This window comes from Myotis nattereri (genome assembly GCF_964212035.1).
Source record: "Myotis nattereri genome assembly, chromosome: 4".
Taxonomy (NCBI): domain Eukaryota; kingdom Metazoa; phylum Chordata; class Mammalia; order Chiroptera; family Vespertilionidae; genus Myotis; species Myotis nattereri.
The window spans coordinates 69319088-69391176 of record NC_138079.1 but is presented as its reverse complement, the minus strand read 5'-3'; positions in this window follow the sequence as shown (position 1 = coordinate 69391176).

The window sequence follows — 72089 nt, the reverse complement described above, 5'->3', positions numbered from 1 at the left end:
TTTTGATTAGAGATGCTCAGAAGTCACTGGATTTTTTGTTCTTGTTAATCCTCACCCAAGGAAACTTTTCCATTGATTTTTTTTTTTTTTTTTTTTAGAGAGAGAGAGAGTGGAAGGAAGAGGGAGAGACAGAGAGTGAGAAACATTGGTGTGAGAGAGACACATCGATTGGTTTCTTCCCACATGGGGCCCTGACCAGGGCTGGGGATTGAGCCTGCAACCAAGGTACATGCCCTTGATCAGAATCAAACCTGGGACTCTTCAGTCCGTGGTCTGACACTCTATCCACTGAGCCAAACTGGCTAGGGCTAGATTTTTTCATATAAAAATCATTAAATAAAGTCATGTAAAAATTAGCAATTAGTTATGTAAGGTGGCTAAAATGATGAATGTGATTGAGAAAAATCAGTGTTGAGTTAGAACTAAAACAATAATGGTCACAAACAAGAGTCTTAGAAACTAGCCCCACTGATGTGGCTTGGTGACTGAGCAACCTATGAACCAGGAGGTCATGGTTCAAGTCTCATTCAGGGCACACGCCCACGTTGTTACAGGCTCCATCCCCAGTGTAGGGGTGCAGGAGGCAGACGATCAATGATTCTCTCTCCCACTCCCTTCCTCTCTAAACTAAATCATATATATATATATATATATGAATCTCAGAGACTAGAGGGTTAAAGGACACTGAGGAAAACTGTCTCAAAGGTAAGGAGGGCCTCCAGAGAGGAGAAAGCTATAGACGCCAAAGGAAAGTGGAGTTTCAAAGACAGAGTGGGCAAAACTGTTACTGGAATGGCTATCTCCTGTCAAGTAAAAACTGGGACCTCTTCCTTTACTGATTTAGAGGTCACTGGGGATCTTTGGTGTGGAGTGAGGGAGAGGGGATACTTTCATTGTAGTGTAATGCAGTGATTTTCAACCTTTTCATGTCACGATACACATAAGCTAATTATGAAATGCTGCAGCACACCAAAAAATTTATTTATTGCCAATATGACCCAAAAAATGGTATAATTTTGATTCATTCACACAAGACAGCTACTGCTGTGTTGGCTGTTGTCAGCTCAGTTTTTTATTTGATCATCTAAGGGAAAAGAGGTCAGTGCCCTTGACTAATTACTCAGGTATTACATGTTTTGAAAATTCTTGCAGCACACCAGTTGAAAATTGCTGGTGTAATGGGTAAATAGAAGTCGAGGAAAACAATGATAGATAGAGAATATATATATATATATATATATATATATATATATATATATATACACACACACACACACACACACACACACACACACACACACACACACACACTAGAGGCCCAGTGCATGAAATTCATGCATGGGTAGGGTCCCAAGGGCTGGCCAGCGATCAGGGCAGATCAGGGCCTTCCGGCTGCTGGCCAGGGCCTTCCTTCCAGCTGCCAGCTGGGGCCTTCCTTCATTCCACACTGCCCCCTGGTGGTCAGTGCACATCAAAGCGAGCAATAGAACTCCCGGTCTCCCGGTTGAACTCCCAAGGGGACACTTTGCATATTAACCTTTTATATATATAGATATAATAGAGGAATAAATATATATATATATATAAAATTCTCCAGTCAGACTATATAATCAAAGAATTCCTCCCATACCCCAACTCTCCCCACAAAGGGATACATTTTTTTGTTTTGTTTTTGTATGGGAGGAATGGAGTGTGTTCACAAGGTTAGGGAAACAAGTAGTCCATACAGAAAAATACATTGATGACACAGAGTAACAAGGGTAATTAAGAAACAGTGGGAACTGAGGCAATCAATTCAAGAGCAAATGTGGAGGGAATTTGCTTCCACAGCCTTCCAAACACGGCAGAGAAGGAAAGACTGGCGTGCGCTTAGGCGTATGCAGTTATTGGATTAACCTATTCAAATTTAGTTTGCAACTGTTGCTATGTACCTTCTAATGAATTAAAGCTACAAATCTTTATTTTACCATTTTCCAGGCTGTTCTCAAGAGCTTAAGCACAGACATTGGAAATGCCAAGATAAGACTATGCTAACAGAGTGGAACACAAGCAGCTAAAATGACAGACTGGGACACAGCACTGAGACAAAGCAGTGGCGGTGAGATGGCCGCAGAGTGGGCAGAAGCTGCACTCACCTCCTCCCGGCCCTGAACTGGAGTGTCAGCTGAATTGTGGAAAGTCCACCATAACCGAGGGAGACAGCTGAACAGAATTCTTGTGGCCAAGGATTTAGAGGCCACATCAAGACTGGTAGGAAGGGCGCAGAGATGCGAGGAGGGCTGGCCCCGGGCCCACGTGTAGCAGCAGAGTGTCTAGAGGGGTATCTCAGCTGCAGAGATCCCCCTGAGGAAAGTGGGGTCTCAACCCCATGCCTGGCTCCCCAGCCTGGAGTTGTAGAGCCCAGAGGTGGTGCCTCGAGTGCAGGTTGGAGGGACTAGAGCAGCCGTGGGCAAACTACGGCCCGCGGGCCGGATCTGGCCCGTTTGAAATGAATAAAACTATTGAAAAAAAAGACCGTACCCTTTTATGTAATGATGTTTACTTTGAATTTATATTAGTTCACACAAACACTCCATCCATGCTTTTGTTCCGGCCCCCCGGTCCAGTTTAAGAACCCATTGTGGCCCTCGAGTCAAAAAGTTTGCCCACCCCTGGTCTAGAGTCTTGTGAGAACAGAATGGGCTATGTGGCCCTGGGGTTCCTCCCTGTGTGGAGTCCATGTCCTGCACCCCCCACAGATGCCATCTTTCCTGGGGCAAACACTCCCCTCCGATTTGCATAGCCTAGGAGGACAGAACAGGTCCCGCTCTCCTGGTGCCCTGTCGCCCTCCTGAGCGCATGACCTGCAGAGGGGTCACTGTCAGAGCCTGTGGTATGGACTCTCTTGAAAGGACTTTGAGGAGAACCCAAGGAGAATCAGGGACAGAGCTGTGTGCCTGGGGCAGAGACAGCTCCTCCCCACGCACAGCAACAGTTCCCACAAAGGCCTGGAGTGCCCTGTCCCACAGGGAGCAGCAGGAGAACTACTGGAAGCAACACACACACACACACACACACACACACACACACACACGCACACGGACACACAGTAGTAGCAGCAATGCTGCCCACCTATCCCAACCGCCCATGGAGACCCACTAGTCCCATAAAAGGGGAAACCACTAGCTCCTCCCTTCTGATTCCTCATGGCCCTCCCTGGCTGAGCTTGTGAAGCTCAGTGGTGCCAGCTGGGACCCCCCAAGCACAAGAATCCCCGGGAGGCCTGGGCAGACTAGGGAAAACTGAGTTGTGTGGCTCAGGGGGAAGCGGTGCATTTTTTTCCTTACACACACTCCACCGTTGACAATCATTCCTGTGCAGGGCCTCCCCGTTACATGACCTGGTCTGTATGGGCCTGAGGAACCCTGCCGGCCTCACCCTGATGAATCCCGGAGACCCAGCACCCCACAAAGGTCCACGGGCGCAGGCAGGAGGCGGCTGACCTTGGTGTGCCCTGAGACAGCTGCTGAGTGGCCTCAGACGTAGCCCTGGTGCCCAGTTCGAATCTGTATCAATCTGGTGAACACCATTCACTCTACCTGGTGACTCTCTGAGAGCCGTCCTGAAGCAACAACTCACATGCTGCCAGAGGCTCCTTCAGTGACTGAGCCTAACAGACAGCTAACAAGTCAGGGCAAATCTTGGGGAACCTCGGCCTTTTGCTGACTTGCCCCCAGGCTCAGTGCTGGTGGAAACCCAGCGTGAGAGCATAGACAGGCTCCTCCCACACACAGCCAGGACCAGCAGGAACACACCCCAAATGTAAGAACAGGAGAAATCCTCCCCCTCCCCCTCCCCCTCCAAAAAAAGGAACTAAATGAAATGGAGGCAAGCAAGCTACCAGATATAGAGTTCAAAACAATGGTTATAAGGATTCTCAAGGAACTTAGCAAAAAATTCAAAAGCAGGAAAAAGGACATAGAAACCATAATAGAACCAATCAGAAATGAAGAATATACTATAAGAAATCAACAACATAGTAGATGAGGCAGAGGACCAAATCAGTGATTTGGAAGACAAGGTAGCAGAAAACATGCAATTTGAGCAGCAAAAAGAAAAAAAAAATTTTTTTTAAAGAGTTTACTATAGCTATCAATCACTTATTAGTTACCCATAATGGAGAAGACTCAAACCTAACTCAATTGGATAAATGTCTATGAAAGTCCATACAAATTAAAATTTGAGGAACTCTAATAAAAAGAAAAAAATGTGCGTTAAAAGAATTCATATATTAGCAAATAGAAACTTACATTTTCTACCCAGTAGATCTGTGAATTGCCTATGCATGTAGGGGAAAAAAAAGCCATCAATTTAGTACCTATGACCAAAATATCTTCTACATTCTTTCACTGAGTTAAAAAATAATAAACTAATAAATAATTTAGTTTTTAAGCCCTAATGTTATTCGGTTGCTACTGAATGAAATATCATTTAAAGAAGGAGAGGATTCTATTCCATAAAACTGCAAGAGAATGTACCTGTTGTTTCAATTCCCCAAAACAGAGAAGTTAATTTCACTGTTTTTTTTAAAAATTCCAGAGTATGTTTTTCTCTCCATTTACTGGTTCTCTTTATGAGCTGGTGCTAGTTTGGTCGAATTACACAGAGGGCAATTTTATCATTTAGACACACACAATTTTTTCAGTTATAAAGTAATATGTTATAATGTGTATAAATTCACACCAAGGAAAAAAATACAGGACTGAAACCTAAAGCATAGCCGAGGATGATAATGGTGAGGGATAGCACAATGTCTAGAATGGGTCATTCAAGCTATGCTACATAGAAAGAGCCTCACAGAAAAGATGATACTTGAAAGAGAAAGGAGGAAAGGGGGGATTGTGCATAAAGAAACACTGCTTCAGAATCTGTGAACCTGGAAATCTGCACCAGCAGCATATTTCTTTGTATTCACTGTAATTGCTGGAACTTTTTAAAAAAAATTTTCTCCATCTAGTTGGTTACCTTGACACTGTTGAATTTCTAGCAAGTCTAATTTGAGAGGCCTCTTTCAAAACCTCTCTCCTCTCATATCCAGAGTAAGTAAAAGAAAGGGTTTTCTCTCTTCAATAATAAAAGGTGTTAGATGCTTCAGTTGATGCTGAAGGGCTCTGTCACATCTCCTTCTCAGCCTTCATTTGAAAGGAGAGATTCTTTTCCTGGTTTAATTTGAGTTTTCCCTGATGAGAAAGAGTTAGAAAGAAATGAACTCTCCAGACCTTTTGATTTTTATAAATGTAGTCACTCAAGTTGAAGAGTGTGTTATTCTCAACATCTTGAAAATAATTTTCCAGTGAGCATCATGCCTCCACCACTCTCAGCTGGTTAATACAATATATTTTTACATATAGCCTTTGTATTAACTCTCTAAAGGAGGAAAGGGAAACAGCTATGTCTTTTCAAGCTGGTGAAACTTCCTTCCTCTTCCATTTTCACAACTAGTTATAAAATCACAATTCCATGGAACCACTTTGAGAGTAAGCTCTAATAGTTTGGTAGGGACCTTTTTGAAGTTACCTGTTTTGTTTTAATCCTCACCTGAGAATATTTTTTCCAGTGATTTTTTAGAGAATTGGAATGTGGGGGTGGGGGGGGGCGGTTGGGAAGGGAGAAGAGGGAGGGGGAGAGAGGGAGGGAGAGAGAGAGAAAGAGAGAGAGAGAGAGAGAGAGAGAGAGAGAGAGAGAGAGAGAGAGATGTGAGAGAGACACATCAATGTGTTGACTCCCACATATAGGATCAAACCTGCAACCCAGGTATGTGCCCTTGACCAGGAATCGAACCAGCGACCCTATGGTGTGCAGGCTGACACTCTAATCACTGATCCGGATACCTTCAATCCAAATGCCTAATCCTTTTCTTTGTCATTTGGAGGGGGTGGCCTAAGTGATTGCACTCTCAATTTGAAACTTGCCCAATGATTAAATTATGTAAGTTAACCTATATAGTTCCAATAAAAATCTTGACCATGTATTTCAAGAGATGGCAAATATTTATTAAAGTATAATTTACTGTATCAACTACATACAGTTCTCAGATAATCTTATTTATATATCATATAAATATAATATATTCATGGGTAATAAGCCTCCTTGGAATTAGATACTAAATGAGCCCTATTTTATTGGTTTCCAGACACAATTACATTTACTCTCAAGTCATGTGTACACTTTTTTTGCAGTGCATCAACATTAAAAAATAATGAGAGTAAATTGATTGGTTCCTATTAAATTTATGTGAGGCAATACTGAAGTTTATGAAGGGATTTCTAGGATAGCTGCACATTCGGCTATATTTATTTCCTTGATAATTACCTTACATAGATTGATGTTTGCTATCTAGTCATTTATTTTCTTTCTTTTTATGCTTTTAATAAAACACCTTTCAAAAACTTGTCTCAATCCTAAAAGATACCACCACATGAAAAGAAACAAAAGCAATTATTAAAAGGCAGAAATTATTGACTTAAGATACCAGATAAAGAGAATTAGATTTCTACCAGCTGACTACATAATAAGTAAGCTACTCTCTGCATTCAAATTCAAATAAAGAATTCAGGCAAATTTATTTGCATAATAAAAGCCTAAAATATCACTTTTACCTAAAATATTCAGAATATTAATGGCATGATGTTTTTATATTACATTATGCAAATAATTATACAAAGTCTGTCATTTATAATGAAACTCTAAATTGTCTTCCAGCTCACACCTCCAGTTAAGTTATTTGAAAACATATATTGAGCCTGTCTTTGAGAAGGGAAACATGGCAGCCCCTAGTTGTCAAAATATAAACATAAAAGTCAGTTGTAAGATAAGATGCTGCTGGAAATAAAGTTGTTAGCTAATGAAAAGGGCAGCTTAGTAAATTGGTTTCTAAGGGACTAGTTTAAGAAACAAGGAAGATAATCCACCCATCTTTACTATAAGTGAAATAGGGACTACCAAGATTGCTGGATGTTTAACATATCACCTTACTGTAGTTTCTGGGGCATATGAACATGGAGATATGTATCTTTTGTCCTTGAAGGTCCTTTGTCTGGGTTGGCATGAATCATGGTCATTTTTCTGATAGAGCCTTGATTCTATATACTTAATTCTTCAACTCCTGCTGATCTCCTGGTTCCAAAATTGTTGCTTCTCCTTGGACTACTAAGATTATTCATTTCTTATGGTTAAGAGCTCTGTCTTGAACCTACTGGTTTCTTCTACATGCATTAATAACTCAGTACATATGACTCTCGTGTATTATTTATCAACATGTACAATATCTTTGAGCAGTAGCCCCAAAGGATTACTAACAGCCCTCTATGTACTGACTATCATCTCGATATGCCTTTCTTACTATTTAAAACAGGATTTGCCAATAGCTACATTTTGCGTATTTTCTTTTCCCAGTTGTCAATGGAAAAAATGTATTGCTTTAAATATTTATGCCTAACTTCAACCAGCTATCCTTGAGAGGTTCTTACACTGATTGGGAAACAATGGGTCCTGTGCCCGAAACTCTTCAAAGATATTTATCAGCATTCATAAGCCATCATTTGTGTGACTTTGGGATGTTAGATGCTCAGGCCAGAGAATGCTTATTTAATGATGCCTAACAACTAACACTGTAACTGTAATGGGAGCTTAAATAGGTAGTGTAGTGACGATACACCTCATTGCACTAGTAATACTTATTGATCTTACCATGTAAAAAACTTAGGTTTGGATCCTTGAGCTTCTAGAAAGATCAGGAGAAAAAGAAAACCATTCAAGATTCCAGGAAGTCATCCAAGTGGACCAAATGAGCAAAATATGGGAAAATAATGAGCATCTCCTCTCTCACAGAAAACAGAAACCAAAACAAAACAAAGCAGAGATGGACAAAAGGTTATGGCACGTTTTATAGATTCGAACATGTTCCATCAGCAGGTCTTCGGATCACATACAAAACGGGCTGTCCTGATTCCTGCCCGTGAGAGAGGAATTTGGACCATGATGCCAGTGTAGGCGCTGGGAGACCACCTTACCTACATCCCACACTTAAAGCCAGCGGATAATGAACTCCAAAGCATTATTTCTTTAAAAATGGTATTTTGAAGGAGCATATTTTCCTAATGAAGGAGTGTAGTTTAATGCTATGAATGCTTTTCTTAAAGAGATTTTATATTATAAAAGTATAAGAAAATCAGGACAAGCATGTTAACACTATGGCTTTTTTAGTCTTGAAACATAATCAATGGTTTTGATAATAGCAATGTCCATTTTCAAATCTTTATTTTAATGTGTTTCACAGATAAAGAAGATACCATTATAACATATATAACTGACTTTGTATACTTCAGTATATTATATAATATACACTGTAAATTAAGACATCACAGATATGTTTCATTACAGATAAGTAATGTATTATATAGTAAGACTTAGTTAAAACTCTTATATTTCATTATTCCGTCTTCAGTTGACATTCAATATTAGTTTGTATTAGTTTCAGGTGTGAAGCAGAGTGTTTAGACAATCATATACTTTACAAAGTGCCCCGCCCCCCAATATTTCAAGTACCGACCTAGCACCATACATAGCTATGACAATATTTTTTTACTATATTCTCTATGTTGTACTTTACATCCTGGTACTATTTTGTAACTACCAACTTGTACTCCTTAATCCCTTCACCTTTTTCACCCAGTCTCCCCACCCGACTCCACTCTCTCAACCATCAGTCTGTTCTCTCTATCTATGTACTCATCATCTTTAGGAATAAAATCAACATTAGCATCTGCATCCTCATTCATAACCAGAGCCTCACAGCCCTTCTATGAAATGAGCAAAGGGACTCTGGGGCAAGCCTGTTGCAGCCTGAAGGGCCATCCTCTCTGACAGTGGCACTGCTCCAGTCACTCCAGTCGCTAAGTCCCACTCATTCTACACTTCAATAGCCACTTGCAGACAAAATAGCAGGTACAGGGAGGAGTTCATTTGGGTGTCCTCCTTGCAAATCTCCTTGTGTGCCGTACCCACCAACACCCAGGATCATTCCCACGCAGCATGGAATGGGGTTGGGTGAGCTATTCTAGGGACACATTCTAAAATGGAAGGGAGCAGATGTAGCGGCATTTCTCAAGTGACAGCATTCCACGGAAGCACTTTCTAATCCAACCAGAATCTGTGGAGGCAGGTCTACAATAAGTAACTGCTTATTCTTTTAGTATTTTTCTTTCTCCTCAGGGAAAGCGTTGGGCTATGAGATGACCAGATGGATCACACAATGGTGTGTGGATACCATTTGCGCAGGCAATGGAAGAGGTGGCTTCAGAGCTCTCCCTATTCTCAAAGGATCCAGGCCTCCATCTGTTAAGAATAGCCAAATTCAATCCTAGTTGTCTAGGTTAGACACTAAATTCACTGGGTTATTTAGAGAACTCCCTCATCAGTGCCAGTCTCACACTAGTTTCCAGTTTTATGTCACAATGTAGCGCCCCCTGTCTGCAAGGGAGCCAAGGTCACAGTAGGAAACATATGACAGAAGTGTCCAAGGACACCATTTCGCTCTCTTAGGAAAGGGAAGGAAAAGAGGTGCACTGCGGTGAAGTGTTTTGCTTATGTGATAAATCAGGGGCTGAGCCAGGAAGAGGACACAAGGTTTCTAGTTCTCACCTATCACGATGCCAAGCAGTTACACAAAAGAAAAAATTTTATTGCTTATGACAGCAGCCAAGTAAAATAAAACAGAGCAAGAATCAGCGACTTACGTTTTTACCATTGCCAACACCCTTCCCACCATTGTTTTAAGCAATATCGTTTGGTATTAATCAACTCCTCAAAAGTCACCCAAATTTTTCTATAGAGCTGATTGTCTATTATCCTCTACAAACAGGTCCTTGCACAGGCCTGTCTAGGCTGGAATTAAGATCTGCTCGCCAAAATCCCGATCATGAGTGTTGTCATTGAAAAGAGCCAGCCGTGAACTCGGGCCCCTGCCAGCTCATTCGGAAGAGAATCTTTGTGTTGGCTGCTGCACTCATAAAGAAATGAGGCTAAGGGTGGAAATTCACATCCATGGGAAGGTTAGAATGCACAGTAAAAGACCTTTACTCCCCGACAGCTGGGATTTATCCACTTCAATAACTATGGTGGGATACTTAGTGGCTTTTTTCTCACTTCTCAAATTTAGAGTGTGCTGGAAAGACAGAAAATGAGACTTTGAGAGGCGCTGTTTGTTCTCTGGTTCTGCTAAACACAGATCCTTTTGTGAAATGGAGTCAGGTGGAGAGTTAACTCTCCCAGCTAAAGGCACCACCACCATGATCCATAAATCTTCGTAAGAATGAAGCCGGTATGGCTGGGGAGAGGTGAACTGTACACACAGAGGGACAGAAGGAAGACTTCCCCTGAGCCTACCTGAGCATCAGGAACATATTTTTATAGCCTTCCAAGTGGATACAAATAGACTTTCTTCTATGAATAGCTCCATTTGACTGCTAATTTGGGCATATACTGGGATTATTATAGCAACTCCTCTGTTGATCGAATGCCCTTCAGTTCAATGGAAACTCATGTCCCAAGGACAGAATACGCAGGACATAGTTAAGAGCACAGATTCTAGAGCCAGGGGGCATGCATGCAGATCCTGCTTTACTTCAAACTTGTAGCCTTGGCATGCTACTCCATCTCTTCCGTATCAACCACCACACAGGACTCTTCAGAGGCATAAATGAGTAACATGTGCAGAAAGCCGGTAATTGCCCCAGCTGGCGTGGCTCAGTGGATAGAGCATCAGCCTGTGGACTGAGGGGCCTGGGTTTGATTCCAGTCAAGGGCACGTGCCAGGGTTGAAGGTTTGATCCCCAGTTGGGGGCATGCAGGAGTCGGCCGAGGTTCAAATCCTGCCTTGGCCACTTAGTGCGCATAATGTTTCTAAGTTTTGGTATTTTTACATGTCAAATAGGGACATGCCTAACTCTTTATTGTTTTGTATTAAATGAAATATCAGCTAGTTCATATTCTCTTTATCCATCAGGAACTGAGTAAGACTACCTTAATAGCCCATTTCCACACTTAGAGTTCAAAACCATTTCCACGATGACAGGGAAGTGAAAAGAAGAAAACTTTATTTCTCATGGTCTCTTCTACCTCTTGAACAATAGTTCATAAATATGAGCTGTCAAAGTTGCACAAAACAAATAAACAAAACTCTGACAGTACAGTGTTTGTTTTTTAGAATCAACTAAGAGCTGCTGGTTGTTAGATGGAGGCTACATGGCAAATCCCAAAGCAAGCAATTTCCAAATCCACACCATTCCTTCTTGGTCTCTGAATTTGTTTGCTTGGGCTTTGGCTTATTGATTGGTTGGTTGGTTTTAACTGCCATTGGCCCTCTCCTGACTTTTCTTTCCCCCAAGCGGGTTTCAGTCTGACATCCTATAGTTGATGACTCTCTCCTCCCTCCTAGATTACCCTTGATATGAAATCAATTACATACATAGACAGATAATTAAAAATGCCTTTCCATTCAAGACCATCCTTCCTCCTCAGAAAACAAGAATTTTCAGATAATTTTAATATGTTTTTCACATATTAAACACTTCTTGGTAGCTATAAAAAAGATAAGGATGGGTATAGAAAACTGAATAAAGTTTCCTGCCCACAAACAGGTCTCATCTGGTAAGTCACAGTATATCTCCTCCATATTCAAGAGTGTATGAAACTATACATCCATGTAGATAAACAGGTGGCCATGTGTGACAAGTAATCCTCTTTAATTCTATTGATGCCATACACTATTATTTATTTTTATTTTTTTATTTTTTTTTTTTGCAGAGGGCAAGGACGTAAAAGAAACAAAATGTTTTACGTTTTTATGTTGTGCAAGCTCCATTCTCAACTGAGGTGTACTACTTTCTTAAAATGCAATAGAAAGCACAGCCAGGGTTTAACTTGACTTTTCCTCATATATTCAATATTGACTGATGCTGTTCATTTAAGCACCTTCATGGAAGGAATGCAATCGGTTTGCAAACAATCCACTGCTCTTAAGTTATCGCTGGTATATATGTATTCATGAATTGAATCAAAAATGCAATTGGAAAAAGCTGTTCACAAATGTACTTACTCAAAACTTGTAGATGAGAATTGGCTCTCCTTGGTTTAACCCACCAGCGAACATTTTTCCAGATGCACTTACTCCACCCTGTCACAGGAAGGAACTAGTAATTGTTTCTGTGTACTGATATGCTCTCATAATTAAGGCTTTGGGAATGTGGGTAAAAAGCCTCTTGGTGTATTTAATTAAAGGTAGTAGGAAATTTAAAACCAAGCAGCATTGTCAGTAGTACTTAGTATTTAATCCAAAGAAACCCAGGTGCTCAGAAATGTATGCCAGAAGAAAGTAGAGGCTTGCTATATTCAGAAAGGAGTAGCATGCATTCAGTGTTTAAATTCCTCAAAAGAACTGCAGAATCTTGGATTCTGAGTGAAGAGAACTACTGTTTCAGAAATCAACAGACTAATCAATCAAGCTAGAATAATTTGAGTACCTACTATGAGCTTAATCCTGAGATTCAATTCTTAATCTTGAAAGTAAAAAACAAATAACAAACAAGCAAACAAAAAACCTTGAAAAAAAAGAAAACATTTCTAGTCTGGGAGATGGCATTAGAGAATAAAAATAGTTAAATGACCCTTAGCTGGTTTTGTTCAGTGGTTAGAGCATCAGCCCACAGAACTGAAGGGTCAGGGTTTGATTCCTGTCAAGGGCATGCATGTACCTTGGTTACAGGCTCAATCTCTGGCCCTAGTGAGGGTTCCTGTGGGAGTCAACCAATCGATGTATCTCTTTCACATCGATGTTTCTCTCTCTGTCTCCCCCCCTCCCTTCCACTCTCTCTGGAAATCAATAGAGAAAATATCCTCTGGTGAGGATTAACAACAAAAAAACTTTTTATAATAATTAAGTGAAAGTAAAAGTATATAAAATTAAGTACTAGAATTCGATACTAACTTCAAAGTACAATAAGAATTCAGAAAAGAACAGCAAAATTAGAAGCAGAGTCATCCAGAAATGCTTCACCAGTTGGCACAGGGCAAGGCTTGGAGAATGGGAGTCAACTTGAAGGAGTTCCCAGTGATCAAACCTGGAACAATTTGAGAATAACAGCAACAACAATAATAGATTATAACCCATACAACAAAATAGGAATCACTGAGACCATACTAATTCAAATAAGTAATTTTAAAAAGAAATTCATGGGAGAGAAGAAACAGCTTTTTTATGGTAGAATTCTAATTGATAAAAGTAGAAGAAATTATGGAAATTGAAATTCATCATTTTGCAAACACTCCAGTAGTAACTGTTTCAAGCAAGAATCATTTTTGCAGTCTACAACTAGTGTACGAAAGCATGTATCCCCTCAAACTTCACGTTCTTCCTGACCTCAGAACGAGGCCTTACTTGAAAATGGGGTCATTGCAGGGGCAATTAGGGAAATTAACACTGGAGAAAGGTGGGCCTTTAACCCAGTATGCTAGTGGTGTCCTTACAAGAAGAGAAAGGCTTGGCGATGCACACAGGGTGACTGCCGTGTGCCCAAAGCCAAAACATGCCTGGGGATGCCCGAAATCTAGACAAGGCCAGAAAGGACACTTTCCTAGTGCTTCCGTGGAAGCATGACCCTAAAAAAACCCTTGATTTCCGATTTCTAGCCTCCAGAACTGTGAAATAATACATATCTTGTTTTAAGACACCCAGCCTGTGGTACTTTGTTCTGGCAGCTTCTGGAAACTAATCCAGTAACTTGACAGTAGAAAACGTGGCAGACATCACGTTAAGTGATCAAAGTGAACATCATTAACACAACAACGTGGACTTACTGATGTGATGAAGGAAAGAGGGCACAATTTCACTTTTGTGGTACTCCTGACAAAAATACACAACATCAAGCTAATAAGAAAGTGTCAGATCATTTCAAATTAAGAAACACTCCATGACATAATTGGCCGTTACTCTTTAGATGTGTCAACGTTGTGAAAGACAAAGGCTGAGATATGAGAAACTGTCTCAGATTGGAGTCATGAACACTAAATGAAATGGATTCTGAGCCAGAAGAAAAAGAAAAAGAAAAAGAAAAAAAAAAGACATTAATACAGACTATTGGCAAAACTTGAATAATGTATTTAGATTAGTTTATTTCCTGGTCAGGATCATTGTACTGTGATTATATAACATATTATATCATCAGGGAAAACTGGGGGAAGGGTATTCTGGAATTTGGTGTACTATTTTTGCAACTTATTTAAAATCTCAAAGTATTGCAAAACAAAATTATATTAAATAAAACTGTGAATAAACCTGGGGTGTGGGGTGAATAATAGGTTAGGCAAGACAGATAAGGGAAAGGACCCCTTGAGACATAAGGGACAGGTCCTAACAAAGGCAAGAGATGGAGGGACTGGGTCTGTGTTGCAGGGAGCAGGAGGATGCATTGGAGCTCGAATGCGATGCTGCTGGATTAGGGAAGACAGACGGGAATGGCACATTGATACAGAATGAAATCTGCCCAGGGTTTCAAGAAAAAGGATGATGTGATGAAAGCATTGTAAAATGTCAATTTGTCTGGCAGAAAAATGCAGGATGGGTTCTGCTTGTATAGACTCTTCCTGTCAAATGAATCTAATCCTTTTTAGGATGGCAGCCGACTGAGGAGTGTGAATGAAGTGTTTGACAATATTTGGTTGCTTTCTCTCTAGTGTTCTTATTCCTTCTTCCTTAAGTTAAGGTTTAGGATGGAGGGTGATATCAACATTAGAAGTATTGTCAGAAAAACTCATGGGAAAATACAGGGGACTAGTACTAAGGAAACAAATAAAAATAATCCAAACACAAAATAAAGAAATGGTGTGGGCTCAACCAAAGGAAGATCTTAAAGTCAGAGAATCACAGTGTAGGTAGTAACAATGATTCAAATTCTTAGAAAATGAGGAGGAGGAGGAGGAGGAGAAACTCTAAAACCATTCTCTTTCTCTGCAAAGGGTTGGTCTAATTCCATCTAGATCAGTGGTTCTCAACCTGTGGGTCGCGACCCCTTTGGGGGTCAAATGACCCTTTCACAGGGGTCGCCTAAAACCATCAGAAAACACATATATACTTACATATTGTTTTTGTGATTAATCACTATGCTTTAATTATGTTCAATTTGTAACCATGAAATTGGGGGTCACCACAACATGAGGAACTGTATTAAAGGGTCATGGCATTAGGAAGGTTGAGAATCACTGATTATGCTTCAAGATCTAGGCCACAGACTAAAGAGGAATATAAAGAACCAAAGGAGGAATAAAAGAGGCACCTGGTCAAGAATTTAGAGGCTTCAGAAATAAGCATAAGTAACAAAAGGTCCTAAGATAATGCAATTTGAAAAGATTAGTGGAAAAAGGAATTAAAAATGGATTCCACCATAATAAAAGCTCATTAATTTCATTATTTGAGTTAAAAATATCAGATAATTTTTTATTTTTTTATTGAATTTATTGGGGTGACATTGATTAATAAAATTATATAGGCTTCAGGTGTATAATTCCATAATAAAAATTTTTAAAGCTCGTTAATTCCATCTCAGCTAATGAAATTGACAATTACTTGCCACAGATTAGGTTGAAATTTACCTTTCCACTACCTCAAAGAAATACTTCGTTAAGCAGATTAAAAATATAAACTAAAGGCACCTTTTAAAAAGCTTTTGTTATAGCAAGTAAGACTCGAACACTACTGCTGACCCAAAGCTAAGCTTTCATTTATGACTAAAGATGTTTTCTTGAGGTTTAAATTTCATTGTCTAAAATCTCAACTTTTTCTTTTCCCTATTGCCAGTCCCTAGAGAACTCAAAGTGGCGAAGCAATAAAACCATTGTGAACCACCTTAAGCTTTTCTTTTTCTCTCTCTCTTATTCATCTGCTTCTATAGTCTGCTTGTTATACGTTAAGCACAGCTACCTCAACATGCAAATATACATCGAGATTTGTGAGGGGGTGAGAGGGTGGCCAAGACTTTGGGCATCTGTATGAGCAGCAAGTGGCCTGTACTTTCTAAGAAACAGGAGAAAATATTTCTCACGCACAAGTAATAACTGAGGTCCAGGGAGGTCTTCCAGAAATGAGAGCAGGAAAGATGAAAAAAGAAGACCTAGAACTCTGAAGACAAGTGGCTCTACCCAAAATTACATGCCAAACTATAAAGAATTATACTACCAGGGGGAAAAGTCAGTTGCACGAGGGTTGTGTCCTCTTCTTTCTCCTTTATCCCAATTTAGCAAAATTCTTCCCTTCTCTCCCAAAACTGAGCCACTGCCCAAAAGCAGCTCTTTTAGCCTCCGAGACCCCCCTGAGCCTTCCCACGTTGTGTACTTCCGTGGGGAAGACAGGAAGTCATTCCAGCTGGGCCCGGCCTTAGTTTCCTGTGGCCAGCTCCCTCGCAGTCCCCTCGCGAGGGCTGTGACTGTGCGGCTTGCACTGGTGTGTGCAGTTCCTGCACATCCAAACGACCACCCCCTGTACTCTCCTCCAGATCTTCAAAAGCACAAGCAAGTACAATTTACAAAATCAAGACGCCTTAAAATAATTCCATGGTAGACTTTAAGCCTGTGGTCTGTCTCCTTTTCCCAATGAACCTTATAGGAGAGAACTCAAGTTTGTGCAAAACTATACTTACTGCTCTGTGGGAGCTTTGATTCCACTCTTTTGCCTCTACTCCCTCGAGTATATATTTTTGAAGGTTTTGGTGGTAAATGAAGGCTCAAGAGAAGTCATAGGTTATTCTTGGCTTTGGCTGTTAGAGGGCCACAGGTTTGCTGACATGGGGTCTTTGTAACTGGGTGTGTTTAGGAATCACCTAAGGACCTAGCTTTATGAAGTTCATGCTTTCCCAACATAAGTGTCCATCTGAAGAAGTGCTGTCGGGGAGAAATAAGTACTAGCAATAACAACCACCAACGAGTAAAAACTGCAGTGGCGAGGCTGCCGTCACATCCTTCTCTTCTCAAATTCCTAATTCCTAATCCAACAACCTCTGAAGCTCTCAGGAGAACTAGTGATTGGAATATTTTAAGAAGTCAAGGGAGCTGACTTTACTTCTAACCAATGAATAATTCTATTGCCTAATGCCTAATTTGGATGAGACATGATTAGTAAATTTTGGAAAATTAATATTAATATATGTATTATATAGAAATGTTTTAGTTGTGATAGACGTTCGACCCAAACTGGCCCAGTTCCAAGAGATAAAGGGGGATAGGGAGAAAAGCATGTTAGAAATAGGGAGAAATGTATTGCCTCATGTAATGTAAATGATAAACCCTTACATTTGCTGTTACTGGATATTGCCATAGCATATCAAATGGTCTACTCTGCCCCTCGGATCTACCTTATTTGTGACTTTATTCTCACACAGATTTTTCTCAGATAGTAGCAAAAATGGCCTTTTCAATTTCTAGATTTATATTTTACCTTAACAATCATTAAAGAAAAAGTGCATCTCTTCCCATACACTTCCAGCAAAAATACCCAAGTTTAAAACTCAATGGAAAATACATACATGCATGTATGCAACACACATGGACAAACTACTACCACCATCAAAACACACATGTTCACATTTATATCACACTTACATTTACAAGGGTGGCATGCTCTATCCAAAATTGAGGGATAATCTATGAAATAACTTACTTGTACTCTTCAAAAATGTGAATTTCATGAAGAACAAAATAAGGCTGGGGAATTGCTTTAGATTAAAGGAGACTAAAGTCAATGACAACAAAATGCAATACATAATCTTGAATTACATCCCGAACTGAAAAGAAAAAATTCTCTAAGGGACCTTAATAATATAATTGGCAAAATTTGAATATATACTATAGATTAAATAGCAATACTGTATTAAAGTTTGTTAAAAAATTCTGATTTTGATCATTGTATTGAGATTATATAAGAGCTAATCTTTGCTTTTAGTAAATAAAGACAATTATTTAGGAAAGAAGAAATGTGATATTTGCAACTTATTTTCAAATGGATTAGAAAAGATATTTAGAGAGACAATATGAGAAATCAAATGGTGTGAAATGTTAACAATTGATTGATCTAAATACAGGATATATGAGAATTTTTGCACTATTTTTGCAAATTTAAATTATTTCAAAATAAAAAACAAATAAACTTAGAGGCACACTCTACAAAGCTAACTATGCAGACCTTAGAAAATTTACAATAATTCAACATAAGCTTACTGATATGAGGCAAATTTTTCCACTTGTAATATGTATTACATGTGGAATAAACTATGAATGATCAAGGAGCTATAAAGCAGCCAAGTTTACTAGCAGGTCATTTATTTTTATGTAAAATATACCTTTGTTTCTACAAATACATAATAGAGCTTTGAATTCAATTTTCTTAAGTCTAGTGGCTGTTTAAATCTTAAAACCTGTACAAGCTTTCAAAGTATTTTTAGTGTTAATCTCTTACATTAAAATAGTTTTGATAAGCAACATGGACTATGTCCCCCACAATATTATGCTTTCAGTTATTAAAATATTTTATTTATTGACTTAAAAATATTTGAGGCCACTTGTCTTTTATCTTCTTCCTAGAAATCAAACAAACAATAACTGTGGCACTGACTCTGTGAATGAAATAGCCCAACTTGTTAGCACACCAGGCTCCCCTCTGCCTAATAGCAGAGGAGGAGCCAATAAGCCAGAGACCAAAGCGTACTTTTAGAACATCTTGGCTTTCTTGGCCCTGGTCACTGGCTTGGATGGCCTAACTCCCACTCATATTTATTAGCTTTTCTGTTCACTGCCTTTGTTCTTTGTTCATATTTTTGCAAATAGATTTAAATCTCACTGAACGGCTGTATAAGTCTACCAGAGCCTCCTCTTTTCCTCACCCATGAAGATCAGAGACTAAATATTGCCCTTTGAATTAATCTTGGAAACTATGTTGACAAAAATTTTATTTTTTTACTTCTCCTTAGTCCATACATGGCACTAACCATCTTTTAATGATATGGTTATCATGCCAAATAAATTGGAACTTTAATTCCTGCTACCATAATATCAATGACCTCCTCAGACCCTAAAATGGCTTAAAACATCCAATTACACATACTGGTTTTATTTCTTAGAAAAATGCCTTAAGTTTGGTGCCTAATCATATATTAGAGAGGAATCAGATGAACTGGGATGGTGTAGGGTAGCACGGATTAGGATGAAAGTAAATGTGACTGAAAGAGAATGAACGAAGTAGAATGGAATTTATGTCTCAGGGAAAGACAAAAGGGGGCTGTACTCAGCCAATTAAGCATGATGGCATGTATGACCTCAAGCTCTGTAGCATTTCTGTTAAATAATAAACCTCAACATTCTGAAGAAATCCCCCCTTCACCAGTTTATACCATATAAAAACAACCCAACTTCCCTAGAGCTTAAACTTAGCAAATACAAAGGTTTATTTTAGAAAGGTTAATTTTGGATTTGACTGACAGGCAAATTGAATTTTGTGGGAAGATGTGGGTCAGAGAGGGCAGTCATAGTAAAAGAAGAAGATGCTGTATAAGGAAAGTGTGTCAAAAAGATCACCTATTTTATCTGAGCAAGAAGGAACTGTGTTGGAAGGAGGGAAGCAGCAGCTTGGAGTAGGAAGTTTGCTTAAGCAATGCTAAGAGCAATTCACAAACACTGGCTTAGGAGCTGGTGCCTGCAAGAGTAAAATTTTCATCTGCTATCACAAGGTTAAACCTGGAACACAGAGAGAAAGGGGTAAGATTCCAGAGATGGAAGATACACCAGATGATAAATGTAGGGAACTAGATGGATATACTAGGATTTATCAAATTGGGTTCAGTAGATCTCTCTGAATTTATATGTTATCTATCTGGACATATTTGAACAGCCAGTTCTCTTATATTTAAGTACGGTGCTTTTACTCTCTAAATGGATTCTTAAGAATATGATGGATTCAGGAGCTTCAACAAGGGACTCTTAGAAGGGATAGAGTCTAATGTCCAATGAAAGGAGAGGGAAAGGCTACCACACCACTGCTATGATTTACAAAAATCCTCATATCTGTACACCACTTTATAGTATAAAAGTTTCTTTAGCAGGACTGAACCTCACAAATCGCTTGGGCAAATAGGGCAAATAGCCCCAGATTTTGATGCTGTTTGTAACAAAAGAAGAAATGACACAGGTTGACTCATGATTGGGTTATTGAGAACTAGATTGTAGGTTTTTTGACACTGTAGTTCCTGATTCCATGTGTCACAGCTACTGACCGGTACTAGAGATAAACCTCTAACCCCTTCTGTTCATTGCTATTATCATCTTAATAATTATAATAGCTACACTACTGAGCACTGATGACCTCAAAGTTGCTGTAACAAGACCTTCGTATAGCCTCATGTAATCCAATGAGTCAACCATTAGCATTCTCATTAAGAGAAAACTCAGGGAGCGTCTAGTTCCCAATGCTAATAAGCAACAAACCTAAAATTGGAATCCTGGTCAGTTTGGTTTCAAAGCCAATATCCTTACCACTGTTATACTGTGCTTAACTAGTTTATATCGTTTCATTCCCCATCCAATATGGCTTGTATGCTGAATTGCCATCCATGACAATATAGGTAGTTGTACTTTATGTTGAAGGGGTTTCTTTATTACAATATAAATGGTAAAACTGTGTTATTTTGATCAACTACCAAGAGTGAACATATACCTATTTATTGAACTAAGACAAAAAAGAAAGAAGTATAATCACAAAGCCAAATATAGTCAATACCAAAAAAATACTGAGATAATGCCTTGCCCGTGTCATCGCTGCATTAACCATTTTTTTTTGTTTGTTTTACTGCAATCACCTAGTGCTCTTTGCAGCTCCCCCAGAAATCACTTAGGTTTAGTTGCTCCACAAAATGAAGTCATTTATTTGGAAATCAGACAGTACTGCTTGTACATAATCCACAAAGATATATTATTTGTCCTTCCTTCCTCACAGTAAATATGTCCCCAAAATATAATGAAGTAAACCAGATTAATGTAAATTATTATTAAAGGTTAGTGTGATGGGCTGCATTGTTTCCTGCTCCCCCTCCCTCCCCCGCAAAATCATACACTGAAGTCCTAAGCACAGTACCTCACAAAGTGAGCCTATTTGGAGACAGAATCTTTCAAGAGGTCATTAAACCAAAAGAGTCATTAGGGTGGGCTCTAATACAGTATGACTAGTGTCCTTATAAGACAAATGCGGACACAAACATGTGCAGAGGTAAGGCTGTGTAGAGCTACAGGGACAAGACAGCCCTCTCTAGGCCAAGAAGGAAAAGGCCTGAATCAAGGCCTCAGAAGGAACCAACCCTACCAACACCTTGATCTCAGACTTCTGGCCTCCAGAATTGTGAGAAAATCAATGCCTGTTGTTTGAAGCCCATTCTATGATACTTGGTTGAAGCAGCCCTAACAAACTAATATAATCAGAAAGCAATATTATCACTGAATTGGAAGCACCAGCTAAATATTTACAAATGATATTAGCAACAACAAAGAAACTATCATCTACAAAATGCCTATTGTGTGCAGCAACCAGGCCAGGAAATTCACATGCATTATTTATAGTTCTGGTAACATTTATATTTCAGAGAGGTGTTACCATCCCCATGTTACTGATGAAAAAAACTAGAACTTAAGGAACACCAGTAACTTGCTATGCTCCCACTGCTTCTGTAAGAAAGAGCAGGGTAGTGAGATTGCAAGTTAGATTTGTGATATGATTCCAATGAATCAGAATATCTGAATCTGACCCTTATTATGTCACTGATGTACAATCAAGGGTTAGTAATTTAATTTCTCCATGATGTAGTTTTTCCATATGTAAAAATAAAAAAAAAATCTTACCTATGGAGACAGAAATATACCACAGGACTAGAAAAGGGCAAATTTCAAAATAGATTTAAAAGAAATGTTGATAAATCTAAAAAAAAAAACATTCGGTGAACCTAAGTATTCAAGCCACTGTGATAGCTGCATGGCAATGACAAAGTGGCCTTTACATGTTACGTTTTGTCAGTGTTCTCAGCACCACATCTTCCTCTTTCACTGTAAGCAACGGCCATCTGTGTGCGCTCTCTCCAGGCAAAGTCAACCTAATCAGCCAACCACAGAGAGCTCGCACATGCACAGGGGCTCATTATTCACCACTTCTGAGGAGCAGCTACTGTGGTCCTAGTGATTAAATATTTAGTGTCACTAATACAAGCAACAGAGAAAAGAAAATACCATACTTCTTACAAGCCATGGGAAGCATACTGAAGGCAGCCAGTCAATCACATGAGTAACAGGCTCTCACTACCTGTTAAAGATGCTAACATATAAAATGTGTCCCACTGGCTCTGTTCCTATGAGACATTATTTGGGAAATTCTTGTTTGAAATTTAGAACTAGCTTGAAGCAAAACTCACCACCAATGACAAAAAAAGTAAAGATATTATAACAGTTTGCTTTATCACCAACTCTAGGTGAACTTGATATATTGCCTGAGGCATTGCAATACTAGGGAAAATGGGAGCTGTCCCCTTTTGAAGTATAGGATAGCGCCCAGCAGTGTGGCTCAGCAATTGAGTTGGACCCAGGAACCAAGAGGTCACCATTTTAATTCCGGGTCAGGACACATAGTGGGGTTGCAGGTTACGATCCCCAGTAGGGTGTGTGCAGGAGGCAGCTGATCAATGATGTTTCTCTCTCATTGATGTTTCTATCTATTCTTCTCCCTTCCTCTTTCTCTAAAAATCAATAAAAGCATACCTTTAAAAAAGCATAGGGTAGCAGACTTATTGCATGGCAAGACAAAATAACCTGCCTCCACTCACTTCAACACCCCACCCCCCTTAAAAAACCTAATGCATTAATGCACTGGCCTCTAGATGTTTCTAAACTAGACTCCTGCATAAGTTTAACAAGATATATCTAGTGCAGGCCATTTTAAGCTTAAGTATGCAATGGTGGCTTCACATATCCAAATTTGAGCTCTTCCTATTCCAGCAAGGATAGCCTGACCCAGACACCAAAAAGCTCAGAATATGTTGAATTTGTAGATTTTAAGTCAGGTGCATATGCTCAAGTCAAGCTGGCTTGCCAGACATTGGTCCTTCATACCTGGGGGTTAGGCCACAGCTAGATGGACTCACGCTGTAGTTGTGAGGGTACATTGATTGTGCCACATGACAGAACTCACTACGTATCCTCAGACTATACAAAGATTTTAGCTTCAACTGCTGTGTCCACTGCTACTCTTTGTCATACCTTTGACTTTAAACTAGCTCCATCTTTTGACAAGGAAGTGTTAGTCCAAAATTTGTAGCTGCAGGGAACTCCATTCTGTACCTCCATAGAAGCATGCTGCTCTGGGCTGTCTCCCTCTGCTCATAGTCTGTGCTCCTCTCTTGACTATCTAAGTCATTCTTTGCCTTTTAATACTTATTCCTAGAAGTCCCAGGCATCCGGTCCAATGAGGGACTCTGCACAAGTGCACAGTCACATAAGCATGGGACTTGAGGTCAAGGGCCCACCATTCACTGATTCCTTGGATACATTCCCCTGCAACAGCCACACTGAATGGGGCCATGTTACCAGCACTGACTTAATCTCAACCATCCTACGCTTCATACCTTCTGATGCCAGAGCCCTATTCCTCCAGATTTCATTCAATCCTGCTGAAGGGACTATTTCTTTTTTCCTGACCCTAATAATTCCCATTTTTTTATAGACAAGGAATAGCTATCATTCAGCTAGGATGACTGCACTTTTAAAATTTAATGGATGTCTCTTCTACAATTTCTCCCAAGACTGAATCATGGGTCCACCATCTCCCTTGAAGGTCACATAGGGGAATGAGTCTGAGTTCATACAGCTGTCATCTGGGCCTGAGATGACACCCAAAGTTCCAATGGAGCAGGAAGTGATTTGAAATATGATTTCACTGACTCAGTTGCCATAATTTTTATCACATTACAGTTCTTTCTGAAATAAAAACTCTGGCCTTGCTCATTGACAGAGATAGACAATCATCCAGCAAACAATTTTATAATTTTTATGTATATGAAAGAAACAGTTAAATGAATCAGTTTATGGCAGCACCATTAAATGTGCATTTGTTAAACACTGCCTAGAAATCCACCTTTTTTTTAAAGTAAGTGAAGACTGCAGGGAAAGAAACTATTTCATTGAAGAATCTTAAAATTACATCCCCAAGCAAGCCCGAAGAAACTAGTTATTTTTTTTTAAGTGTCATTTGGTATTGTCTTTATTGCTATACCTTTGTAAGTCAGGACACTATAAAGTATTTCAGAGGAAAACCACCTGATGACAAAGATATAAATGTTCAAAATGTTACAAGGACACAGCTATTTAACTTGTGTGTTGGCCTACAAGCAACATAGAATGGTAAACGGTGCTTTGTTTTGAGAATTAAACAAATTACCCACAAGCTAGCCTCACATTTCCTTTTCTGTGCTGTGAAGTGAAGGTGTTTAAATACAAATAATGTCCTACAGTCAGAATGAAAACCCTGTACTCTTTCAAGGAAGAAGTTTCTCTACTGGTTTTTTAAAGTGTTTTGAGTTGCTTTTCCAAATGGAGCCTGCTTTGTCCCACTGAAACAGAAGCCCTGTTTCAGAAACAGATAGTTGTAAAAAAAAAAAGTATTTAATATGACCATTGCTTGGGTTGACTTGTTTTAGCCCCCGGGTCCAACTTCGGACTTGAATAGAGTCTGTGTGGCTAGTTTCCATGGTCTGCTGCATCATCATATAGCAAAACCGATTTGTTTTGACGAGAGCTGGTGAATAGGCTATGTTTGGACAGACTGGGTCTGTTTTTAGCCATTAAAAAGGGCTATTAAAACTGCTGAGCTGTCATTAGAGCACATTGTGAGATGCCCAAGACAAAGCAGCAAGAAGTCAATTGGCTTTTTGCATCCAGAGGCCTGAGTCTGGGAGGACACTACATTCTCAGGCAACCTCCAGTTAATGGTGCCGGGTGGGAACCAACACTTAGACCAGGTATGTGAGAAAGCAGCTTGGCCGGAATGAGACTCTGGCTTGAAAGAAAGAAAGAAAAAGAGACACACAGCTTAAAGTTTCAAGTACTGGTCAGCAAATGGGGCACTGTTCTCTGGGTTCTCCCCTGCATTACAGCAAAAACCTCATTAATTTGGAATAATTGGGAGGAGGAGAGGGTTAGGCTTTCCAAGGTAAAATAAGGAATTATACAATATTTTTGGAATGCTGCCATTGTATTACTTTATAGCCCTGGGCTAACAATCCTTATTAACCAAAGAGCCTACTTAATGTCCTAGTCCAAAAGAGCAGTCTGTAATTAGCACACCATTGCGGGTATGCAAATAGAATGCTTAAGCTTTTTAAAGATTTCTTCAGAAGGATAAACATCCTCTCGAATTCTCTTAACACTACTGATTTCAGTGATGAAGTCAATGAAAATATTACAATAAAACATGTCACAAAGATAAGCTTTAGCTCTGCCTCCATTTGAATAATCCCAAATTCTGAACTATAGATTAGTCCATCCAAATAAGTAAGATTGTATTGTGTATTGAAATAGAAGAGACCTTTATGACTGTTGAATTTCAGGAAAAAAAAATTCACAATGAGTTCCTCCTCTCGGGCCCCTTTCTTTCCCTTCTGAGCATATATGTATCCTTCGTCTTCACCTCACCTCCTCTACAGCTTCCTTCTTATCCATATTTGAACATATCTTAGTCTCTCCTACCTTAATGTTAAATCTCTAAAATTCATGCCCACTCAAGTCATCACCTTACCTCTTTTCTCTTTCTCAAAGCCAGAGCCCCAGTGGCTCTCTACTCTCAAAGTCCACATTCATTCACTCCCTGGCCCACTGAAATTTCACTTCCTTCACCCACAATCTGCTGAAGCCACTCTGTCTCCTAGGGATTCCTGACATTCGGTCCTTATTTTCTTTGATCCTTCTTCTTGTGCTGGAAAGGATCTTCAAGACAATGCTGACTGAGTAGGAGCTGGAATGACAGGCGTTCTTAGAGTGTTCCCAACTGAAAAGAGAGTGCTTCTATCTTTTCACCATCAAATGATGTTAGCTAGACATTGTTGGAAGCTACCTTTTATCAGGTTCAAAAAGTTCTATTCTGTTTTCAGGTAGTTGAGACATTTTTAAAATAATGAATAAAAATTAAATTTTATCAAATAATTTTTTTCCAGCATCTAAAATGACAGGTTTAACAAATATACCAATTCTGACAGGTAAGACTCTAACTCCTTAGATAACTAACACCTAATTAGTTACTACCTTGATAAGACATTAATAAGCCATTTTGTTAGTCTGACTGCTCATGGGAGATATAAGACTAGTGTCACCCAGTTATTCTTATACTTCCCTTTGCTATAAAATGAGTCTTTCAATCCAAGACAAGACTGTGTGGACACCTGTTGATAAATCAGGCATTCCATAAACACTCTGAGCAGGAAATCCCAACTCACACCCAAAGTATCTACAGAGCCTCCCTTCCCCCTCACAAATGTCAGGGATCGGATACAATGTATTGGCCTCTTAATTAGGGTTGACAGATAAAATATGACCCCAACTTAAATTTGAATTTCAGATAAACAATGAATACTTTTTTTTTTAATATATATTTTTTTATTTTCTACAGCGAGGAAGGGAGAGGGATAGAGAGTCAGAAACATCGATGAGAGAGAAACATCGACCAGTTGCCTCCTGCACACCCCCTACTGGGGATATGCCCGCAACCAAGGTACATGCCCTTGATCGGAATCGAACCTGGGACCCTTGAGTCCACAGGCCGATGCTCTATCCACTGAGCCAAACCGGTTAGGACAATGAATACGTTTTTGGTGTAAGCATGTCCCAAATATTGCACAGGGCATATTAATACTAAAAAAAATAATAATAATTCTTTATGTATCTAAAATTGTAATTTAACTGGGAGTTAAGTATTTTTATTTGCTAAACCTGGCAACCCTACTTCAGGTAGCATCTGATCTAACCAAAGAATGGCTCCAGATCAAGGACTCAGTATCTCTGCTGTTGGCTGGTGGCACATTCAGCAGTGGCAGTAACTATGTCGCATTGTTGTGTACATGAATAGCTGTCATTTTTTACATCATGGCCACTGTCTATGAGCTCATTGTGATCCAGGAGCAACTGACGAGAGAAGCTGGACCACATCCATAGGCTGACTCATCCTGCCACTTGGTGTCTGAGAGCACCCTCTAAGATTCATATGCAATCCAATTAGCTCATCTTCATGCTGCTTTTCCAGAATTCCAACAAGCTGGACAAACGTTTTGCCAATGTCCAAAATTTCAGTATATGCTCATATCTCCAGCCAGTCCAATAGTATTGTTCACATCTACCTAATACAGGATTTTCCTTCACACTGTCCTTCCTGAGTGGAACTGTAATGCAATAGTGGGTCTCAAGTCTAGCTCCCTCTAAGGGTGACAAATTCTCAATCCCTTCCTCTTAGAATGTATATGTAGAGTGAATGTACTCTGAACTTCCAGGATCAAGTTACATGTCTGATGCCCTAGCCATGAGGCTCTTTTCTCTTTCAAACTTGGCTTTTTTTTTTTTTTTAGAGATAATTTTGCGTCTTTTCCAAAATAAAGTATTCAATATTACCTCAATCTACCATGTTGCCCAAATTGGAAAGATGGTATTATATTTGGAAGTAAATAATAATGGCATGTAAAAAAACATTAATGTTACATGAAAATGAAGTCGGAGAGAATCCCTCTATTTTATATTTTCATGTTGCCATGACCTATATTAAGAAGCAAGGGACCCCACCACTCTGCATAGGTTAAGATTCTCCATGTATGATAGTTTCACCATAAACATCTTTGCCTCAGGCATGTTTGCCACAAACATTTTTGCTGCATAACTAATTGGCTGTAAGGCAATTTTTGCTATAAAAACAGAATAACTGGTTAACAATTTGATTTGCAATTGGCAGACATGTATTTTGTCCATTTGATTTCATTTTTCCATTGACAAAGTTCTCACAGTACTCCCATGTTTATATTAAATAAATCTTAGCCCTCTAAAGGGTCTATACCAGCCGTGGGCAAACTACGGCCCGCGGGCCAGATCCGGCCCGTCTGAAATGAATAAAACTAAAAAAAAAAAAAAAGACCGTACCCTTTTATGTAATGATGTTTACTTTGAATTTATATTAGTTCACACAAACACTCCATCCATGCTTTTGTTCCAGCCCTCCGGTCCAGTTTAAGAACCCATTGTGGCCCTCGAGTCAAAAAGTTTGCCCACCCCTGGTCTATACAGTGATGAGTAGGTGTGGTAGTCTTACAATAGTGGATAATCACAACTACCGACAGAGCCAGATTGCATACATATTAAAAAATGATAACGTATCAGTGTGCAAACCCTTCAGTAAGCACAGTCATCCCTCCCTCCCAACAAAACCAAAAGCTTACCAAGCTATGGCAAATACAAAATATGAGGCTACTAACTCATAAGAGTCTTCAAGAGCATTAATGATCAATCCTTTATTTGGAAACTACATAATACCTGTCTTCACGGAGACATTTCAGCAACATAAGAAAGTGCGATTCTGAACACGGAGACAATCAACAAGCAAAAACGTGTAATATAATGAATGATAGACCTCAAAGACAATGAATTTTCACTTTTTTACAATAAAATCTTACTAATTTTTTTCATGTTTCGCTGTGTCCCTTTTAATATTTCTTTTATCTTTTACGGTGAAATCGCCTTACAGCCAATTAGTTATGCAGAAAAAAATGCTTGTGGCAAAAATGCTTACTGCAAATATGTTTACAATGAAATTTCCTAGAACCAAGATTCTTATTAGGAATGAAGAATCTCAAGCCAGCCAGACCTATTCAGTAGACTCTATTTCAACAAGACCCCATGGTATAAACATGCACATTAAAGTTTGAAAACCACTGGAAGAAAATAGTGATGCTTATATGCCGTTGTGATCTTGAAGTATCTAAAACGATACAAAATAAGAAAATTATTTGGTAGAGGATTTTATCATTTCATTGCTTTTTTTGCCAAAATGACATATTTATTTGTTAACTATGAAATAAGCCCCCAATCACTGATGATATTAACATCAAAGTTTGTTAGTTTAATATAAATATCATATTCTGTGAAATATTAGTAAAGCTAGGGTCTGTCATTGGTAGACTTTGCTCTTTATTAATAATCTTTTTAAAAAAAATTTTACACTCAGCCAGTGGACACATATGGTAACAGTTGTCAAAAATTGTATTTTGGCTGGGAGAAATGCTCGTCTTCAATAACTTTAATAGTTGTTGGCTTCACTGAAGTGTCCTTTGGTCCCCAGTTTCTCAGAGATTAAAAAGGCTTCATACTAAATGATAGTTAAGGCATTTGTTGTAGCTTTGGCTCTCAGGGAGCCTGGCTCCTTGCCAGGAGAAAGAAGTCTCTGTCCTTCAGATAACCCTGGAGGTCCAGGTGCTTGGTTTCATCAAGTGCATGTTCCCAGAAGAAGGAGAGCCAAGGTCACTACTGTTATAACTGAATTCTTAAACCAGGTTTGCAACCTGGCATCTTACACGTTTCTTTTATTTGTGCTACAATAGTGCTGCTAAAAAATTATGACCAATATCCAGCAACTGAGAAATTCACATAAAAAATAACTAAATTTCTCACACCCAGAAAAATCAGGTCTAGGAAGCCTAAATACAGTTCCCAAAGAACAATACTCCACTAGAACTGAACATGGGTATCTGTATGTCCGGTACCGTAACACCCATTCTCGGGCTCCATGCATGTATCTTCCCTATAACCATTTGATGTAACAAGCCCTGAACCCTGTTTGCCTTAAGGTGTTCCTAAGTGATGAGGAGTACCTCTGAGGCTGCCCTGTCTGGCTCTTTGAAATCCAAGCACTCCAGGATGGGAGCGCAGGAAATTGAGCCTCTGAGCTGCCCTTGGACCTTAACTCATCTCACAGAGGCTAAAGTAAGATCCTTCTGTTGCCTGCGTATGAGTGGATATCCTCGGGAATATCTGAAGCACTAAAAATATTCTTCTTTCTGTCACATTTATTCCTTTTCCTAAGCCCTGCTTTGCCCAGGAAGACTAGCTGTTCTCTGGTGCTGACTGCCCACTCCCCACCCCCGCACCTCCAGCTTAGAACTGAACACTTAGGGAGAAACTTGAAGAAGGTGTATCTGAAGAAATAGGGGTGATTGATCTAAGGGAACAGGACCTGTGAGTCAGTGCTGCCCTGCTAAAGAAGGTGATCCCTCCGTGGTGTCACATAGTGAGAGTACAGATATAACCATATCCACCAGTGTTACGTAGCAGGAGTCATCAGAAGGGTTTAAAGCTAGCATCAAATGCCAAATGACTTATGATTTGATTACTCACATGCTTTTACTTATTTAGTTCTACCCACAAAATTAAATCAGCCAGGCTTCTTTTAGTTGGCAAACAACCAGTTGAATAACAAAAACAAAATGTACCACAAAGAGAGAACTGGCTAGTATGAAGTTAACCACACAGACCCAGTGGGGGAGGGGGGTGCCTAAAATGGGGTACTTACATGCTTTCCCCCAAATCTAATAAATGTCATTGGAGTCAAGATAATTGTATGGGGATTTATTCTTCATTTAATTAATTAGTGTCTGAGCTATTATCAGAGTTGACAATAACAAGTCAGATTTGTTCCAGTTGCTAAAATGCTGATGGGAGCACATGGCTTTATTTGACTCTTCAGCCCACACAGAAGGGCTTATGGGGAATGAATTCTGGATTAGCCACTGGCTCCGTGGATGTATGCAGGAGTTGATGGAATGTGACGGGGGAAGTGTGATCTGTGCCAACTACTATAACATTGATTGTCTTATTACTGCTAGCAAGAATCTAAATAAATAGACTTTACATGCTATAAATGAAAGAGAAAACACCTATAGCTTGCAATGTTCCAAGTGTGTCCCAGGTAACACACAGTTGTGATGTGCCTAGCCCTGTGCTAGGTACCAAGGACACATGATCCCAAGTTTTCTAAGACCTGGCAATATACTTAGAGGAGAAAGAGAGATTCAATACTTTCTTATCATTATCATCTATAATCCATGAAATCAGAAATTGTAGCATCCCCAAAGCATACATAATACCTGACACATGACAGACACTCAATAACTGTATTTTGGTTGGTTGGTTGGTGGGTTGGTTGGATGGATGAATGAGTGAGAGGAAGGAAGGAAGGAAGGAAGGAAGGAAGGAAGGAAGGAAGGAAGGAAGGAAGGAAGAAAGGAAGGAAGGAAGGGAAGAGGTTAACAAAATTCTGATGAAGAAGCTTTTTACTTATTAGTAAAGGTTGAAACCTAAGGGGAATAATGTTGCAACTGTCAAACTCTGTAACATCTTTTATTCCAAGTCTCAAACTGACTGTCTGGACCACACCCCCAACCCAGGGCCATGTATAAAAGCATCCATCCTCTTTCCTTTTATTCACTGATTTGGATTGTCAGTACCATCACCATCCTTCCCTTGATAGTCTTATGAACTCAAAGAAAGGAAAAAAAAAACAACACATTAAGTTCTGTAAAAGATGAGATTCTTATATTAGAATCACAGTGAGTCTAATATTTAAAATTTCTAAAATTCTACAAAGGGGGCAATATTAATTAGGTTATTTCCCAGTGTAGTATGCCAGAAGTTTTCTGCAGGCTGTTTTAAATTTCATAAAACCTAGATGTAGTACTGAAGAGAGTGTCACTATATATATGTTACTCATTCTTGATCTACCCACTTCCTTCAGAAGGAGGCATCCTATCTCCCTTTACTGATATCCAGAAAATGGTCAAACGCTGAATAGATACTTTCACCAAATCATTTCCCTCACATGCTTTTGCACAAAATCAGAATCCTGCTGAAACCATGCATGTGAGGAACAATTAACATATAGGCATTTTAGGATCCTCACTCTGACCATCAGAGCCTAGCTCCCACCCATATGAACAAATTCACCCCCTCCCAATGATTGACCCAACAGTTCAAATAAATTACAATGAACCACAAAGGTTCAGAACTTTTGTGTTCATGATACTCCATGGTTAACCCAAACACACTCATTGCCTTTTTCCAACAGGGTTTAAAAATGTGCTGTTTGGAATATAGTTTTTCCCTTATCATATTTTCTTCTTAATGCTATATACTAAAGTCAAAAAACATTTTCAACTTTTAAACATAACATTGACACAGAAATAAGCCTTGTATCTCTTCAAAGTAAACATATGTTAATTATTCTGGTGCTGGAGCTGAAAAAATTCAGATTATGTGAGGACTATACCAGTTTAACAAAATGGAACAGAAAAATAGTCAACATGGTGGCACCATTAGACTGATTGTTTTCTGTAGATAAAAAGGAATATATTAATAATATTTCCCATCATATTTCTTGCTGACTTGAAGGCACAATCAAATAGTATATTTCTGATTAACCCCAGGCCCAGTCCACATAGGCACATGTGCAGAGTTCTGATAAGGTGAAGAAAGATGTGTTTCCATGTCAACAATTTAGAGGTTGGAACTATTTTGAGCTGTTAATATAAACTTTGATATTAACTCACTCACTTTGATGTTTTGCAAAGAATAAATTCTAACAAATTACAAAGACTACTGAAATGTATGAAATCTCTGGAGAAGCTAGAGAAATGTGTACACATGACAAGTTTGTCAATCATCTCTTGCTCTGATTATGTGACATTAGCATGTTATTTTTTTAACTAGAAAAATGGCCCCAAACTAAAACATTATTACCATTCTTTATGGATTCCTCCTTTGTTTTTATGTAATAACAAAAAAAGGCCCAGTGGCTATATCTTGAGGTGTCCTAGCATCCCATCAGCTTATTAATACTCAGAAAATTATAACTTCATTATCATAACTATAGGCAGTAATATCCTTGGCAATAATTGGAGAGTCATGATAATTCTGGTCCCTGGATATTAGATCAATCAGCTCTCCTGTTTATTTTTTTTTCTCTGGGACTTCCTTATTCAGAGACAAATGACTATTATTTTATGTCAGGACTCTTGAAATCTCAATAGGAAGAACCAAAAACAAAATCAAATGAAAAAAGAAATAGTTTTTCAGTGATTATCACAAACCCATTATCATCCTCAGGGACTTACAGAATTCACAGCAAGTAAGTAGAAAGAGAAGCCAAACGAGAAGAGATCATCCAGCACATGACTAAGAGCAGACAGTCAAGGTTTAACTGGGAGGGAAATGTCGGGGGGGGGGGGCAGGGGGGGGATCTGGGGAAAGTGGCATAAATAGTGCTGGGATAAGTCAATTTATAGATTTTCTAAATCCTATTATTCTCAAAATTCTAATTTCATTTTCTCCAAAAATAATGAGCAGCACACTACATTAGTTAATGTTTGATATTAACAAGCAATGGCCATAAGAATGTGCATCTCTGATCTATGAATGGGAATTCCCAAGAAATGCCCTCTGAAAATCCCACCTATCTCTGTGCTAAAGCTGCACTTCCCATGGCTACTCCCAGCCAACAATCAAGAGTGGCAAGGAGGCTGGGCAGGCCAGTTCCTAGGAGATATGGGACTCCTGATGGGCAATCTTGGCTCCAGAACTCCTGACAGAACTAGCAAACTTTCATACAAACTGCACGGTGGTCTAAGGCACTCCCACCCAATCTTGCTTCCTCCTCTCTCTCCTTTACTCAAGATCAGACGTCCATCATGATTTGATCCCCATTTTCTCTGAGAAGAATATCCCTTAAAATTTTCTTGTGCATTTCAACCATCTTGACATCTGCCTCTTGGAGAACCTACACTCAGTCATCCTCCAAGATATTCTGTTTTCCCAATGAAGGTTTTAAGGTAAGTAATTAACATTTGTTGAACATCTATTATATACCAGGTACTTGATAAATATTATTCAATTTCCGTATCAACTCAGATAGTATTATCCTACATTTAACAGTTGAAAAAGCTACATTCAGTTTAGCAATTAGATTAACACATATGAAATTGCCATTTTTATGAGTCAAAAGGGTCAGATGTTGGCAGTTTCATGTGGTTTAACCTATATAATTTCCATATAATTAGATACTAAGAGAATGAACTAAAATTTGAACCATTTCTGTTGACTTCCAAAACTTATGTCCTTTTCGTTCTACCACAATATTTCATAGTACTCAGTGACAAGAGAATATATACATAAATCACACCATGAGTTTATTCAATGTCATGCTTGACATAATACATATTGAAGATATCTTAGAACATCAGATATACTAGAGATCCCGTGATAATTTTCCAGAATTTTCTAGTTCTAAGTCTTTCTTCTATTTCCACAATAATATGAGGGTTATAAAGCAACATGACTAATCTATGTGTGAATATGTACAGAAAAGCCAAGAAGCTACTAGTGTTAGGAAGTGGGTAATTTTTGTTCTTGTTTTTGTTCATCTATAATTTATGTTTTCCACAATGAGCATGTATTACTAGTATAATTAAAAAGCTACTAACAAAACTATATTGTTAGCTAATCATTTTTCAAACACCTTTATGGTCCCCGTGCCATTAGTGAAACATTCTAGGCAGCAAGCAGACTAGTCAACAGGGAAAAAAAAAACATATCCTTGAAAAATCCTTCCTGCTCAGCTACCAACTTGTGGTGGCCATGGGCCTGTTCCTTTGCGGCTGCACTCCTCTGGGCTCATTCCGAAGACCATGTCCTCTGCCTGACCGTGACAGTTGGCCTCAGTGAGGACAGGTCAGGAGAAGGCCGCCGCCCACCCACAATTCTCCTGAAGGATCCAAACAGCTCCCTTTGGATCACAGGAAACCTGAGCGCACAGAGATTCCTGTATGAACTCTACTTTGTGCTGCAACTAACTGAGTCTACTTATTACCCATAGACAAATGCAAAAAAAAAAGAGAATTCAAGCTTCTCTAACAACTGCTTGTTAACATGAGGTTAAAAACAGACATTTTTGTAATGCCAGCCAAGCAACGGAGCTACATGGGATAAATATTGACCAAAGTGAAGCCTAAACTAATATTTTATCTTAGCTAATAAATCTTGATATTCAGAAAACCCATATTTTGTTTTCTGCTGTGAGCATTATTAATAAATTTAGGAAAAGATAATAATGGCTTAATCCTGACCTTGACATTTAATTGAAGGTAAGTTTAGATTTAGGATCAACTATTCTAAAAAGGAAGGGAAGGCATTTCAGCAAAATGAAGTCATCTGTCACTCTGTCTTCTCTATTTCCATATATCTCTGTACATTCCTGTAGTGTAGCACATTTCATTTTAAACTTTGTCTCCTTGCCTGTCAACTGTCACTAGACTTTCATAACTAACCATTAAATAACTACTCCAGTCCTTACAGAGTATTTCATCAACAGTTACTAAATATATACTAAATGGGAAAACAAATGGGTGGATTTGTAATACAGCAATACAGCTTATAAGAACCTTCCTATAGCTTATCTCATTTAGTTACTATGGAAATAATAGAGATAAGTAGAAGTAGCAAAATATCCACTAGATTCAATTACACCTTCCAACATACAATAATAGCAAACAACTTATTACTCTCTTACTTTCATTACAGCTTAAGGAAAGCATTTGATTTCTCTCATATTCTAAGAACAAAAATAATAACATATAGATAAGCTTCTGGAAGCCTCATATAGGTTGCTCTAACAAATCTAGGTATTTTTATATCAGATGGTTTTACAAACCTCACTAGTTAAATACTGTGTCCTCTCTTCATTTGGCACCCCAAGAAAGCATATCTTGAGTATAGTTTTATTTCAGGTAACTTATAGATATAATTTCCTATCATCCTTCTAACAATCCTAGAAAGTATGGACCATCACAGTCTAGTTTTACAGATAAAGAAACTGAGGCCATAGGCTATGTATGTGATATTCCCAGGGTCACAGAACTAGTAAGTGCTATCATCAGGATTTAGCCTCAGACAATCTGGCTCCAGATCCCATTAGTTTATGTGCTTAGTAGTTAGGCTATACTAAAACTTTCCTTTGGCTTTGCCTTGCTTCTTATGTGGGCAAATATATAAACGGATGGCAATGACCACCATGCTAAAGAAATGCAAATAGAGACAATGCTTGTGAAAATTTCCCCTAAAGTTTGTTCTTACCGAAGAAAAAGCATACAGCGAGGTTCAATGATTAACGTAATTATTCAGGAGTTGACATGCAATTACGGTTTAACCAGATGCAATCCATTCCATTTAATTTTATCTTTTTCTTAAAGTGCTTATCTCTAAAAGTGTGTCTAAAAGTAGAGTGTGGTTCGCATGGGTCAATGGCATGTTTTCTATTTGGGCAGAGGAGGGGAAAATCAGCAGCCCGTGGTAGAGGTAAAGGGGACCTAGTTCTTCACCAGTAAGGGAAAGGCAATTGCCATCATAACCCTGGCTTAACACAAAGAAATATACACCTTGCTCAGCAAGATCAAATATTGGAAAAGCAGGGCGGGGTAGAGCGAGTGAAAAGCTAGCTTTACACAGTCATCCAGGGACCCAAGGATGGCTCTGCCATCTTCCATGTTTGGCTTCCAAATCCATCTGTGGCACTGTCACCCAGTGAAGAGTCAAGGCAAGGAACATAGGCACAACTGCTTCTTAACGTCTTTCTCTCAACTGACTGACAGCGCTTCTGCTCACAGTCCGAACATTGCTGAGACTTGGCTGAATAGCACCACCTTGCTAAGAGCAGAGAAATATCTCTTCTAGTCTCCCTTCATTGTCACTGAAATTGACATTTCACAATAAATTAAGATTCTTAACTGCACTGGGCCTCCAGGTTTCATAAACTCCTTTCCCATTTCATCTCCTGTGACCTGGTGAGCGTTTCCCCGATTCCTGTTTACTGCATGCTTTGCAGCTGCCTCCCCCAATACATGGTTAATTTCCTGTCCTTTTCTGTGAGCAGATGTTCCAGAGGAGCAGGGATGCTTTGCCTTCCCTGGCACTCTCTCCTACAAATTACTGGATTGAACACAGTAGCCTCTGGCCATCCTTTTGATCTGAAAAGAAAAGAGTTCCCCACTGGGATATTCCTCATGATGATGTAATTAGTTTCCTAGACATACCTAACAAATTTATTTCTAATCACAAGAGATGATGGGAGAGGAGAAAGAACCATTCATCTTGGATTGTGTACAATTGTTGCGGTCAATATGCATTTCCACACCCCCTGTACAGTGTCTTTTGAGGGTATTGTACAAAGATTCAGGGAGCAATGAGCTGCTCTCCCAAAGCAGTGGGGAGCTTCACATTCATAAAGAGGTCTCGGGCACTATTAAATTGCTTTTTCAAATCTGGCAAAACATTAGAGCTGAAAATGCTTTCAGCTCCAAACTGTCCCCAGCATTAAGAACAGGTGAAGCTCTTAATAACTTTTTTGAGATTGTGTTTGATTCAAAGACACAAAACGGAACATTCTGTACAAACAAATCCAACTGTTCAAAATGCCCAGTCCTGTAGGTATAGCTAGTATAATATTTTTGTCCAGAATCATGTCTTGAGATATCATTAGGATATTATCTTTTTAAATTCATGTACCACTTATGAAAAAAAGTCTTTAACTAACATAAAATATCATTTTAATAATGAACTGGGTATAATCTTAGGTCCACCATTTACCATTAATATAAAGGCTATTAAGTGGTTTAAGTAGGCAACAGATGAAGACCAGGGATAGGCTGTGATATTTTGTCCTGTGTATCGCCAAAGAGAGCTGAGAAGTAGAAGAGGAAGAAAGTTAGATAAAGACAGTATATCTGTTAACCAGTCAACCATTTATATGAGACCTAAGTAGCATGCAACACCTCTCCCCCTTTAAAGGCATGCTAAAACAAACATTTTATAGGAATAGAAGCAAGACACTACAGATCATTCTTCTTGCACGTGAAAGAACCTGTCCTGCAGTAAGAAAGAACCTGTCCTACAGCCAATTTCTGCATCTCTTTGCATATCGCATTTATCCTACCATCAGAAATAAGAACTCACTGGGTTAGGAGGCCAGCTCCAGAAGGATGAGGAGGTTGGAGAGAGGATTAAAAAGGATCATCTCAGGAAGAAACACTCGGACACATTTTAAGTTGCTGTTTTAATGTAGTATTCATAGTCTGGGTTCTTTGAAGCTTTGAATTGGTCTTCTTGTTGAGGTCATTAATAATAATAAAAAAACAACAAGGAACAGTGTAAACAGTTACACAGACAGTGGAGCACCTGTGAGACAGGAGGATCAGGAAAAAAAATAATTCATAAAACCAAATGCTAAATTTTCCAGACTACAGAAAGTCTTTCATGCTCCTCCCCGTCCTAGACACACTTACTCTGGGAGGCAGTAACTAAGTTATGTGTCTGCTTTTCTACTCCTAAATGAGCACCATGAGTTCTAAGACTTGCAATAATCATGCTGCTGCCTTAAGAAAAAAAATTGCAATGTAATTCTTCTCTCAATAATTTTTAGAGTCTCCAAATATGTATTCTTGGATCTTCACTTGATAATGGAGCTATAAACAAAATTAAATGAGTAGCATACATCAGTGGTTTGTCTGACACATAACAGAAGCTCAATATATAGAATCTATAGATATATAGAGTAGATATAAAGAAAGTTTTCTCATTTTTTTCTCTCTTTGTCCCCATGTGCATTCATATATACCCCTAAGTAGTCCAGGCCAGTGGTCACACTAACATGGCAAGATACCAATAAAAAACAAAACCAGAGGTGGTCCTCAAGGCAGTGCTGAAGGTGTAGAGGAAAGGACACCAGTCATATCCTCTTCAGCTGATAGTCCCAGCCGTCTTTCTTCTATTTCTTCTCTTCTCTAACTTAAGAAATCCCTCATATCGTGTGTAGGTTTTCTGTTTGCTCATTTTGGCTCTATCCAAGGATTTCTCTACCTTCTATGGGATACTTTATTATATTATTTAATGCTCTATATTAAGTGTGTACTACTATAGTATTATAGTATTTATGACACCCAGTTTTAGCATGGCATAATAGCAACTTCTAAATGAAAAATATTAAATATTTCTATTGGGGTGATGGACCATACATTAATTTAATAAAAATTAGCAAGGTGTGAGGAGGTGTGAGGAGGATGTGGGAATTAGTTGTCTGATCAAGAGACACCATTCTCCTGCCAGTCAGGGGACAGAGAGGACACTCTGGGAGCCTTCATGAGAAGATCATTGTGTTAGAACTCCGGGGCAGGGACTTAGAGGTCAGTGTGTTCAGTTCTGTTTACATCATAATCCTGCTTCCGAAGTAACAAGTTTAGCCACTGAAATATCACTGCCCTGACTGCTCAAGTCAGTTTTCTTCCTGGTATTCAAAGAATAAATTGAATGAAAATGTATGAGATTGTTGCTACAGAGCTTTCTCAGAAAAACAGACATTTTAGGTTTAGAATGTCATAAAATTGTCTAGAAAAACTGGCATGTGTCCAACTTTGTGTATATATGTGGGTAAAAGAAAGAAATGGTAATAAAGGAATGGAAACAAATTAAAATTGAGTTAATGTGTGGTTTCCAGACATTTCCCTGGATGGCATTTGTAACCATATGTGAGCTTTTTCCTCTTCCTAGGGAATTAGTCATTTAAAAATCAGTTATCTGTGCAAATATCCCAGGTTATACCCACACAAAATAAAATGAATTATCAAGCAATTTCTGGATAACCTGACTGGTGGTAGAGCTCCAACAATCTCATTTCCCTTCAAATTTAGAGTGGGGAGGATCTGAATTATGTGGCTCTGTGATGGAGCACTATGCTGTTATTGTGGACAGAATTCTCAATGTAAAGTTAATGAATGGGTTCTGAGATATCAAAACACTAGAATACGAAGCAAAAGTTCAGTCAATCATAAAATCATTTTAGCTTTATTTAGACAAGCAGAAGTTATCCTTTCAAGTAGTAATTATTTTCACACAAAGGTAAGCCATGTTTTATCTTATCACTATCTGCATTTGTGGGAGGTGGTTTTTGTGTCAGCTTGCTGAAAGTCCCCCAAGTCTTCTGTGACTTAGAAGAAATTCCTAGTACTGTATCTCTACATCAATTTTACAATACACTTCTCTACAATAAATTATTTCAAGAATGAATTTCTTATTAAGGAAATCCTGTTTGAACTGATGCCTGGTAGCTGAGACACACATTCTTAATCTCACATTCATTAGAGAAGATAAATGTAATTTTCATTTTAAATACTCTGCACGGGTGCCTGCTGTGACCATGTACCTTCGACTTTCTGCTGTGAAGACAAGAGAAAATCAGATCTTCTTCAAGAGGAATGAAATAAAAATTGAAAAGTATCCTCCAAAACCTGTGTGCCCTTGATATGACTGTGATGAACATGTGATGCATGGTATTAGCCATGATGACCCAAATAAAGACACACTGAAGACAGTCTGGACTCAACTATACATTTGTATGTGCTATCTAAATTCCCCCAAAAGTTATTACTCATGTCATCAGCAATTTCATTATATTCAGCTTCTAGTCTTTAATTAAATCCAAAGTAATCACAAGCTTAATTGAGAAACACCACCTTTTAGTTATGTTTGTCACAATACAACTATGCCTAATAAAGTAGTATTTAATGCCCCCCCCCAAAAGCAATTCAAAGTGATTCCTAAATCTAAAAATCAATAAACAGAATTCAAAAGCAAGAAGGTTGAGGATCAAGGAGGCAAGTTCTGAGAGCAGTTAGAGTAGAGTAGAAGGTAAGTGAAATGAATACTCAAGCCAGCTACCATTTATTACACATGTACTCATCATAATATGGGATTTGGGAAAGCCAACTGCATGAGAAGGACTAGCAGCATGAGAAGGACTTGTTCTAGGGAACAAGATAAGTCCCCTTAAATACACCAGGAAACAAATATCTACTCAGCTTAAACATATTTAATATTTACTCATTATCTACTAAACAAAGCTACCTCCTTTGGCTAGCATCTAAAACTGTCTTACAACTAAACTGCCACTGCAACATTATTTTTCATTAGGATGTTTCTTCATGAAGCTCCCTACACTTGCTCATGGCATTTCCCCTGCCAGGATTAAAGGAAAGAAATGGAATTTCAAATTAAAAAGACCCATCAAAGGCCTAACAGAATGAATTTTGTAAAAAGCCAACACCAAAACACACATTACTAAAATTTCTAAACATTCAGAAAGAAAACACTTCCAGGGTCTATGAACTCTCTCATGCTCCTAGGTGACTGTTTCATATTTTCTCATTCCTCAAAACTTCACATCCTCTTCCCTAATTTTTATACTGCACCAAGAAAATTGGAGCACTCAGAAGACAGTTTTCACAAACTTCATCCACAGCATCTACTTACTATCAGCATCTATGTCCAGAACCTCCACTTTCTAGCCTTTACCAAAAGAATCTATTTATGCTCTTAGCTTAAACCAGTCTCTGTGTTCTTGAGCCTATACTGAATACTCAAGGACTTTGTTCAAACAAGTATGCCTCTTTTTTCTTTCCTGATCAAAATTTTCTTTTCTATGTGACCACTCATATCAGCATACAAATATGTTCTTGTTCCTCCCATCTTCAAAACATCTTTTCTACACCCCATTTTACCCATGAGCTATCACCATTTCACCATCGCTTTATTCCTTTTTTAGCAAATCTATTTGAAAGGATTAAGGTTTTGACTGATGCGATTCCAGCATTTGGGATCATTGATTTTCTTAAAAATAGATGGACCTTCATTCTGTATTTCCTAACCTTAGAGAATAATTCTGTTCAAAGCTAACATTTCAATTTCCTTTAACACTGAGTCAAAAATCTCCTATTTAATTTAGTTGACTGCAATGGCTCCTCATTTAACTCAAAGTAAAAATCAAAATCCTTCCTGAGGCTTATAAAGTCCAGTGTGAACTGGTCCCCTGTTACCTTTCTCACCTCCTGTCTCCCTCTCTCTGAGCACACTGGCCTCATCACTGTCCCTTGAACATATCAATATGCTCCCAGCCTAGACCCTTTATTCTAACTGTCCTTCCTCCAGGAATTCTATTCCCACTAACATCCCCTGGAACCAAAACCAAACGAGAACACCACAAGAAAAGAAATTACAGCCAATAACCATAATGGATATAGAATGAAAAATCCGCCATGAAATATTAGCAAGCCAAATTCAACCGTACATTAAAAGGGTCATGTACCATGATCAAGTAGGATTTATTACAGAGATACAAGGATAGTTCAACACCTACAAGTCAATGTGACATACTACATTAGCGAAATAAAGGATAAAATAATATTATTTTCTCAGTAGATGCTGAAAAAGCATTGACACAAGTCAGCATCCATTCATGATAAAAACTCTCAGCAAAGTGGTTATTCAGGGAATGCACCTAAACATGATAACAGCCATACATGACAAGCTCACAACCATTCCTCAAATGTTGTATCATCACTAAAAGCAATGAAGGTACGTGAGCAGCGAGGAGGAGGGACGATGGTGAAAAGCTTGAAAGCTTCTCATCTAGATCAAGAACAAAACAAGGATGCCCACTCTCACCACTTTTATCCAAAATAGTACTAGAAATTCTGCTCAGAACAAATCAGGCAATAAAAAGAAATAAAAGGAATCCAAATGGGAAAGGAAGAAGTAAAACATCTCTATTTGCAGATGGCACGATATTATATATAGAAAACCCTAAAGACTCCAAAAAAAAAAAAAATGATGAGGTCTAATCTCAAATTCTTAAAGCTGTAGTATATAAAATCAACATAGAAAAATTAGTTGCATTTCTATATACTGATAACAAACTATCAGAAATAGAAATTAAGAACATAATATAATTTACAATTGCACAAAAAAGGCAAAATACCTAGGAATAAATTTAACCAAGGAAATGAAAGACCCATACATTGCAAACTATAAGACACTAATGAAAGATACTGAAGAAGACACAAATAAGTGGAATTTTTATACAGAATGGTCAGGATGCAGATGGGCATGGAAGGCCTCATTTTTTGAAAAGTAACATCACAAGGAGATGCCTGAAGGGAGTGATGCAGCAAGACCAGCAGACATGTGCTTGTGAGAAGAGCATTCCAGGCCCATGAAACAGAAAATTCTAATACATCAAGATCACACTGTTTGCCTATTTCTTTACATCTCTACCAACACTGAGTTTTTCTTCATTTTGACTGGTATATTAGCTATATTAAAGTTTTAATATGACTTTATGTTGTCTGGCTTTTTTATCTTGCAAGTAAATGGTTGAATCAAAATTTGGAAAATATTCTAGATTTTTTTCTTTACTGAATAAGGTAATAAATTCACTAAATAAATACACATGCACACAACAAAATAGAAAAAGGATATAAACAGCTTTTCTAGATATGTTCTGTTCAAGTCCTTAAAAATAACAAAAGCCATATGTATCTGTAGGGCTAAGGAACATTTTTCTGTGGCACATTTGTCCTAAGAAGAGAGACTGAAAACAGTACCACTTTTTGATCATTTAACACATGCTAAGGACTGCTCTCAGCCTGCACAGTGGCTAAACATGGCTATTTAAATATAAGTTAAATTAAATAAGATGATAAATTTAGTTCCTCGGTTAAATTAGCCACATTTTAAGTACTCAGTAGTTAAAATGTAGCTAATGATTTACACAGCAGTTCCATCAACACACAGTACTCTAGTGAAGGGTACCAAAGTTTTGATACCCTAAAATACACCTTAAGCTGGTTATTAGGAAATAAAAGACTCAGAAAGACGTTTTGACCCTCCCCTTAAAGGAATTTAAACAGAAAAACTTGCTAAAGGAAGGGAGCATCATCTTAGCATCAGAATATGATTTAAATGTGGCAGACAGGGAGAAATCTAGCAAAGCTTGGTTAGACTTCCCTCATGTTCCATTGTTTCTGGGTGGCCCAGCGAGAACTTGTTTACCACATGTTGGCTCTTTCTTGTATACCTATGAATTGCCTACTTTCCCTTTGAAATCCCAGACCTCTCCCCCCTTTTGTCCTTAGTCCCATGGTCTGCAAACTGCAGCTCGCGAGCCACATGTGGCTTTTTGGCCCCTTGAGTGTGGCTCTTCCGAAGCCTTAGGAGTACCCTAATTAAGTTAATAACAATGTACCTACCTATATAGTTTAAGTTTAAAAAATTTGGCTCTCAAACGAAATTTCAATCGTTGTACTGTTGATATTTGACTCTGTTGACTAATGAGTTTGCCGACCACTGCCTTAGTCCATAATTGCAATTAAGCCTCAACTGCCCAATGGGTCTCAGGTCTCATGTTCTGATGGCACCCCACAGGTATATTGTAATAATTTTAGACATTTTCTCCTGTTAATCTGACTCATGTTCATTTAATTATTAGCCCAGCCAGAAGAACTTAGAAAGGTGGGAGGAAAGCTATATTTTTTACTTCCAGTAGTAGCCATTTTAATCCTCTCAACAACCATAAAGCACAGCCTTAACTTATAGATGAGGGAAATAAGGCAGAGAGGTTAAGTAACTTGCCCAATATATATTATACAACCAGTAGAGTTTAATCTACCTATCTTTTCCCTAATACTTTAACTTTCTAAATCTTACCTAAATATAGGGATTTTACTATGAAATACAGTAGAGTCTCAGGCATGATCAAAGACCACCTTCCAATAATTGCTCTATGTTGTTTCAACTTCAGAATAAATGTCTGCCTTGAAGAATGCAAATCTGCAGTGGAATGTAGGTTGCCCTTGTAAATGAAAGAGGTAATCATGGAACAGACTGTGGAATCTCAGATGCAAGGTAGAGATGGGTGGGTGGGAAGAGCTCAACCAAAGAACTTGTATGCATATATGCATAACCCATGGGCACAGACAATAGGGTAGTGAAGGTGGGAGGTGGGGGGGTGGCTGGCGAGGAGGGGTCAAGTGGGGAAAGAGGGACATATATAATACTTTCAACAATAAAGATTTAATTAAAAAATAAAGTTAATAAAATAACTATTTAAATAAATAAATAAATAAATAAATAAATAAATAAATAAATAAATAAATATGGTAAGCATGCTTTATTAGTCTATTAAACAATGGCATTAACTGGAGGTGACATCGTGAATATTTTATAGGATACTAGGGGCCCAGTGCACAAATTCATGCACCTTGAAAGGAACTGTGGGCCGCAAGGCTGTGGTGGGCACAAGGGTAGGTCTCAGCCCATCCTCTGCACCCCTGCTCGGCCCCTCCCACTACAGTCCCCTGGTCCCCTGTCTGCTGGCAGCCCTGCTCCCATTGCTGCCACTCTCATACATTGACAATGCCAGGCTTGCTCGTACCTGCTGATGGTGAGGAGCGATTGGGGCTGGTGCCAGCAGCAGGTGCAAGCAGGGCCAGCGCCAGCAGCAAGTGCAAGCGCCAGGCAGGACAGCAGAGTGCAAGAGCAAAGAATTTTTAGTAACCACCAGAGGCTCGCCCTGATGACAGCAACTGGTTCCCCGCCTTGGTCTGGAACCCCGCTCACTTCCACCATCCCACCGCGGCCGACACCTGCCATGTTCCACACGCACCCCCTGGTGGTCAGTGCACATCATAGTGACCGGTTGTTAGGTTGTTCTGCCATTCAGTCTATTTGCATATTAGCCTTTTATTATATAGGATGCACTCTTCTATCTACATACTTGTGAACTTCTGAGTTACAAATGGATATTGTTTTCTTCTTTGGATTTTCCTGTGGCATACGTGACAGATTTACAGTCAGAAACAGCTGCCCCATGCTCATGATGTGAGTTAAGGTACAGCAGTATTGCTGCATTCGCTCTTCATAGGAGACAACAGACCCTCTGTTATTAGATATAGGGATGAGCCCATGGTCTTTGCGGTTTGATAATATTTAGCCTCCTTCTAACTAATCTCTCACAATCTCAAATGTACTCTTAAAAGATAGAGGCAACATGTCTTTGCTCTCCAAATGCTAATTACGTTCATCCTATAGAGAAAGGTGGTTTAGATATATAAAATATAAACCTAGAAAAGATCTGATAATTCAAGGCTTTTGCAACATATTACCAGAGATTATTAATTTTTTATGGGTTACATATATTGAGAGAGCATGACCTCTTTTTTCAATTGTAAACCTAAAACCTTTTTCATCATATGGGCTACTCTGCTCAGGAAGTTAAACCCAGTTGTGTGGTGGAATCATAGAACAAGGAAGCCTGGAAAAACAGAACTTTCCCACTACCAAGAAATTGCCCAAATTGAAAACACTATGGCTGATCTGACTAATTTTTAGACATTTAATTTACATTCTTGGGACATAAATACCACTGATTTTAACAGACAGTAATAAAGGAAGTGTATTTTACATGGTAAAAAGGTAGTAAAGATTGGACTATAGCAAGTATTGGATATGCTATCATGTGGGTGAAAGGAAATAGTGGGAAGTCAAGCTGAAAATTGATTAGAGCTAGATCATGACAGGTCTTGCATGCAGGGCAGTTTCTGCTGGTTGCCTGAACTTCCCTGCATGACTCAGTGATATTAATCCTATTCTTTGATCCAAGGCTAAATTCTCAGTATCCCATGCAAGTCATGGTAGTCCTCTCTCCCCATAATTAGGAGTTGGTTTAGGAGAAGCACATGGCCAATCAAACAATGTGGGCCTTCTGGCAAATGCCACTTTGCTCATAAATGTAAAAACGGAATGGTCCCTCTTCTTCCAATGTTGTGTCTGCATGTGGTAGCTGAAACTTCTACTGCTGCTTTATCATCATTCGAAAGTAGAAACCAACAGAAGAATAGGGACATAAATAACTACTAAGGAGCAAAGCCTGGGGCTATGAATGTCTTCACACTTGAGGTATAATAAATCCCTGTATTGCTCAATGGATTTAAAATTGGGTTCAGTATATTTTGCATGTTAAAGCTTTTTTTTTTTTTTTTTTACTTATCTTTATTGTTGAAAGTATTACAGATGTCCTCCTTTTTCCCCATTGGCCCCCTCCACCCTGCTCCCACACCCAGCCCAAGCCTTCACTTAACTACAGTCTATGTTCATGGGTTATGCATAGATGCATATAAATTGTATGGTTAATCTCTTCCTGCCCACCCCCTTCCCTCTGAAATACGTCAGTCTGTTCCACGTTAAAGCGTTTTAACTGATACATCCAGACTAAAGAATTTGTCTATTTACCCATAATAGAGCAGCTGTAGGGATACCACAGATATTTAAGTAGAGGATGAATATAAGATAGATCTGAGCAAGATACATGGGATGGATTCAGTTAAGAGGAAAGTAGGTAGGAAAGTAGGTAGGAAAGTAGGTCAGGATGAGAGGTAATGCAGTTCTGACCCAGGACAGGGGCCATGAGAAAGCAAACTTTCAATAGAAAAGAAACAATGTTGAAATATATAAAAGGCTAAGTGTCCATCTGTCCAACCGGTAGCTAAGACACACAATGACCACCAGGGGCAGACGCTCATGCAGGAGCAGACATGACGCACACTGGTCATTTAAAAATAAATGGCATCATGGACCTGGTGCCAACAAACCAAAATTCAGCTTCCCCCAAGTGGGACAAAGGCCCGCCCCACCCCAGAGCGACACTCCACCAAATCGCAGCCAACACTGCCAAAACCTCATGGTGCAAAATGCGGCCCACAGCCCAGCCCAGCCCGGAAACGGTGGCTGTGGGCGCCCGGTAATCACGTCACGTAACAACGCCCAGCTTCCTCTCCCTAGCGACTAGCCTCCTTGGAGTTTCTTCAGCCCAGGAACACGACTTGCTTTATAGCCAGGTGCAACATTTTACAGTTTAACCAAATGTCTGCGAAGTGTTTTCCCATGCCTTATCTCATTTGATCCTCACAGAAGTCCTGGAGTAGGTTGATAGGAGACTCGGTAGAATCCTATCTTCTTTTCATTAGCAAGACCCAAATAGCAATATTAAAATATTTCTTCTAATTAATTTCCTTTTAGTGTGCACGAATCCACGCACCGGAACACTAGTGTTGAAATAAAAGAGGACCAGTGAAGAATGTTGGCAGGCAGAAAAAAGAGTCAATAGGGAGAAAATGATCTTTCAACTGGAATATAAGTATGTTCTTGTCCATTTATCACTCACACTGCCTGTCAGCAGCCACAGTGTCTGGGGATTCTTTGTGGAGAGTCCTACAGATTGAAACACTCAGTTGCAGTCAGCTGAGGTCAGCTTGACAATGTATCTTCAGGTCTCCTTCCTGGCGCTCCCCCCTGCCCCCCCGCCTTGACTCTGCTTCCTGGGACTGTACCCGCTAAAAAGTAGAAGTGCAAGCCTTTGCCTCAGGCTCTGCTTGCAGGGGGCCCAAAGCCAGGACACTATCCTGAAAGGAAGGCTGTGCCCAATAACAGTAAATTGCCTTTCCCATTTAAAATGCTGTGATTATAGCCCTAGCCAGTTGTGCTCAGTGGTTAGAATGTCGGCCTACAAAATGAAGGGTCCTGGGTTCAAATCACATCAAGGACTTGTATCTCAGTTGCAGGCTCAATCCCCAGTTCAGCTCAGGGCACATGCAGAAGGCAACCAATCAATGTGTCTCTCTCACATTGATGTTTCTCTCTCTGTTTCTCCACTTCCCTTCCACTCTCTCAATGGGAAAAAATTCTGGGGTGAGGATTAATAAAATGCTGTGATTCTAATAAACAAAATAATGTACTTTCTAAGAGAAACTGCTCCAGAGGAGGCAAGCTCATTTCCCCTCTCAAGAATATTTTTCGAAGCTAAATCCTACTGGTACAGACAAATGCGGGGCCTTCCCAGACCCTTTGTTTCACTGATATTTTGTCAAGTTTAGTGCTTTTTTATTTCCTTTTGTTACCAGCCTTGGGCTTGAACATGGTTTTTCCCATCCTGGGACATTTATTCTGACGGTTTCATTCTGTTGGGAAATAACATGTAGTAAGAATTCTGGCACATACTCAAGAGATCCCTCAAGAAACATTATTCCAACCCTCCCCCCACTGGATTGGCTAATAAGAGTAATGTAAATAAAGCTGAAGAAAAGCAACAGAAGGCAATGTTGAGATTTCTAATTTACCAGGCATGGAGATAGTCAGGCTCCACTGAGCAGACGAGCAGTGCACAATCTAATGTACACGCCTTATCAGAGCAATCAGCTCCCTCCATTTCCCTGAGCTGGTGAGCCACTCCTCGCGGGGTGCCGACGGCCCTGAACCAGTGACTAAGCAATTAGAAACATGAGGACCTCAGCCACGCATGGCAAGCAGCTGTGGACCGCACACGCTATCTCCTTGTAGATGAGACTGGTTATCATGGATGAGAAATCTAGAATGAGAAATCCTCAAGAGTAACATATCCTAAGCATTGAAAGAATAAATCTCTGAGGAAAAAATAATAATAAAATGAAGAATAAGCACGAATTTTACTCCTCGAAGAAGCAGATATGCAGGGGTTTTGTCCTTTGACTTTAGAGATGGCCCATCAAATCTGATCATGAAAGCACTGGACTTAAAATAAACTGATTTAGAACAGTTTCCACCTGTTTCAGTAGCATGGGAATTTTCTAGAACGCCTAGGACAGTGGTCGGCAAACTGCGGCCCCTTGAGTGTGTCTCTTCCCCAAAATACCACATGCGGGTGCGCACGTACAATGCGATTGAAACTTTGTGGCCACACTCAAGGGGCCAAAGAGCCGCATGTGGCTCGCGAGCCGCAGTTTGCCGACCACTGGCCTAGAAGGTGTAAGGTGTGTACGAGATTCACTCACCCAGAATTAACGAGTCATGTTCTTGTCTCTAGCACCGAGTGAGCAGCTTTCCAAAGAGTGGAGACAAGCCCCAGCATAACTTAAGAGGACTCACGCACTTAACTCCCATATCTCCAGTGGCTTTGCCATTGGCCGTGAGGGAGGGAGACACTTGGCTGAGCTGGCAAGGGCCACATCGGGCAGTGCAGGCCTTCTTTTGGATGTACAGCAATGGTTATTAAGCAGGCTTGTCTTTTTCTCTGTAAGAGTTTGTTTTTTCTTAATAAAGGCTCTCCTTTCTTATCTCTCTCTGATCAAGGATCTGGCAAATTCATTCACAGTGACATAAATTTGGGTCAGACATTCTAACACTGCATCTCTCTAATACTAATGTATTATTGCACAATGGGCAATTAATTACTCCCCCTGGGAATATTTGCATGCTTTCCTGGTCAATGGGGGAAAAATACCAACTGTGTCTTTGTAGGCATGATAAACAGTGGAAGAAAAACATCAGGATGAGAAAGGGTCCCGCTGCCACATTCCCCTAAAATAACACCAAGGCACCATGCTCCTACCCTACCTTCACACTCAACACAACTCACCTCGTTGCCTTCTCTGACCCACAGACACTTAGCTGATGGTTTTTGCAAAAGAACTACTACGGAAGATTCACATAAGGAGGATGGATATTCCCATGCTGCCCTAAGGAGTCTTCACAAAAGGAAGAAGGGATTTTAAATAAAGTGATTAACCCACTGCTCGCAATTTTCCTTTCTGTTAACAGAGCCTTACCACAGAGCTTCTTCGTTCCCCACCCTGCTTCTCCTGTGGGCTACGAGGGATCAGAAAGCCCAGTTACAGGGAGCCCAGTGAACAGTAGGTCAGAATCTGGGCAAGGGGCCTAAGAGGAGCAGCCGGACACCGACAGACCATAAAGAAGAGCTGGGTCTGAGAACAAGCCGGTGCTGTCTGTTGAACCAGAGGCTCCCCGTGGACTTTTTCAGTCATGGAACATTCAACACTTATTAAGCCCTTACAGATGGGAAATGTGGACACCAAAAATGAGAAGATAAAATGTTTCCAGTTGCTCAAAGCCTAGTGGAGTCACTTACCAGCCCAAGGCCAGAGCTAGAGACGAGAAAGGTTGGGCCCCTGTAGCAGGTGGGGAGGAGCTCTGACTGGCAGTGAAAACACAAGGAGAAAAACAGCCCCTGAAAACGTCTGCAGCTTGCTGTACTTTCATTTTCAGTGAAATGGTCTTTGATATTCCTTGCAATTAGGTTATCCTATTTTACTTACAACTTCCATGGTATTAAGGACATCTGTGGGGGGTCTTTGAAGCTGAGAATAATACCTTTTCTAATATTCTGTGGCATTGCCATCTCTCCCAATGTTTTTTGTTTTTTTTTTAAGTCAAGTGTGTTTTACTTTTTAAAGGAAAATGCATTTCCCTCTTTTTTATCCTGCTGCCTCCAACCCATTTCACAAAACGTGAACATTCCTTTATTTTGCTGTACGCTGACTCCGAGAAATGTCATCTGAATGGCAAAGTTATCCAGTGCCTTGCGACTGCTTTGCAGTATTTACCCAGTCTCCTGGCAGATTTGCTCATGAATAAATTTTGCCTGCTCTATAAAGCTACCTGCATTCTCAGATATTGCCATTCATACCTTTATGAGGTACTAATTGTGAGAAGTTGAGTTTTTCCCTGTCACAGAGAGGTCCTTGTTGATTCTCGAGTATTTTACCTTAGAAAAGCAGCTAAATGGGAATAAAAAATTAAAAAAAAAAAAAAAACAGCATGTAAACCAAGTAGCTGCCAGCAGGGAATGACATGCTTAATTACTGCTGTCTGTGGTCCTTTACGCTACAAAGATAACCTCTGAATAATTAAAAGCACACAAAGACACATTAATTCTTCCCGGCACAAATTGTTTCTAAAATGCAAGGAAGTTAACAATCCAGTACCACAAGCCTATGATCCTTTTAGGCCCAGTCTTACTCTGGTAGACAGTTCCGGTTTTATGTTTAAGCTCAGGGCTAATGCCTCTCTCCTCCTCGCTCCTGACTCGTGGAAATGACCAGGAGCGGCTGCTATGTTAAGTACGGGGCCCCTTAGTGCGCCCAACTGGCTTGCTTCCCAGATGCTCCCGCCATCTGTTGGAAATGGAGTTCAGTAGACACAGAAGGTAGAGGAAAATATGCAGTTTTCTCACGTCTTTGAAAAAGTATATGCATCATGCTTTAATAATTAGCCATGTAAACAGGCTTTAAATCATGGCCTCAGATACTGAAATAAACAGTGCTTGTGTTTTGTTTTTGCTTTCCTGTTGTAGAGAAGCTTTGCATCATGATAGATAGGGTGGGGCAAAAGTAGATTTACAATTGTGAGTATGCCAAACACAGAGTTTATTCTCGTATTAGTATTTATTAATTATCATATTATTTTCCATACAAACAACAGTAAACCTACTTTTACCCCACCCTGTATTTAAAGAAAGCTTCAATCTCTGTCTCCCAGCTCCATAAAAGACAACAGCGCCCATTAAAAGAATAAGTCAGTGAGAGCAAAATGCAAGATGAGAGAACATTTTTTTGTAGAAGGAAGAGGTCAATTAAGAGAGAACGAGGGGAAAAGCAGTTTGTGAGCAAAATAGGCATCATTTTATTTCTCTCCCCACAGAGCTCTAAGAGTCGCTGTCAGAATTCAGATGTGGTTCATAGCATTAGTCTATTCAGTATTGTGCACATTCACTTAAGAAATTAATTTTCACATTTTCATCACTCATATCATCATCTGAAGCATAGGAGATATAAATTGCATGAGACCTGACTACTGCCCAAGATATGTTTTTAGAAAACATACAAATAATTGGAGCCCGACATCAGCAGTTCTCAAGCTTCAGTGTATATCCATCAGCAGATCGCTGGACTCAACCCAGAGTTTCTGATTCAGGAGGTCTGAGGGGGCGGGGCAGGAATTCAGATTTCTAACCAGTTCCCAGGTGAGGCGGATGCTGCGTTTCTAGACTATAAAGCATTAAAAGTAAGAAGCAAAAATTCAGAGAAGGGAAAGACTGATGCAGGCGAGGAAGAGTAAGCCTCTGAGAGCCATAGAGTTTGAGAGCTGATGGGACATTAGTGTTAGTACTTTAACTCCCTTCAATTAACAAGTTATAAAACTGAAGTCCTTGGCATCACCTCACTTGCTCAAGGTCACTTAGTGGGCTAGTCCAGAACAGGGGCAGGTGAAAAGCTTGGCTGCTGTTACCATGACGCTCAGAACCAAGAAATACTTGTGAAACCTGTATGCTAATTGCACTATCTGTGATTTTTTTTTTTTTTCCCTTTAGAAAAGCTTAGGGCAATGTCGCAAGGGTGAAGAAAAGAGCCTAATCCTGGAAGGTCATGTCCCTTTGGAATATAAGCCCCCTTTCACCTGGCCAGAGGAGTGCTTCAGGGAGGGGATTTGGGGGAGAGAATTGGCTTCCTCTCCCAGTTATTTCAGTGCCTCTCCTAGTTGGTCAGCCTTTTCACAGGAAGCTCGAAAAGGGCAAAGCCCCATTCTTATAGCATGTTGCACAGGACCTGCCCCAAAGAGCTCAAATAATTCTCCCAACAGCAATCGATTCCCATTTGGGGGGTGGATGCAGATGCTGAGTAAGATAACCAGGCAAGTGCTCGCTGCGTCTTTATAAAAGTCATTTCCCTAAAATATACAACAGCCAGATGCTGCTGCCGATAAACCCTAAAGGTGTGTTATGTGGACCAGTAAAACCCTGTCAAGTGCCTCTAGCATTGCACAATAAGGAATTCCCTCTTATGACAAACACAAGGATTCATTTACATGAAGGAATTCCTTAACAGTCAAGGCTCATTTTTCCACTAATCAACCACTGCTTAAATTTTGGGTTTGCATGAGCCACACGCCCCTCATGTAACTTGGAGCAGCAAAGGTTGTGTAAATGCGGTCATAAAATTCCAACTTACTCCGCAGCTCTCGAGCAGGCTAACTAAGCAACCCCATGACAGGCAAAGGACTATACAGAAGCTTCCACGGTTCAGCCATCTTCGAAGTTGTTTTCATTTGAAAACAAATGTTTGAGATGTAACCAGCCCTCGATGCTGGTTCCTCTTTCTGTGCGATTCTGAGGGCACATCTGGTCACACTAATGGCTCTCACAGGCAGGGCAGTGCCCTAGCTGCCAGGGCCTGTGGAGACAGGAGCAAGGCGCTTCTTGCCCCCAGAGGCTCCAGGCTCATCACACAGCCTTCTGTGGTCCTGGACACTTGCCTATGCAGAGAAGGGCACTGGGGCAGAGGCAGAGAGCTGTGGGTCAGCCCAAGGCGCAGATTTAATGAAAGGTCTGCTGGAAGCCACATCAGACAGCAGCATGAGTTCACAAATCTGCTCAGCAAGGTAACTTGGAGGGCATCTGTCGCAATTCCTTCCCCTGATGGTTAGCCCTTCATATGCCCAGAGATAACTCAGTGCAGCATTTTAAAATATTTACTGCGCACTCCTCGCATTGCCCACAAACAACTCTGAAACCATAATACAAGGCTTGTCTCCTCTCTTGGGTGTCCACATGGCGGGTGTCCAGGCCCACATGACACACTGAGGAAGGGAGAGGCTGCCTTATAAAGTCAGAGTTGGGCAGAGACAAAGCAGTTCATGCGTCACACCTGTGCCTGATGTCAAGCTCCCAGCCAACTGGTAAACTTTCCTCCAGCTGCTTTTCAGAATCACTCTGCAGCCTGAACAGCACAGGAGATGGCGAGTTTAAACAGACACTTTATACACAGACTATGAAATTTCCAAATATACAACTTTGTGTTGCATTTCATGGATAAATTGGAAGCCATTAGGGGCTTTTAAAAATACATTAAATTGATGTTCCCACTATCTGCCCAACATCATAATTGTTTCTTTAAGTCTCTTTGAAAGGAAAACATGTTTTCAGCCCATTGAATAAAACATTTTATGCTTCGGCAGATCTCCACTTTGCCACCCAGGGAAGGAAATAACAAAACATACTCAAAAACAATTTGTAAGGCACTCTCAAATCTAAAAGCTAATAACTCAGATAGAGCCAGGGCCTCTAGTATCTTGAATGGGTTAGGTGTTTAAACCCATATCAAGATGAGTTAGAGGACGCAGACAAGCAGACAGCTGTGCTTTCTGCACAGTATTATTTCTAAGGAGAAGAGAAGGCTCAACTTAATGCCAAAGGACTTACCGGCCCATATCAGAGCTACCAAGCCCCGAAGAAGACTCACTGTAGGGCACCTAGAAACTCCCTCTTATGCATTAGCCAGAACTTATTTTCAGTGTGATTGATTTACATTCTCATGTATATATTCTCAACGTGCATCCACATGATTCATCCATTCCTGGAGTGAATGTTAATTAAGTGCCCATGTGCAGGTTACTAGACTAGAGGCAGTGAGAGATGCAAATCATAATGACTTTATTGTTACTCCCAAGAGTAGGAATGTCTTATCACTGAAACAGCTGAGGAACATGTGGCCAGTTTGCTTGCTGTGGTCATCCTGCCTCTCCTACCCTGCCACCTCCAGTGGTCCTGGGTTGTCCGCCCCGCTCCCTCCTCTCCCCACAAGTTTCTAAACTCCAATTATGTCGCAAAAGCAGATGTTATAAAGTGGATAAAGATTATACTAAGACCTATAATTTGGTGTCAGCTCACTAAGTATGTGGTGGGTGGACACATGAATAAATGCATGAGAGAAACAGGCGACCTATTCCAAGTGATTTTATGGTCTAAATGAGATAAGTAATATGACTGCATGCATTCAATAAGGTTTGAAAAACTGATGTGTCATAAGGAATTATTAAATGCAAAACAATTGAAGACAAACCTGTAGGACCAAAGCAAATCTGACAGTGCACTCTGTAGTTATTGCAGGCAACACTGATTTTAAGAGCTGACGCACACTGGCCCCACCCAGCTCTTCAAAACACAAAGAGGGGGAGGCTGATGATGTAGATCAGGGGTCCTCAAACTTTTTAAACAGGGGGCCAGTTCACTGTACCTCAGACCGTTGGAGGGCCAGACTATAGTTTAAAAAAAGCAATGAACAAATTCCTATGCACACTGCGCATATCTTATTTTAAGTTAAAAAAAAACAAACAAAATGGGAACAAATACAATATTTGTATTTACATGTGGCCCGCGGGCCGTAGTTTGAGGACCCCTGATGTAGACCAATGCAGGGAAGTCATGCACTCGAGCTCTGGACTCCCATACTGCCTTCTCCTCTGTGGTTGTAGGAACTTGGGCAAAGCATTAACTATAATTTTCTGTTCCTCAGGTTCCACTATAGATAATGGCACCTACTGCATAAAGACACGTTAAGGATGAAGTAAAATGTTCTCTGCAAACAACTCAGATTGAAAATTTCTCAATAAATCTCAGCCATTGTTATTACTGCAAAATACTCCACATAGTTGTTATCTCTCACACGGGGAAACCAAGAGACTTTTCTGGTGCCTTGTTAAAGGCATGCTGTCATCTTCCCCAGTTCCCTGCAGTTCTGCTTCCTTCTGCAAGGCCTTCCTGGGTGGAGGCTGTCTGGTTAATGAATGCTTGACTTCACACAGCTACATCATAAACCTGACCTGGGTAGAGTGAATGAGTCAATGGCACATGGGTCTTGAGGGCAGTGTCCTTTGTATGGAGAGAGAGAATTTGGGGAGCACATCACACAGTAGAATATGCAAGAAAACCCTCAGAGATTCTGCTTGGGTATGGAACAATTAGATTTAGCCCTTACTGAAACTGTTTTCAATCACTGAGATAAGAAACCATCGCCAAGTTTAAAGTGGAAAAGTGAAAACATAAAATGTTTGTATTAATTCCCGAGCTAAGGTCTCATACTCTAGAGCAGGGGTTCTCAATCTGTGGGTCGCGACCCTTTTGGGGGGGTCGAATGACCCTTTCACAGGGGTCGCCTAAGACCATCGGAAAACACATATATAATTACGTATTGTTTTTGTGATTAATCACTATGCTTTAATTATGTTCAATTTGTAACAATGAAAATACATCCTGCATATAAGATATTTACATTACGATTCATAACAGTAGCAAAATTACAGTTATGAAGTAGCAACTGTTGTAATGTACCCACGAATCACACAAGGATGCCTCAAGAAGTCGAATTAAGGAGTCACATTTATTGCAAATCCGGGACTACAAGGGGGCATTTCGCACTCTCAAAGCTCGTAGTCCTAAGATGGCCGCAACACCATATTTATATAGGCAAAAATCACAAAGGTATCGATTACATCTTTGGGTTTGGAATGAGGAACCTGGTTTGCACAAAGCAGTTACAGAAGCGAATTGAGCATGTTAGTTAAATTATAGTTTGGGGTCTCCGGATCACTGAATCAATGGAAAACACATAGCCTGTAGCCATGGGTCTTGGGACCACTGAGTTAACAGGAACACATTATCTAGAGCATTCGGGTCTTAGGACCACTGAGTCAACCTGAACACATTATCTGTAGCCACTGAGGCAATTTAGGATAACTGTGCTGTCCTGGTTCCCAGGTACAGAAGAATGTGCTTTCTAAAACCAGTAAGATCACAATCAATGGGATGGCATACATAAGTTCAGAAAGTCAAAGTAACTTTTCTATTGTTAAACAAAGCAAATAAGTACAGAAGCCAAACAGCAGGGTTAAAGTTAAACTACAGTTTCTACCTGAGATGACTGCTACCATACTTCACAATGAAAATAATTTTATGGTTGGGGGTCACCACAACATGAGGAACTGTATTAACGGGTCATGGCATTAGGAAGGTTGAGAACCACTGCTTTAGAGGGAAGTCTCACCTCTCCATTTGGAAAAGGAAATTAATACATGTTTATCTTGTGCTTTGATCATGTAAATTACAATCATGCCCTTCAAACAAAAGGATATTGATTCCAAGTGGTGATGGTGAGTCAATTGCTGCAGAGGACTGTCATTTTCAATTCAATGGTTCTCACTGAAGCTAAACACTTTACATTAGACTAAGCCAAAGGCAAATTCAGAAAATGATTTTAAAGAATCTGTTTCAAAATGGATAAAAATAACAATGGATAAAGTAATAATAATTTCATAAATCTGGCTTGAAAGAAAACTAGCTACTAGATCACTTTTCAAATGAGAAAAGATTGGAAACTCTCCAGGGCACACACAGCATTTTCTGCTGCTAAAAATGTAAAAAAAAGATGAAGCAAATTTTCAAAAAGTAGAAGGAAAAAATAAATTTCAGACTGAGATCAAAGCTCCCAACTTGAATCGAGAAGGAATTACAATCCCAAGACAATTGAGAATGATTTTTAAATGTTTTAATCATACCTGCTTTTAACAATAGGAACCTAATCTAATGCCAAAAGGGGGAAAAAAGTATCTAATGTGATCTTGTTCCTGTCTCCAAAGGGGTGATTTTTCAAGCACTCTAGAAGAGTTCAATGAGGGCTGTTACAGAATTTCACACAGGATGATCAACAATGTAAATGCAGAGAAGAATCTCATAATTACCGAAGGAAACTTCCAGCTGTGGGCAATTAAAGACTTAACATATTAACAATGAGACTCTTCCAAATATAGAGGAAAAAGAGAGGCAATTCACAGAACTTCCAGTCTGGGGAAATAATAGCATAAATAAACTTCTGACCCAGAGATGGCATGAAATAGTTGGGTTAACTTACAGATGCCCTTGACTTTGGATCAAATGCCACATACATTCAAACATCATCCTGTGGACCAGAATTATTCTCTTTAAGTTTTTATAAGTAGGGAACATTTAGAAATGTTGACTGCTTATATGGAGTCCAAAAGTAATGGTGGGAGAATGTTGGCCCCCTCCCCCCATTCACATGTAGGTGAGAAAGTGGAATTCCCTAGATAAATGACCTCAACACTTGCCTCAAGTGCCTCAGGCTAAAATTTCCATTCCCCCTTCTTTTCTTTATGGTAATACTCCCTGTTTATGTGACTATTAAAGGAAGCACTTTTTCTGAACTCCTTTATGATTTTTTTTTTTACCCAGTTACTCATGAATGCTGGCAAAATAAAAGCCATAATAATTCTAAACATCTCCAGGCTTGAGCTATTTGTCCAAACAAAAGTCTAAAATTCGTACTATATATATATAATTGCTGTGTGTCCAAAATTCACACATACCACAATTTATACAGATCTCTTAATTTCTCAATAAGTAATCTATTTTTATTATTGAGTCCCGATTGTCTTGGAGGGAAAATTTAGTTCCATTTAACTTAAAATACAGTTTGGTCTATTCTTTTAAAAAGCCTTGAAAATAATATTGTTCAGTCGATTTTCAAATGTTCTGAACTTGGTGTGGCTCCGTCATCGGCACTGCTGGCCGTGTCTGAGGTACAGGGATGGATGAGGCCTATGACTTGGAAAACCTTCTCGTGGAGAGACAAGTAGGCCTCCACAGGCAGTATTTTTCATTCCTATCATCTCTGGGGCAATGCTAGTTGCTGCTTTGTCTCCCTCTTGGCTTGGTGGATCTAACCCTGGCTCTCATATGCACACATGTTCACAGAGTCTTAAACCCTATTAAGTCTTCAAACTGCAGTATTCTACCGCTGATCTTGGCTATAAAACACATGCCCAACAGAAGACTGAAGCAATCTCCATGATGGCTCTTTTGCTTTCAACTCAGCTGTATTCCTGGACATGTTTAAGGGAGTAAGAACTCCTGGGTCCCACCATGGTTGGGTAGCTCAGTTGGTTAGAGTGTCCTCCAAATGTATCAAGGTTGCAGGTTCAATTTCTGGTCAGGGCACATACAAAAAGCAACCAACGGATGCACAAATAAGTGGAACAACAAATTGATGTTTCTCTCTTTGTCTCCCCCAACCCCCTTCTCTCTCTAAAATAAAAGTAAAAAATCAATATTTTTTTTAATAAAAGAACTATGTCCCATTACAGGGTAAGGAAACTGAGAAAGTGGTATGCAGAATTACCTCTCCATATTCAACTCTTTTACCCATTATGAGGTACACTCAACTCTCCCTCCCACAATCCTCTTCTCCTCCTCCATGGTTAACCAGCTCCATGGTTAAATCTTAATGACAATCTGAGTCCCTCACATTAGTCCCTAATATGATACAAAATAATGTAGAATCAAGATCTTTCTTCCCATCCTATGTCCCTCCCAAACCCCCATCCAACTCACACCTAGTTTTTAAGCACACTGCCTTGTTCGAAAGGTTAGGTAATCACTTTCTTCCACTTCCAAATAGCTGACCTTTTGGTTTGAGGATACGTTATGTACAGATGCTGGTAAGATCAGGCAGAGGTACTACAGGAGGCTTTGAAACAAAAGATTCAGATTTCAGATTTTTGGGTTCTAATTTAGGGTCTAATTTTATTTTGTACTTTTGAATGCTTTCTAATGGCATGACTTCAGCTAAGTCACCTTTTATAACCCTTCATTTCTCTCTGTAAAAGAGAGGGAGTACATGTTCTTTCTACATCTTAGTGTCCTTATGAGAACAGTATGATTTCTTGGGGTTGAAAGCGATTTATAAATGACAAACACAGGAAACGTAAGCTTCTTCCCTTTCAAAATGTAAAACTGAAACATTCCACACTGGACCCATGTAAAGCCAGTTCTGGGACACAAGCATTTAATACCTCATTCTACTTGCAGTTTTGCCTCCAAAACCTATGTCTTTGTTTTAAAGGACTTCAATAGTCATGTGACCATAGATCATCTCACACCAGGGTATTCTATCAACTACCACTTCACCAAGAAGTTTGCTTCCTGGAATTCATTGAAACAATTCTCTTGTGCCTTCAAATCACCATAAAAACAGAATTAGATATCTAGTTACCATCCATTTGTTTAGTTACTGCACTGCTAAGAAACTGGCTTCAATCAGGTTCTTGTCGTTGATGATTCTGTCAAGGTAGCAATGGTCATGTGGGAACAAAAAGGAAGAACCAGGAATGATGTTTTAGGAGGCCTACGGTTTACAATGAAGGAGAGTCATCGCTTTGATGTGGAAGACTCCTCAACTGCAACATCGACGAAGGCTTTGAGACTTACTATTCTGGTCTGTTCTAAATTGTTATGAAAATAACAGTAACCATTCATTTCTTTTTTTTTTTTTGATGGTTTTTACCATTCATTTCTTATTTTCCATCTAGTTAACCTTCATATCACTAAACAGTACCAAGTGTAACACAGACTTGGGGGGAAATGTTCCAATTCAATACAAAAAAGCCTTTAGTTGTTTACATGTTTTCCCATGTAAATATGATTACATAACAACCAACTGTAATATATAATTTACAAGGAAAATTGTTGCCTACTAGTATTTAAAAAATGTACCAAAATGAGCATTTATAGCACACATTACAAGTCTGCTGGTCAGAGACACAAAAGAGAGAAGAAAATCATTGCTTATTTCATATCTAATTTCCTAAATTTAAAAAAAAAATTAATTTTAGGGAGAAATGGTTATCTTAAGGTAATACAGCCATCTTGTTTTATCAAAAGCAATACTTTCTAGAGACATGCCTACATTCTGAAATTTATTTATGATTACCTAAAAACCATGATTACATTTCTTCAAGGCCCACAAAGATACAACTATTTAATTCCATCTCTGACGTATCTTGGATAATAATATGCCTCAGTTAATACACTGAAAAATACTTGTAATATAATATTTTAAATGCACAGATCCAAAAATGAGAATAAAAGTCTATTTATTCCTCATCATTACCTGTTGGTCTCTGTTTTCTTTATAGATTTTATGATTGCCCTGAAGTTTTTCCATAGTTTAGAAAAATTTAGTAAAAACAGAATATTTTGCTACTTTTTCTGAATGATGAGAAAAAAACACACAAGATAATTATTTCAACAAAGTCTCCCCAGGTAACTCTTATAATCAAGTAAATTTAAGAAGCCCTTCTCTTCTCTAGTTATTCCTGGTTGTGTCCAGCTCTCTTTTTATAGCCTACACCTCCTCCCCACAGCTTATTCCCTCTGAAAGTTTAATTTTAATGAAGTATCATATAATCAACCTCCCATCGTTACTCTTAGTTTGTGCTTAAATTTTAACTCTCACTGAGTATTTGTGTTTTAATAGAAGACTCCAAAGGACTGAAAAAGCTTTTATAATTAAATTAATGAGGCCCTGGTATAAGTTCAGATGCCTTGATCAGTTCATTTTGGTCTTTTCCTTATGGCCATATAACATTCTGCTTGTTAAACTCTATATTTTTATTCTGTAAGTTTAAAGGGAAATAAAACACCACCAACAACATCAAGAACCTAAAGATTGACATTTCAGAAATTAACATTCTTTCCCAGGAAATAATCCCAAGGCAGGAGACAAACATCTGGACTAACAGAATTTTTTGTTTAATTTACAATGGAATTCAAAATATTTTTAGTCCATTCTTGAGAGGGCCAGATGCAATGCATTACAAATTGTTTGCCTAATTCAAACCATAAAGAAAATTATCTATTTTCCATATGACATCAAATTTAGAGGAGGGAGGTAGGGTGTGGAGCGGGAATAACAAGTCCGCTTATAAGATTATGGGACTGCAGTCAGCAATTCCTTAGACGTTACATGAACATTCTGGAGTGTTTCTCTTTAAGATAAGATTTTGCTTTTTTATTTCTCTAAAGATACTACATATGTATAGCTCAGATTTTACTTATAAGAAGACTACAGTATATATGTAGCATAAAATGTCTTCTAAAATGAGAGGCTACTTCCATAAATTTGATTAGAACTTTTTGGAGAAATGAGAAAGTGTTGTAACTCCAATATGAAGATTTCACTTGTACCTAAAGTAGATTTTTCTTTACATCTTAGATTAAAATTACTAAAATAAATGAAAAAGATAAGGTAAAATTATCCCATGAAGTTAATAGGCTCATCCTCTCTACCAGATTCTTCACTGACTTGTAAATTCTTCCTCTGGCTGACTTGACCACCTACGAAAAACTAAGCCCACATCAATCTTATAGTTTCAGTAGAACAAGGTAGTGTTTGATAAAACTCATACATTCGGTAAATACAGGGTGTCCCTCCAAAAATGGGTACACACTTTGAATAACTATGAAGACACAATGGGTTAAATCTGAAAAGAAACATCAATTGAGCTCTCAGCTCTTAAGGTGTATTTACATTTTGGGGGGACATCCTATAGTTTTCTTCAAATGTAACCGAGTGAAAGAATCGGATGCTGAACTCTCCTTTACCAGATCTATTACTTAGCCTCTTCCTGCTTGATTTGCAAAGGAAGCCATTGTTTCATTAGAAACAACAATTCATTACCATTCATATTAAAATTTTGCATGTTTTGCTGTCTCTGGCATTGCATTCATTGTTGCAAGACACAAGGAAGTACATAAAAACCAAGCTTCATCACCCTCTTAATGGGGACAACTTACAGCACCGAAACAAAAACAGAGGGTAAATATGATGTAATACTGGACAATTTGGTATGTGTTACTAAAATTCAGAGAAAGAGTAATGAGTGTAGACAAGAGATAACAGAACATTTTATGAAATGTGTGGGACATGAGTATGATTGCATTACTAATAACTAGACCAATTTGAGGGTTCTCATTTGGCACAGCCCAGCTATTCTGGGACTGTGATCTCTTATGTTAAGTGTCTAAATTGTAAGCTGAACAAAAGCTGATGTGAAAACTGACCGTTCAAGTATTCAAGATAAATTGACATTAAAAAATACCCCTAATAAAAATAGTAACTGTGGTTAAAGAATATCAATCGTTTATGATCTATGCTAAATGAATTTTGATAAGCTCAGTCAGAGATTACGGTTATTTTACATGGCAAGGTCCATGTAAAAATGGCTGTAGTATAGCCCAAGTTGCATTTAACTCTCTGAGGACAAAAAGAGAGGCATCTTCACCCGGATGAAACTGACTTCAGAGGCTAAGGTCTACCAACAGCCTGGCCTTCTGTGTGCGATGCAGTCTGTGCTGTGCATCATGGCCTTCAGATTGCCTCTCAGCCATCTTGCCAATGTGACAGGTGAACCTTGGAAAGCAAAGAACTCCTGAGTTATGAAAAAAAGTACTGTCACATGCTTTTCTGAGTACTTATATGACTGACAGTACAAATGTGTCACCTCTAATACCGCATTTCAGCCACTTGTAAAGGGCGATGCCGTCACTCCCTCTATGTGGCATCCAAGGCAGAACTGGTCACAGAATTCTTTCCACCCTAATCCAGACACAGACTGGTTTATAACTCTCAGCCCAGGGCTCTGGGCAGCCACTCCCATTTGTTCACAGTTGGTTCATGACATGGGGCCCGTTTGGCATTTCTAGCCTAAGTAGCCCGCAGGGATGGTGGGACCAGGGGAGCCCTAGCACAAGCAGAGCTGGGGACAGTCAGACTGAAGCCCAGCATTTCTAAGAGGCTACATCTACCAAATATGAATCAAACTGCAAAAGCTGTTAGACAAAATAGTCACTGTTGAGATACATTCTAGATTTTGGAGAGAAAAAAACCACACCACAATATGAGAACAGAAACAAGTGTTGGGCTTGGGGCTATCATTTGTGAAAGACTGAATACAGTAAAAATTAATTATTTTTTTAAAGTCATTAGGGACCTACAGATTGATTTCACCATCAAAATTTTAAAAGTACACTTAGCTGTTGCGGTAAGGAATGACTTGTCAAAGTCACATAGACAGTCAAGAAGTTGGGCCTAGAATTTTTGATCTAGAAGCATAAAGCACCTGAGCCTGCTGCAATGAGTGTCACCCCTATACAACGTTTCTATCTCAGCCTCCTCCCCGCTTAGTGAAACAATCCTTTAAGGACCTTTTTCAGAACATCGTGGTTAACAGGAAACCATAAGAATGCTCTCTAAGCAGAGAAGTTGAGTTGGCTGTGAAAATCCAACTGTTTTTGCCTTAACTCATTTAATTACAAATAGCTAAATCTCCAAATGCAGCCAACCACCTCTAAATGCGGTTTCCGTTCTCATTGATCCTCCGCAGTCTTGTCACTGTCAACACCCTGAACACTCTGTGCTCCAAGGAGGAGAGGCACAGAGAGCCCATTGCTGCAAGTCTACATGAAATCAATCTGCTCATTTGGGCAAATGTCTTATTGATTAGACCTGTTAAATATATGCTTCTACCTCCACCTTCCCCAGAATGTGAATACCTTCATGCTGGGAACACTAAATATAAAGCAGTATGTCTGCTTTCCTGGCAGAATGGCTGCAAGGACCAGCAATAACATGGCAGCGAATAAATTTAAACTTCGATGTGTTAAAGTGAGAAATCAATGGGAAATTTGTGGACAAAGATGAGGATGACATGAGGCATGCTTAGTCAAAGGGTAGAAATGCAGGCATTATAAATCGCAGCACCGTTCCCACACTTGGCTTCCTGTCACCTCACCTGTACTTGAATCAGCATGAAAGTCAAGCTTAGGAACGTCCCTGCTGTCCCTGAACCTCAACTTCTGCTGCTTTTTATCGAGGCAGCATAATCCCGATCTCCGAGGACTGCCTGGGAATTAAATGAGGTGATATATGGAAAGTTCTTCAAAGCAGCAGGCACTTAATGAACATTTGTTTCCCGTCTGCTGCTGGGAAGCAAGGGCCTTCCCTCAAATGCAAATGGTGCTGTGATCTAAGATCTACCAGATCTTTTTCAGTTTCAAGGGAGAGAAGACCCAGTGCAAACTGGCTTAAATAATACATAAATTTATGGCTCCTGTAACCAAACTCCTAAAGTAATGCTGGTTTCAGGCAAGCTTTGAACCAATGATGTCATCAGGAAACTGCTCTTTGTCTCTGCTCTCTGCCTTCCAATCTGTAGCTTGAACTTCAGACCTTATGAGTGGTCTCTCAGCAGCTTCAGACTCGCCCCTTATTCAGCAGCAAGTGGACCCAACACCATATTACCCCACTCTATCTGGAGAACAAGAAGTTACCTCTTCTGCTAGGCCTTAAGGTTCATTATATGTCATGCACAAACTAATCTCCATAGCCAAAGGGATAGGAAATGTTGTCGAACCAAGCAGAGAACAGGTTGAGAAGTAGAGAGGTGTAAAAATCCAGGGCATCAGAGTACCATTGACAAAAAGCAAACAAATGGATGGTGTGGCTGTCAATTGTCCACTAGAAATGATAGTCTTCGACCTGTAGGTCGCGACCCCTTTGGCGGCCGAACGATCCTTTCACAGAGGTCACCTAAGACCATCCTGCATATCAGATACTTACATTACGATTCATCACAGTAGCAACATTACAGTTATGAAGTAGCAACGAAAATAATTTTATGGTTGGGGGTCACAACATGAGGAACTGTATTTAAAGGGCCAGAAGGTTGAGAACCACTGCTCTAAAGGCTGAACTGCCCACCTGCAGGCATAAGAGTAAATCTTTGTTTTTGTAAAACACTGAATTTTGAGAATGGCATGTTGCTTAGCATTATTGTAGTTATAGCTAACCAGCACAGTAAATAATAGATGACTAGTCCAGGGAAGCAGGGTGGTGGATTGGATGTGGGTGAGAGCTAAGAAAGAGAGGAGAGACTATCCAATTTGGGATAGATCTTAAAGGTAGAACCGACAGAATTTGCTGACTAATTGACTGAATATGCTCTGTGTGAAAAAGAGAAGAGACCAAGAAAACTACTATGTTTTGGGTCTAAGCAATTCAGTGAATAGTGATGCCCTTTATTAAGATAGAGAAAGGAACAGTAATTACAAATTCAGTTTTAGCCATGGTAATGTTAATTTCGAAATGCCTTTAGATTTCCAAATGGAAACAGAGCAGAGGGTGTTGGATATACATGCTCACTATAAAATGGCAGGTTAGACCTTCTCTAACCTCCTTTGACATTTTGAGAATCCTCACCATATCCACAATCTTTAGATGTTGGCAAATTTCAGCATAGAAAATTGCTATTTATAATGGCAATTTGACCTGAACCAGATAGAAAGCCAGGAATAAGAATCCTAAAGGAACAGCATGTCTTCTAGAAAACAGATCACCTAGCCTAGTAGGTTATGAATTAACCCACTCCACTTGGCATCCAGAGGTAAAATTCACTTCTGCCAGTCAGCTGCTTACTTCCGCAAAAGAACCTCTGGGCACGTCCATTGGCATAAAATAAACAGAAGTCTGAGGATGGGCCCTTCAGAAGTGACTATCCCTTCTTGCTTCCAAACCCAAACCTGCACGATGTACAGCACTTAGGCTGCCATTCAAGCTCAGCTGGCGTCTGAGCCGTGTATTGGATGCTGGTGAGTTCTCCACAGGCTTCATATCTACGAGTCTTGAAAGCTCTTGACAGCCAGCAGCTGGAAGCCATTTTGACCCATAACTAAGTGCCACCAGCCCACACAATCCTAACGGGAGGGCACGCCATCGACCTCTCATGGCACGCCTGACAGACGGGTCCGTGCTATCACGGTAAGCAGCACCTTTCACACGTCCCCAATTAAAGGGGAGGCGGGTGGAGAAAGACCTCAGGGACAGAGAAACAAAGTCCAGGTTATGACAGAAAGTCGCGGTAGAGAAGACCACACATCACTAACAATCAAATTAGACTCTTTAAAACTAAGAAAGACCTAAGACAGTTTCCTCAAGAGGTACAAATTTGGAGTGTCTGATCTCGGTCTTTTGCCCTCTCCTCTTCTCTACCTCCTAGCTCTCTCTCTAGCTGATCTCATCTCATTCATTTCTTTTAAATATCATCTGTATGTCATTGACTCCCAAATTTATATAGCCCTGACCTTTTCCCTAATTTATATATCAAATTGCCCACTTGACATCTCCATGTAGATGTCTAAAAGGCAATTCACATTTCATGTGTCTTACACAAAACTCTCTATTTCCACTACCCCACACTATCTCTCTTTCAATCCCAGTCATTTCAGTAAAATACCCTATGTACTCAGTAGCTCAAATAAAAAATAAGGCTTCATCCTTGACCTCTTCCTTTCCCCCACTCCACATATTTACTCCATCAGCAAGTCTTGTTGAATTTATCCACAAAATATGTGCAATTTTCTCCTTCTGTGCATCTACATCATCATCACTGTCATCCCACTGTACCCTTGAAACAACCTCTTAACAGGTCTCTGTTTCCATCCTCCATCAGCAGCTAGAGAAACCATTTCAATGCACATTGGATCTTATCATTTCCAGCTTGAAATGATTGAGTGCCTTCACATTAGCATTAATCATAGAGTCCAAACTTGAGCATGGCATAGAGCCTCCAGCTGACATGGACCCTGAAGATCTCCTCAATAATCGTAGCTCCACCACCTTCCCCCTCACTCACTCCCCAAACACATTGGCCTTCTTTCTATTCCTGGAATAAGCCAGCAGTGTCCCTCCCCCTAGGTCTTTCAGGGCCTAGCTTAAAGTCACCTCCTCAGTGACACCTACTTGTCTACTCTCACTGAAGTGACAGCCACAGGTCCACCAGGTGCTAACACAGCACACTATTTATGCTCTTCACGTCATTCATCACTCTTCAAAACTATTTATTTATTTGTTTACTTGTTTTTCCCTCTCCTTACCAGAATATAAGCTTCAAGAAAGCAGTGATTGTTTTTGCTTTATTTTCCCACTATTGAATCCCCCAGAAAGTGGCACATAATAGATGCTCAATGAATATTTCTTAAATACATCATCTATTTCAGTGCTTTCAAAATACCTTGTGAACAAAGGTACACTGGATTTTCACTATGCTGAGTGTGTTCCAAATATCCTAAGTTCAAAATGCAGCTGCTGTTTTTCACTGCTATTAAGAGTCACACTTTCCTTGCTACTGTGAAAAGCAACACAACGTCCAGTCTGCTGGATTTTCTCCTAATCCTACTGTAGAACTTTATTTTAAATGATAGAACTGCCAGTCTGCATCAAGTCCTAGCTCGCTATTTACTCATGGTTTGCTAAGCAAATAGTTAAGGCGACAGCAAGAAACCATGAGATTCTCTTCACATTAGATGTCTTCCTCTGCAAATCAAGCTGTCAAGTGTTAGACTATACCCCGTAGCTACAATGCAGAGTAAATGTCAGGCAGATTGTAAATTATGATAATCATTTTATAAACCAACAGACAATGAGTGATTTGAAAGTATTAACTTTAGTTTAATCCATTTAGGCATTTATAACAATAATATAATAAAATATATGTCCCCTAATTTGTAATACTTGGGAGTATTGAAAGGGTTTATTACAGAAAGAAAAGTTCAAATATCACTTTCTTCCAGCCCATAATAGATTAAAATGTATTACATTTCCTCAAATACTACAAATTGAGAGAATGCCACCAAGCTAATTCTGCACAAGGCAGGCTTGAAATAATGTTTATATCTGAAAAACTCAAGTTCTAGGAAAAGACATATAATATTCGAATGTGGGAAATAGTCTACAATAGAATGTTAATAAAACATGTGATATTTCACTCATTTGTGGAATATAGAGAACAACATAGACTGATGAACAGGGACAGATTCAAAGACAGAGAAACAGCAATCAGAATATTAATCCCCAGAGGGAAAGCAGGGGAGGGAGGGGGCAAGGGGAAGAGATCAACCAAAGGACTTGTATGCATGCATATAAGCCAAACCAATGGACATGGACAACAGGGGGATGAGAGCATGAGTGGTGGGGGAGGAGGATGGGGGTTTAATGGGGGGGGGGGATGAGGACACATTTGTAATACCTTAACTAATAAAGAATTTAAAAAAACAAACGTAATAAAATGTAAGAAGAGATAATACTGAAGAAGAAAAGGAAACGTTGTGATAGAGTAGAAGTACAGTAATGGTTTCCCAGAGTGCAACGGCAAACAATATGAGCTCTTTCATGAGAGGGGGCTTAGTCCTTTCCTCCAGGTACATTTTCATGTAATTGTCTGCCTCACAGGCAAGGCGACATCAAAGTTTGGTCCTGCCACCCACTCATATGCATGCAGAAATGAAAAATAATGCATTGTACTGTACAGGTGGAGTGAGGAAGCTGATAAAGTCATTTAAGTCTCTGAACTTTCAATGAATAGAATTTTAAAAATTGTTTACTAGAGCTTTTCAGTTGTCATAAAATCAAAATGTGTCCAATGGCTTGGTAACATGTCCACCTATGCTGTAGGCTTATATTACATCATCCTTATGCACCTTTCAGCAAACTCATCTGATTTGTGGATGTTATGCTCTACTCCTTTTAAAAAATGTTCATTCAGGCCCTACCAGGTTTGGCTCAGTAGACAGAGCATCAGCCTGCGCATCGAAGTGTGCCAGGTTCGACTCCAGTCAAGGGCACGTACCTCGGTTGCAGGCTCTTCAGGGCACATGAAGGAGGCAACCAATGGATGTGTTTCTCTCACACTGATATTTCTCTCTGTCTTTCCCTCTTTCCCACTCTTTCTAAAATCAATGGAAAAATATCCTTGGGTGAGGACTAAAAAATAAATAAATAAAAATTATTTAATTAATTAGTATCATTCAGGACTTTATAAATGATTCAAGATTATTACTTTCTACCACCCACAAGGTTGAATGTGAATCTGCCTTAGTACAGCCTCTATCAAACATCAGAACTTCTAGTCTTGGGGTCTCAGGGGCTCCACAAATATTAAATTTCTATCAAATACTGAAGAGCTTTCTGGCCTGAATAGCTAACTCATAGCCTTTTAGTTATGCTATTTCTGTTCAGATTTAGTTTAAAATAAAATTTAAAAATCAGCCACTAAAAATATAAGAAGAAGAAGGTGTATTGTTTATCATTTACAAAACCTGTGCCCTAAATTATATACAAGATCTTCTGAATAAATTTACTTGAATTCACTGCCTCCAACCCCATGGGAAAGCTGAAAGTCACTTTTGTTTTTCTCCTTAGGAATCGGCTCCTCTTTGGGATGCTCCTTTGGGATGCTGCATCACAGGAAGGTGGGACCACCAGAGCAAACTCACAGGAGTGTATGTAATTCAGACCAGGAGACTGAAGCTCAGTGAAAATCACTGAAGAACTTCACAGACGCATGAAGACATTGCATTTCTCCCCTTAGATCTTTGGTCAGTATCTTCTACTTGCATATCACTTAGACTCAAAATGTATAATTTTCATTCTGTCTCTCTCAACCCAGATTATTGCCTTCAGAAAACTGATCAAATTGTCAGGATGCCTGACTAAAATTCTCTAGTTCAGAATGCATTACTTACCATCAGAATGATGGTGGGTGTTTTCTAGGACAAATAAGAAAAAACATAGTTTCTACGTTCTAAACAACTAAAAATAAAAAATATTGGTTAATAACATGCTCTACATATACAAAATGAATGTGTAAATGTAATTGTCATATGTATAGTTTTACATATATAAATTACATATGTATATTTCTATATAACACACACATTTACACATAAATATCTGTATATGTGTGTTATATATAAGACATACATATATGATTTCAAGGCGGTTAAGTTCCAAATCTCAGCTAATGGTATGACAGCCCCAACTTTGATGATTCAGTGACTCAATGATGTATAAAAAGCTCGGTTGCCTTCTCTCTAATCTACCTTTAATAGCATCAGCTAAGTCCATTTCTTATTACTGGCTGGAGGCCAGGAGCAACCATAGCAGCATCCAGTCAGAAAGAAGAAAAGGCTTCCACAATTGTGCAATTACAGTGCTTCCTTTCAAAGTGATTGGTCCAATTTACACCAGTATCTATGTCTGGATTAAGAATAGTTTTAACTTGCTGACCATGCCGGGTTACTAAATCAATCATTGGTAGTGAAGATGGTCAATACTATGATTTCAAGCCAATCAGAAACTATGCCCGGAATCAAATTTGGATTTTAAATCCCTCCAAATAGGAAGAATGGAAAAGGGTTGAAACCTAAATAAAATTGAGGTTTTATTAGAAGGGGAAAATGCATATTGAGAGAGCCCTCTTTGCTCCCTATTCAATTCTGGAATGCATTTTGAGTAGGGAGCAAAGAGGGGTCTCTACAATCCCACAAAAAATGATAAAAAATGTTATGCCATATATTAGATCATCATAATAAATAGTCACAGTGACTGGCCTGTTCATAATCAGCCTTTAAACCACAGTTTTCTGGACCATGACCTAAGAATGAAAAGATACATAGCTGCTCT